This window comes from Cryptomeria japonica, chromosome 9 (genome assembly GCF_030272615.1).
Source record: "Cryptomeria japonica chromosome 9, Sugi_1.0, whole genome shotgun sequence".
NCBI lineage: Eukaryota > Viridiplantae > Streptophyta > Pinopsida > Cupressales > Cupressaceae > Cryptomeria > Cryptomeria japonica.
This window is the reverse complement of record NC_081413.1, coordinates 753,003,854-753,075,942: the sequence shown is the minus strand read 5'-3', so window position 1 is coordinate 753,075,942 and position 72,089 is coordinate 753,003,854. Positions and strand designations below refer to the sequence as shown.

The following is a 72,089-nucleotide window of genomic DNA, read 5'->3' as shown; positions in this document are numbered from 1 at the left end:
TCTACATTTTGCCCCTCTTTGAAGTGACGTGTGTGCACATGTTATTTCAAAGAAAATGATGCGTTATCGTGATTTATGATCAAATGGCATTTTTGTGTCGCTCTTTTGATTTGCAAGTCGTGCCCCAAATTTGATTTGATGCATGATGCCCCAGATTCGATATTTGATGGTGATGCCCCCTCGGGAGATGAATCAATATTTTGAAAATTTTGATTTAATTTGATGAGTTGTGTGTGGTGTGTATGATTTTGTCTATGTGAAATGTGTGTAAATTGATTCATCTCCCGATAATGTACAGTGTGTAGGGTATAGGGGAGACCGCGACCATATTACATGTCCGTTTGGCTAACCCTAATTTCATTTTCCCCCCTATAAAAGGGGAAAAGTGGTTTAATTAGATTCATTTGTTCATTGTTGACTTTGGAGAAAGAGAATTTGGTCTGAAGAGAAAATGCCTATTCCGTATTCCAGACACCGTTTCGAGCGTGTTCAGAGGTACCGGAGACCTGCAGCGTATGGACCACCAGTAAGTCAACACTTTTGACCCTCTTTTGATTTTTGATTTGGTCGTTTTTGGTCATTTTTTGATTTTTAAAAGTCGGTTTTAGCGTTTTAGTGCACCAAAGTCATAGATTAGCGCATACGAAAATTTAGGTAGCGAATCAAGTCAATTTTTAGGGTCGCGTCCGAAATAAAATAGGGTAGCGCATAGGAAATCTAGGTTAGCGCATCTAGTGAAAATAGCGCATGGCGAATGTCGGGTAGCGCGTAGGGTCAGCAGGGTAGCGCGTAGGGTAGACCTAGCGCATAGGGGCCATAGAGGTTCGCATGGGTAAGGGGGTTTAGTGCGTAGGGTTAACCTAGCGCATAGGGTCAAACAGGTAGTTCCCGGGAGGTATAGATTAGCGCGTGGGTAGGGTTTAGCACATAGGGCAGGTTAGGTGGCGCATGGGGGGAAAGATTTAGCGCGTAGAGTCAGTCTAGCGCAGAGGGTGAATAGATTAGCACGTAGGAAAAACAGCCTAGCGCGTGGGCGGATTTTAGCGTAGCAAGAACCTGTTTTAGCGCATCTGGAAAAATTTTGCAAGATGAGGTGATTTGTGAATTTGTTGTGTTGTGCTGTCATGATTTTTTATGGATTTGTCCAATAGGAGTGTTGATATAACTTGTTTTAATTTGCAATATTTCAAGTTATGTATAGATATCAATGTGTTGTGTTGATCAAAATATGATTTGTTTTTGCACTCTGTGTTAAGTTCAATGTGTGAAGTCTGATTTGTGTTACAAGCTGATATGGGTTGGAAACTTGAGTTGTTTTACAAGCTGATATGGGTGGGAAACTTGAGTTGTGTTACAAGTTTATGTGATTTGGAGACTTGAGTTGTGTTACAAGTTTTGATATGGTTTTTGAGAACTTGAGTTGTGTTACAAGTTGATATGAAATGATAGGATTTTGAACTTGATGTAGATGAGCAAATTGTTTCATGTTGTTGATGTGAGTTTGATTTTGATATCCTTGTTTTGATGTGGAAACTGATATTGGATTTGTTTTGCTTGTTGATAGGAGCGATTGGGTGTGGTGCAGTCACGGGAGAGATTTCCGAGATCGTGGACATTGATACCGCGGTTGACCTAGGCCGACCTCGATACCATTGAGAGATGTGGTTTGACGTCCCTTTTGGATATGCCTCGGTTCACTGTGAACCGGGGGCTACTGATAGCATTGGCAGAGAGGTGGCACAGCGACACGAACACCTTTCATTTTGCTACTAGAGAGATGACAGTCACACCAGAGGACTGTTACAGGATCCTGCGCATTCCCCTAGTAGGTGCACTACTACCATATGAGCGGTCAGAGGAGGGTGGTACAGAGGCACTGCGCCGCATCTTTCATGATGAGACAGTCTGCGGTTATGAGATCCCATGGTAGGAGTTTTTAGACCTGCATTACGCACCCCTTCCATTCGTACTAGTAGGGTTCATTGGTGGATTCCTTTGTCCAGATCGCAGGTCAAAGGGATTCTCTGTGGGATGGGGGTTGGTATTGGAGGAGATAGTGACACAGGGCCGGAGGTTTTCATGTGGATCAGCTATGCTGGCCCATCTGTACAGGGGCTTACATGAGGTGGTATACCTCGGTTATGACAGTTTGTCAGTTGGCGTGACACTATTACAGGTATGGTGCTGGGAGCACATTCCAGCGGCGAGGCCATTAGCAGACAGAGACAGGCCCGTGGAATGCGCATATGCATACGGATACAGGGGTCTAGTTGTCAAGCGCAAGCTGGGCAAACTAGAGCATTGGAGGAGAGTACTAGATGATATTGATACGGTCACATGGTGACCGTATACAGGTTGTGAGGTGTGGGCGGAGGACGGGATGGAGATGCCCTTTGTATTTATGACTAGATATTTGATCGGGAGGACCCCATTTGTTATAGAGAGGTTTGTGGTGACCTGAGTTTTGAGACAGTTTGGGCGCCAGCAGGGTATTCCGTAGGGAGCTTGCCTATATGCATGGTGGAGGCAGGATGTAGTCGATTGGGGTCCGACCATTGATAGCGCAGTGGCGGTGGAGGAGTTTGTCGAGTTGGTGGGGCAGATATGGGATTATGCCCCGGAGATTCAAATGCGGGCATGACGGATGAGTTCACTAGATTGTTTGCTGCACGGGCGGTGGCCAGGATATCTGATCCGGAGGAGATGCGGCCAGCTTTTGATGATGATGATGAGGAGGGAGAGGGAGATGATGATGATGATGGAGAGGATGGAGGAGGAGGATGAGGGAGAGGAGTCAGAGGGAGACGGGGAGATAGAGGGAGGAGAGGAGATAGGGGTGTGGAGAAAGCGGTGAGACAGGGGGCGATATACAAGGGGAGAGGTGGATTGGCTATTGGAGCCGGTGGAGAGGGGAGAGTGGGGGAGGTGCTAGCTATAGTGGGGGGTACAGATGAGGCGAGGCGACCAACGCAGAGGAGGAGGACGGATGTGCTCCCACCTCCAGCACCGAGGACAGGCAGAGTGGGAGGGGTTACCCCTGCATAGGTACCGCTACGGGTTTGAGTCCCTACACATGTGGAGGATGCTCAGATTCAAACCCTACAAGTGACTATACAATAGCTGCAGGCATAGGTTTTGACACATCAGCAGCAGATTGCGTAGTTGACCATTGAGCAGGATACAGAGATAGAGCGGAGGGGGTAAGTGGAGGAGCTTGCAACCAGTGTGCAGAGAGCAGCGGCGGGTGGCCCGATGAGAGACACCCTGAGAGAGATAGCATTGAGAGCTCAGGAGGCGGAGTACTACTGGCGGCATTATGAGGCTATGGTACCCAAGGACCGTCAAGTACAGAGTTTCACACAGTCGAGATCCAGTCGATCTCCAGATACTGGGTCGCGATCTGAGAGCCGAGGTGTGACATGGCCATCGAGACAGGACCCTCCTGGAGATCCAGGGGCGGGTACATCTGGAGCCAGACCATCTCCGTCAGGGGATAGTCATACTTGAGAGACGTGGTCTCTGTTGTATTTTTTATCATTGTATTCTTTGTACTGGACACAGTGATGATATATTTTGTACATTTTGATCATTTTTGAGATATATATATATATATATATATATATATATATATATATATATATATATATATATATATACGACACCATTTTCTTTGATCATGTGGCGTGTGATATGGATGGATGTGCTTATGTGCTCTTTTCATTTATGTGATGATGATGCAATGTTTAAATATATGATATAATGTATGATGCAGGATGAGATGTATGATTTGATATGCAACTATGTTTAAAATGATATGCAACTATTTGTAAAATGACATGCAACTATGTTTTTGGTAGCATCCTCATTCTGCATTTGCCATCCGATATAGCCATATTTGTTTGCTTTCTTTGTAGGTATCATCATTGAGCATTGATTTGTTTAGGATATGTTGAAATTTTATACAAGCATAATGGTATAATTGAACCATAATGATCTGAGAAAAATTTACATGATGTTTTGATTTTGCAAGATAGCACAAGCGTCAAGGTATAATTGAACCAGGACGACCTGAGTGCGTATTGCGTATAAACAGACAAGAGTAAATCATTTGTATGCATGAAGTGGAGTTAGGCCTTCAGTGATATTTGATGTATCACGTCTCGAGGCAAGTATTCACACAGTACAATTGATCGGCTCCCAGACAGAAGACTAAAAAAATATTGGAAGTTCCTCATGATCTCTAGCTTTGAAGCATTTAGTGAGAAAATGAAGAGAATCCAATAATTCAAAAAGTTCAAAATGCAAAAATAGTCAAGATTTTTATGCGATAATGCAACATTCAGTACTTCAGAAAATCATCCATCCTTGGTATTTCTGTGAATTGTTTTGTTTTGTTTTGTGATGAAGCATATTTTTTGGTTGTTGGATGTCATGCTTTTGAGTTTTGCAAATAGCTTTGATGTCTGGAATGTTTGCAATATTTAGACGATTTGAATGCCCCTAGCTGAGTGTGCCTCTTGATGTGAATATGTATAGTGATTTCCAAGCCATGGTGGATTGTGGTAAGAGGATATATATGGATAAACCAGGATAGTGACTACGCTAAGTATGTCCTGAATGGATATGTGCTAAGTGTCAGGCGATGGCCGATAGTGTTTGTACGGATAAAATGGTATGGAGATAGATAGAGGAGCCATTCTTTCACAAGAGCGCCTGTTTACCAGGTTTTCACCATTTGTTTTTATTGTACTTTATGTTTTTGCTTTTTCTGGATTTTTTGATTTTTCTGCTTGTTTTAGCTTTTTCCGTGCACCAGGCTACTTAAGTGTAGTATTTTTTCAGATGGATGCTATTAGTTGGTTTGTCGAGCACATCTCCTTCTGAAGTTGTTAGTTGATAGGCACCTGATCCATAGACTGATATGATAACATAGGGACCCAACCAGTTAGGTTCAAATTTCCCTTTCTTTTCTCGATCTTGTTGATTTCTTGGATTTTCTTTGAGGACTAGGTCACCAATTTTGAAGTTGCGGGGGATGACCTTGTGATTGTAGCTCCTGCACATGCGTTGTTGATATGCTTTAAGATGAGTGTAAGCATGTTGGCGTCTTTCATCTAATAGTTCGAGTTCTTGCAGTCGGTTAACTTGATACTCTTCATCTGGGATTAATCCTTTCAAAGAAACTCTAAGAGATGGGATTTCTACTTCCAGGGGTAAAATGGCTTCTGATCCATATACCAATAAGTATGGTGTTGCTCCTGTAGGTGTGCGGATGCTGGTTCTGTATGCCCAAAGTGCTGGATTGAGTTGTACGTGCCAATCTTTGCCTGCATCATTCACTGTTTTCTTGAGAATTTTCAGTATTGTCTTGTTAGATGCTTCCGCTTGACCATTTCCCTGTGGGTAGTATGGTGTAGAGAACCTATGTTGGATTTTGAATTTTTCACATAGCTCTTGGACATCTTGGTTTTTGAAAGGCCGTCCATTATCTATGATGATTGAACTTAGAATACCATATCTGCAGATCAGATAATTGAGGATAAAAGAGGCAATTTGTTTCCCAGTCACTGTGGTCATGGGAACTGCTTCTATCCATTTGGTAAAGTATTCTGTTGCTGTTGTAATGAACTTGTGGCCATTTGAAGATGAAGGATGAATTTTGCCCACTAAGTCTAGTCCCCACTGACAAAAGGGCTAGGATGTTGTAAATGGCTGTAGTTCCTGTGCTGGTGCATGTATCAGATTGCCATGGATTTGGCATTTAGGACATTTCTTGGCGAAGTGATATGAGTCTTTCTCCATTGTAGGCCAGTAATATCCCATCCTTAGAAGCCTTTTAGCAAGAGTAGTACCACTTGAATGTGTTCCACAAATACCTTCATGAAGCTCGTGTAAAGCAGAATCAAAATCATTACGATCAAGGCAACAAAGAAGAGTACCATCTAGACCTTGACGATACAAAGTATCAACGGTAAGGGTGTAACGGGCAGCTTGTCGGATAAAGTTACATTTTTGGTTACAGGATTGGTCAATTGGTAAGATATTGTGCTTGAGGTAGTCGTATATTGGTCCATATAGCGGAGAATCTGAACCAGTCAAGGCCTAGATAACATGGGATTTAGAGTGGTCATAGGCGGGGGAGAACAGTTGCTCTACCAGAAACTCATAACGACTTTGTTGCTCTGGAATTTGTAGTAATGAAGTGATGGTAGCCATTGCATCGACTGCTTTGTTGTTCAATCTTGGTATTTGCTCGAAGGTGATGTGCACAAAATACTGTTTGAAGTCATCCACCATTCGCTTGTAGGGTAGTAGCTTGTCATCCTTTGTCTGATAGTTGTTGTTGATTTGATGGATGACCAGTTGCGAGTCTCCATAGACTTTTAACTCTGTGATTTTCCATTCTACGGTCATTTTGATACCTATAACCAATGCCTCATATTCAACCACATTATTTGTGCATGGAAACATAAGCCTATATGATCTTGGTATAGTGTGTCCTTCAGGAGTGATGAACAAAATGCTAGCACCTGAACCATGTTGTGTATAGGATCCGTCAAAGTATAGGGTCCATTGTTTGGTAGAAAGAGCAAGAACGTCCCTGTCTGGAAATTCAATCTCCATGGTGTGTTTGCTTGGTAGCGGTGCTTCAGCCAGCTGATCTGCAATTGCTTGTCCTTTGATGGCTCGTCTTTCTGTGTATTGTATGTCGAATTCACTAAGAATCATGACCCATTTAGCCAATCGTCCTGTAAGAGCTGCCTTGCTGAGTAGATATTTGAGAGGATCAATGTTTGCGACTAGCTTAATGGTGTGTGCTAGCATATAATGTCGGAACTTCTGAGATGCGAAGACCACTATTAGGCAAGCCTTTTCAATGAATGTATAGTTGAGTTCATAGCCATTCAATGTCCTACTGATATAATATATGGCCTGTTCCTTTCCTTGTTGATCTTCTTGTGTCAATAGTGCCCCCAGCGATATATCTCTTGTTGAGATATATAGGATAAGTGGCTTTCCTGCGACTGGTGGTACTAGAATGGGTGGATTCATTAGGTACTGTTTGATTTGGTAAAAAGATTCTGCACACTTGGTCTCCCATCTGAATGGTACATTTTTGTGTAGTAAATGGTTAAATGGTAGACTTTTATCTGCTAGTTGAGCGATGAATCGCCTGATTGATTGAAGTCGTCCTTGTAGAGATCTGAGTTGATTGATATTCTATGGTGGTGGCATGTCCATAATGGCTTGTACCTTTGCTGGATCTACTTTGATACCTTTAGCTGAGACTATATAGCCTAGTAATTTGCCTGATGTAACCCCGAAGACACACTTCTTAGGGTTGAGCCTGACTTGGAATTTCTCCAATCGATCAAATATCTTTGTTAGGATGCTGAGATGTTCTGCTCTGGTAAAGGATTTAGCTAGTAAATTATCCACATAGTCTTCCATAAATGTGTGCATCATGTCATGGAATATTGTTGTCATTGCTCTTTGATAAGTGGCCCCTGCATTCTTTAAGCCAAAAGGCATAACATTCCAATAGTACGTTCCCCAAGAACAGGTGAACGCAGTTTTATCTTGATCTTCGGGAGCTATTTTGATTTGATTATAGCCTGAGAAACTGTCCATTAGTGAGAGCATTGCATGGCCTGCTGTGAGATCTACAATTATGTCGATACTGGGTAGAGGAAAGTCATCTTTTGGACAAGCTTTGTTGACGTCTCTGAAGTCAGTGCATATTCTGATACTACCATCTGGTTTTGATACTGGAATGATGTTGGAAATCTATTCTGCATAATCAATGGGTCGGATGAATCCGACGTCTAATAATTTCTTCAGTTCAGTTTTGACCATGAGTGCCACTTGTGGATTCATCTTTCGTAGCTTTTGCTTGACTGGTTTAACTCTTGAAGAGATGGAGAAGTGATGCATGATCAAGTGTGGATCCACTCCGGGCATATTAGCATATGACCAAGCGAAGTTAATTTGCTATTCTTTAAAGAAAATGATGAATGCTGATCTTTCTTCCTCTGTCAGAGATTCTGCAAGGTGTAGGTTTCTGACTGCTTCTGTGGTACCAATGTTGATTGATTGAGTGGGCTCAATCAATATGGGTGATCGTTCATGAAAGTGCTCAAGAAGAGTGTCAAGTCTCCCATCGTTAGGTGCCTTAAAAAGGTTTTCACCCTCAGATGCGTCCTTTATTTTTACTTTTTTGTGATCTAGAGCTGCCATTGACTGGTTTTCAGCATTAGATCTTTTACTTGGTTCATTTTTGCGACTGAGAGACTTGGCACTCCCTGGTTTGCAGACATCGTTACTTTGTTCACTGGTAGAGCCTGTTTCCGGATTTATGGTACATAGGTAATGGATAATAGATTCATCATCTGGGAAAATTGGTATATCATGGATTTCAGGTTCATCCCAGTCGATGAGGTCAGGAAAGACAAGTGGTAAGGAATCGTTAGGTGGATCAAGTTCTGCTACTATAAGTGTTAGGATAAAGTGTTCACCGTGATTGTTCTTGGTTTTAAAGAAGTCCAGGATTTCATCGAGGTCTTCGATGGTATTATCTTCCACATAGACTTGTTGATAATGTTTCTGTTCGCTTTCTTCGGCGTCATAGATATTCTGCGGTCCAAACTCAAGAGGTCTATCTTCTGCGTTATGTTCTTCTTGAGAAAGGGATATGGAATCAGTATCATCAGGGATATTTGTAGTAGCATTGGAGTAGGTAGCCCATTCATATTCATTGGAATCAGTCTCAGAGGCCTCATCCCAGATTCTATCAATGTTGTAAACTGGTATGTTGTATGGTGAAAACAAATCTTTGATAATGGATACCATTTTGATAGTTTTTGTTGATTCTGTGTCAGATCCATCTTCTATTTTCTGTATTTGTTCATACACTGTGCTTCCTCAGGGAGGAATAATGGTATCCGGAGATGATATTATTTGTTCTTGAGATATTGGTGTTTGAATATGAGCTACTGCCGCAGATATGGCCCTTTTGTGTTTTAGAAGCTTTTCCTGATGTAACTTCTAATCTTGACGTTCCCGTGCCTTGCGGATTGTTTCTTTGTATTTCTTCTTTACTTTCCATTGAGGTTTTGTAGTTAGATGGGGTGGTCTTTTTAATAGGAAAGTGAGCTCACAACCCAATCCTGCTTTGTTTCCACTGGGCTGTGAAGGAAGATCTATAGGTTCAGTGACTCCTTCTTTGCGTTTCCCAATAGGTCCTTTACCATCATATCCCATTTGTTACATGATTAAGTATCCTTTTCCATATAGGTGTGTAGGTAGAACAATGTCCAGAGCAGCTGCTCTATTATCTTCTTTCTCATCTTTGTATAACTAGCTAAGAACATCCTTGTCTTCTGATTCATGTGCTAGAGTGCCCAATTGGATAAAGGTACCATCAAATTTGGTGATGGGCTGAGTGACTAGATGTGTTGATGTAGTAGGCAATCCATGAGATCTAGGTGATGTTGGCAATTCGGTCAAACATAAGGGCTCCAAAGAGTATTCTCCTATGCCTTGGTCTTTGATTTGCATTTTCTGTTTGAAGTCTCCAAATAAGGATTTGGACTTTGTTGTTTGTCGATCTGATGTTAAAGATCATTGTTTCTCTCTATTATGAGGAACCAAACTGTCTTGGGCTGCCCCCATTGCGTTGCAATGTTGAAATGGATTGTGATCAGTAGATATGGAGACTTCTTGTTCGTCATAAGGAAATTTGACACACTGGTGATATGTAGAAGGTACTGCTTGCATTTCATGTATCCAGGGTCACCCTAACAAAATATTGTAGGTAAGATCTATGTCTAAGACCTAACATATAGTAGCTTTTTGCACTGGTCCTACTTGAATGGGTAATATCACAGTTCCTTTAGAGGACCTTTCCTCATCATCATATGCCTTTATGGTAATCTTCTTGCAGGGATCAATAGATTCTTCTGAGAAGCCTAATGCACGGATAAGCTTTAAATTACATATATTAAGTCCGACTCCTCCATCTATTAAGACTCTTTTTACTCAGTGTTTGCAAACAATGACTTCGATATGGAGAGGAGTATTATGCAGATGGCTTAAGGAAGTATTGTCATGCTCTGAGAAGGTGAGGTTATGAGGTCCTGTCAGATGGGCGACCATGGCTTGAAATCTGTCTGTATCCAGATTTTGAGGTACATTAGTTTCCAATAGCGCTTGTTCCAAGATGTCTTTGTGCCTCGGTGATAGTTTCAACAATTCTAGTATAGATATCTGAGCTGGAGTTTTGCGTAGTTGGCTAACCAAGTCATATTGGATTTTTGGTGTGGTAGTTGTAGGTGACGTATGTCATTTTAAGACATATTTTTGAGTTCGGGTTGTTACATTGACAGATTCATGATCACTCTTATCTCGGATGGTGATGACATTTACTTGATGATCTTCAGCTGATATGTGATTTATGGTGTTGTTGTAGATATGGTTGATATGAGCTCCGCGTGTATCATCCGAGGTTGAAGCTCCATCTTTGTTGTAATTTGGGAGAGGATTTTTAAAGGCTCTGTGATCACCATTTGTTTTAAGACCATCTATCGTTAAGTCACCTCGATTAATCATATCTTGCACCATGTGTTTTAATCTCATGCAATCATTCGTCTGATGACCCTTGTTACGATGGTAATAACAATAGTGTGAATCATTCCACCAAGGTGGTTTGATTTGGGGTTCATAGTTGTTGATTGGAGGTAAAGAAAGAATCTTGTGTGCCAAAAGTTCTCTGAATGTTGATTCTAGTGATTGCCCCAGTGGTGTGAAGATACGCTTTTGGAAATTGTTTGTGTTGTTGCGTGAATTGTTGTTAGGTCCTGGATTCATGTTTTTGCTTTGAGTATTGTTGGTGTCGTTTGTGTTGAGTTGTCCTTGATCGGTGTTTGGTGCATATGTGTTAGCATTTGGATTAGCATTCTTAGGATTTTTTGTGTTTTGAGGATTTCCGGATAATGCAAGCACTGGTTGCTTAGATTTGGGATCATATGATTCATTGTTGCCTTTGTTTTTGTTTCGAGTCCAAAATCAAGATTTGTCGAGGTTGGTGTTGTTTTGGTTATTGTAGTTTGATGAGTTTGTTCCTTCCTTGTAGAATTTGAGTGTTCCCTTTTTGACACATGCTTCCTCTACTTGAATGCCATTTTCAATAATTTTAGCGAAAGATGGTATGCATTGAAGTTTTAGTCTGTAACTCATTTCACCATTCAAGTTATCGATGAAGATTTCCATTTTCTCCTTTTCGGGAATATCTCGAGGATATTGTGATACCATACGTCGCCAGCGTTGAAGGAACATCATGAATGTTTCGTTGTTCTTTTGTTTGGTATTACAAACATCTAACATGGTAATGGCGTGTTGGATGTTATAGGAATATTGGGTTATAAATTTGTTAACCAATTCATCAAATGATCTGACAGGTGGTGTAATTCTGGATAACCATTCCATTGTTTGCCCTCCCAAGCTTCTTGGGAATAACCTCATCAAATAGGTGTCATCATGAGCAAATTCAAGGCTCATTGTGCAAAATTCTCGAACATGATCTTGGGGATCACTTTTCCCATCATATTTATCAAATTTGGGAACGTCTGAGTTTGGAGGAAAAGGCACCATGTTCAATCTTCTGTCAAATGGATAAGGACAAATTTCGTTTAAAGAGTACTGCACTGTTGTCCCTTGTTGCATGTCATGGATCTGTCATTGTAACATTTGCATTTGTTGAGTAAGAGCAACCAAAGGTATATTGTCTTGTCGAGGGAAGAGTTCTTCCCTTGTATTAGTTCTCAGCTGAAAATGTGTGGTAAATGGTATGTTTTGCTCTGGAGTTTCTAGCTCGGGTATATGCATTTCTGGTATGCGTTGTTCTGGAATGTGTTGTTCAAAGTTACGAGTTTCTTCTTCTCTTTGTTGTTCTTGATATGCATATTGTCGAGATCCATTTTTAAAGATGTTTGTGTCTAAATCTTTGGGAAGTTTAACACCTTTACTTGTGAGCATGAGCAGATACTTTTCTTTGTCATTTTCCATAAGCCTTTCTACAAGCTTTTGGAATGAAGGGTTTTCCTGACATTCTTGAAGAAGTGCTTCAGAAATTTCAGTTTCTTCTAAGTGTGGAACTTCAAAAGGATTTGACAATCTTCAATTCATACTAGACTTTGCGTGTGTCTCGCTTTGTTGGTTTCTTTGAGAGCGAGTAACAGGCATTTTAGTAGAAACTTTCTGTGACAAAGGGAACAAAATCCTCTTCGATGTGTTGCTCAGGGGTGGGTGGTTCTGGTCGAGATGTGTTATAAGTGATACACTTGTCAGGCAAGAATGCTGGATTGATTTTTCCTCTGCAGTTTATGATTTGATTAAAAGCAGACTTTTGACAGTAGGCTCTTGTCTTCAAGGGTTCTTTGTCAAATTCGTTGGATTTGTTTTGGATATAACGTTTGACGTGATGAAGGAATACCCGATGAGATTTGAAGAGTTGACGATTGATGTATAAAAACTTGTTTCTCTTGATGAACTTGGAAAAACTAGGTTGTTGTTTCTTCAACGTGATGTCACGATAAAGGTTCTTTCTTCTCAGAATATGAGAATTAGTCATGCATGAGTGATCAAAGGTTTCCTTTGATTTGTTTGGATTCGGTTGATCTTGTTTGGAAAAGTTCAAATCTTACTCTATCAAAGTGAAGGTTTAGATGCCCCTTCACGACAAAGTGTGTCAAATGATATGGATAAAAGCCACCCGATATGGAAACTTGATTTGACAACTTGAAAATTTTAAACAAGTTTTTTTTTTTTTTGAGATGAAATCCGTAAGATGGTAAAGGATTCTGTTGATACTGATGATGAGGTTTTCGGATTATGATAAGATAGACATGTTTTATCGTGCGATCAGTTTAGGATTTTTACAACGTTTGTTTTGACACAAATTTAGCTCAAGAAATAGTCTTAACGGTTTGTTTTCGCTACTCCGTTTTGATGAAAAATGATGTTTGATGGAAAAGGCTTCTGAAAATGTTTTCAAATTTTTTTAAAATTCCTTATTGTTTTGCCCTCTGTTTTTATGTTTTTGATCACGCGCTAAAACATAGACTACATGCGCTACAAAAATTACTCCATGCGCTAAAATAATGACCACACGCGCTAGGCTGCCCCCAGACACGTGCTAAAGTTTTGACTATTCAAAATTGTTTTCTATCTGTTTTGAAAAAGCTATGCGCTAGCCTGGGCCTGTAACGCGCTAACCTGTGAACCTGATACGCTAATGTTTAGCTTCCACGTGCTAAGCTGATGCTTCCACACGCTAGACCGTTTCTCTGATGCGCTAAATGTTTTCACACTGTTTTGTTTTGGGATAAAACGCTACTGTTTGGAACTGACGCGCTAAATTGATGGTTGGATGCACTAACAGAAGTACCTCATGCGCTAGACTGCCCTGATTTTTCTTTTGGTTTGTTTTTTGCAAATTTTGAATTTTTGTTGTGAATTTTTCAAGTTTGATGGATGATTTTCTGAAGTAGTAAATGCAAGCACGGTACAAAAAGTACAACCATTTTGCCTAATCTAACAAAAAGTGTATGTTCTGCGAGGATGTGTTCAAATCCCCAATGTTTTAACAGGTTTGGATACGAATAATACACTTCAGAAAGACTCTTTATTCAAAGGTCATATATAACATCATAGCCCACTAGTCTCGATACTCCGTTAGCTCAAATAGCCGTGTCACCCCCTAGAGGGCGCCCGTTTTTTTGCCTTTTGCCAGAAATTAACCCAAAGTGAATTGCTTCACAGTTGAGTAGTTATCTTGGGAGATATATGGTGAGTAATCTTGGGGGCAGATTCTTCCCCACCCTTGCACTATGATGTTATAAATGTCTGGTTACTGACTCGGTTCAAAGCTTCTATTTCTATGGTTCGTAATCAGGCTTCCCGTTCGACCATCAGTGATAAACTCCCTCAGGAGGCTTCCCAACCTTTAGAACAAAGGCTTTACGTATCTCGAGGATACTAGGGGAAGGCTAATCGCTGCGCGCAACCGTTGAAAAGGAATTTCATCACTTTTCACGTTTGATTATAGTGGGTTGGAATTCTTGGCATCAAAGTCGTTCCCCACTTAGGTCGTTCCCTTCACACCGGCCATAAACGACTTTAAGAGTTGATTTCAACTCCTCAGGAAGGCAGGCCTGCTAAAGGTTTTATGCTTGAAATACAAAAAGCTTTAAGAGTGATCTGGATTTTTGATCACCTAGTTAAGGGGAGAGCATATTCCTTCCACTTTCGAGACAAGGCAATCAAGTTGTTCTTTTTAGCCTTCAAAACAATGATTTGTTAACTTCTATTTGGAGATGTTGTTCCAATAAACATGATGTTCTTTTTAACCTTTCATAGCAAAGTGTGTATTTCCAAAAATTTTTGAAAAATAAACATGGTCAACAAAGTAAATCGTGATGTTGGTCAACAAATTTAATGTCGATAGGGGAAAACTTTCCCTCTTTGCTTTGCACAGAATGAAGATGAGATTCATTTTCCTTTGCAAAATAAAATGGATCCTTTTAGACACCAAAGGAAGGTGAGGTTTGTTTTAACCTTGCTAAAAATAAATTTGTTTGTTCTTTTTAGAGCTTCCAAAATGAAGTGTTTTTCCTAACTTGCAGGAATGAAAGGTTTGCTTTGTTGTTTTTGAAAGAAAACAAAGAAAACTAGACTAATTCCTTTCATTTCTGCATAAAAATGTTAGAACCTGCACACAGTCAGTTAGCAAAAAAAATCAAATCATCATGGTGGGCTTCACAAGCCTAATTTTGAATTTTCGGTTACAAATTATTTTCTGTCTACAATGCGCTACAATATAACCTCTATGCGCTAAAAGAAAGTTTTAACGTGCTACACTGTTTTCTGGATGCGCTATTCTATGCGCCGAAAGTGCTGTTCTGGTTTTTTCTCGCGCCGAGACCTGCAGGAAAAATAATGATCCGATGCACTAATATATAAACTTCATGCGCTAGATGATGGACTCCACGCACTAAACAGTGAACTGGATGCGCTAGGCTGTTAACCGAATGCGCTAAACAGTCAACTTAATGCACTAATTCATTTTTCCCGCGTGCCTGCAAAAGTGGTTAAATTTAAAAACCGATTTGATATATGGGGTTGTGCCCCATGGTGGGCGCCAGAAATGTATGCGGGAAAAACGGGTCGATAGAACTCAATATATGAAAATATTCCAAAAGACTTGTCCACACACACACACAAGACTTCTTGGTGCAAGCTATGGAGTAATGAAGTATCACTCAGCTTCCCAAGGTTGGTCCCATGGTTCTCTATCTTACAATGTCCCTCAAACCAATGTTTTTGCTCTCAGATCACTGAGCAAAATGGTTTAGGGATGACAAATGTAAGAACGAGGGATGCTTTGATAGATTTTAGAATGAAATACATCCTAAGCTATGCATGATTCTAGAAATGCAATAAACGAGATTATAAGATGACAAGGTTAGTATAAATACTATCCTAACATGATATATATTAGTCTATGATTGAACTAAATGATAAAGAAAGTATTCTAAACATGCATATTTAGACTATTTCCTATTGAAAAGAGAGGCTAAAATGATGAGCATAAAATGGTATGAAAGATTGAATGTATTTGAGCATAAGTATGATACTAAAAACTTGGATTATTAAAATGGAGGATGGAGAGCTCTATTTATAGCAAAAATAGGGCAATGGATGGTTAAGATTGAAAGAGTTAATCAAGGGCTAAGTTTGAAAGTTGGGAATCCATGTTTGCAATTTGCACCAATGAAATGGTGACAAATGTCAACATAGGGTTGGGTTGAGAGAAGGGGTTGGAGGCATTAAATGCCTGAGAAGACCTTATGGTTATCTAGAGGGTAAGGGTTAAGCTTAAGTTAAGATTACCCATTGGATTAAGAGTTAATCCAAAGATAAAACCTTGTGCAAATGATTAAGAAATAATCATGGTCAAAGCATTAAAGGCTTGATGAGACCCTTGGGTTGGATGGAGGTTAAGTTAAAATAAATTCTTTAACCATGTAAGAGGGTTTGAGTTAACCATTAATGGTTATGAAGACTTTGGGGATTTAAGTGGTTGAAGACTTGAAGCCTTTAATGGTTATCAAAGACTTTGAGGATTTGAGAAGTGACTTCCCCTTGCTTAGGGATGTGACAAAGTTTAGAAGATGGGTTAGGCTAATTAGAAGCGATTAGAAGAGTCTAGAAGGGATTAGAAAGGGGTTTTAGAATGCAAGTGGGAGATGTAGGAAAATGCAAGTGGATGGAGAGATAATAGGATTTAATTGAAATAGAGTTAATTTAATTCAATTTGGTTGCAATTTGGGGAAATTAAATAAACTAGATTTATTCAGTTTAGGATAACTATTTAATTAAATTTGAATTTAATTAAAAGTGGATAGGGGGGGTTTAATTGAATAAAATGATTTATTCATTAAATGGGTATAGTGAATTTAATTTAAATAAATTGAATAATTTACTTAATTAAATAGAGGAATGTGGATAATTTAATTAAATTTGATTTAATTAAATAGAGAAATGAACATAAAATATTCATTTAGGAATATGGTCATTTTTATACGTCTACAGTAGCATTTCATGGTGGAGAAGTAGGACCCCCTTCCTAGTCCACTAGATCTACCTCTACTTGGGTTGCTAGATCCCCTTCCTCTATAGCTGCTCTTATTATATGAATCCCCACTCTGTTCAATAAGTTTGAATTCTCCTTGGGATCTTTGATCTCCTCTCCCACCAAAACTTCCTCTATGGCCTCTACCATCTCTACCCCTACCTCTTCCTCTGTTGTTTTGTTCTTGCTTTCTCCTACTTTTCTCTTCCACTTTAAGTGCTAGTTGATAGCACTTGTGTACTGTTTGTGGGCATAACAAACTCATCTCTTCATAGATGTTCCATCTCAATCCATTTAAGTACCTTGCCACTTTTATACTCTCATCCTCTACTACCTTGGATCTCATGCACAATTTTTGAAACTCCTCGGTGTAGCTATTGATATCTAAGTCTTTTTGTCTCAAATTTTGTCTTTTCCTATGAAGTTGGACTTCATAGTCTTCAGGTAGGTAGGTTTCTCTAATTTTGGCTACCATTGCTTTCCAAGTGGCTATTGGTTGCTTACCTTCTTTCACCCTTTCCTCTTGGATGAACTTCCACCAAGTTAAGGCTGCCCCTTCAACCTTAATTTTGCTACCTTAACCTTTTGTGCTTCAGTTATTCCATCACATTCAAAATGGTTTTCTAGTCCTTCAATCCACTCTATAAGAGCATCTGGATCCATCCTTCCACTGAAAAGAGCCACTCCCTCTAAGGTTTTACCACTCATAGCTCTCAAAGCCTTCAAGAATGGTTCTTGCTCAATAACAGGGTCAGGTATGGGAACCTCATCTTCTATTGCCACCATTTTACCCCGATCTCCAACCTTATCATGGACTTCTTCTGTTTTTACTTCTACTTCAGCTAGTTTCATTACTATTTGATCCAACCTCTCTCCGAGTGCTCTATTTTCTTCTTCGTGGTCTTCGACCTTCTTGGCTAATTTAGCATTAGTCACCATGTTTTCTTCTAATGATCCTCTTCTCCCAAATCTTTCGATGGCTCTGATACCACTATGATAGGGAGTTTGCTAGAAAGTGCTCAACAAGGATGTTTGTCTAATGGTTCAATTTGTTTCCAAAAGACTCATTTGTGACTGTTGTACATGTTTGCAAAGTCATTCTTGAGGTTTTAATGCTAAGCAACTCATGCATCACTTCCCTAAAAAACTCCCCTTTTGAGCGAGCTCATACCCTTACTCATCCACTTGTTCACCATATTCAACCACTACATTCTTTCTCACACATACCTCTGATCTTTAAGCATCTCACGGACTATACTCTGACAATTTAAATTCCTCCAAGAGGTTTAGGAAGCTAGGTAGAGGTTTGTTTAAAAACTTGCTTATTATTGTCTTCTTGGCTACCTTGTTTCATTTTGCTCAAACCCCGCCTACTAGGTCTCAAACCCAAAATCACTTTACAAGGCTATCACAGAGGTTTTTAAAGAGGTTCCTTCACCATTTGGTTTTTCCTTCAAATTTTCTACAAGCCCCAACTTCCTCAATAAAATTGGGTTCATGTTTTGTGTGAAAAAGCCTAGAAAAGGCTACTAGGCCGAGTAGGCCTAATTTGGAGTATTTTGCTCATCTCGTTCAACAATGGCCAATACCACCTTGGGAGTTGATTTGGATGTTTATAAAAATGCTAGAACTCAATGATTTTTCAGGTCTTAGGTTCTATGAGGTAGGTTTAGGGACTGTCCTCAATTTTAGGCTTAAAAGTAGGGTTTGGTGAGGGTTTTAGTTATTCCACCATAGTTACTCACTCCTAAGCTTGGTTCAAGCCTCCACACTGTTGGGTAACCCCTGCCTCAAAATTTCAATGCCTGCCCTACCACTAACAACCAAGTATTATGCCAAACACTTGGCAAACAAACTAGAAAAGAACTAAAATCACTATCAAAACCATTGATTTTCTGATTTTTCACTGTTTAGCTGCTCAACATTGGGTTAGAACTTCAAAAATTCCTGCACCATAGTGTTAATAAACCTTCCAAAAACACATTAACTCGACATTTAACAAATTTGGTTAAGTTACCATGCATGAAAAGTTCCAAGAACAACTTTGTTACCCAAATTACTTAATTCTCCAAAAATAGGGAACCCACTGTCTTAGATGTTTGCTTCACATTTCCAAAGTAAGGAAGTCTCTCTTGGAGCTCCAACTTGCTTCAAAACCTTCTTAGTAAAAGTGTAGACCATTCTTCAACGTTGAGAACTCAAATGAACTTTGAGAACAACATTTTGCTCATGATTTCAATCTATTAGACAAATTGTTCACTTAACTTGTCTAATATGATCTCATACACACTCTTTGTGCATAACCTTGGCCAAATAAGAACATATTTACACTGCACAATCCCTCATCAACTTGACCAAGTCCCTCCATGGGATCCCAATGAAGTTTTCAGTCAAGTTGATCCATTATGGAGTACAAAACCTTGACAGGGCAGAGGAGTAGCAAAACTGAAGTAAATATGTATAACACACTTCCCAATGCAAAAACAAAGAACTGGTTACATTAATTTATTTGAATCAACACCAAAAATATTTCCCAACAAGTACAGTATGGAAGAGATCAGTTTAGTACGGACCGTTTCATCAAAACAAGTTTAAATTGCCATAAAAAAACCAAAAATTGCACTTCTTTTATTGAGAATGTCTTGTTTTCACATCTACCAACCCTATACAAGGAAGAGGGTGGTCTATTTAAAGGTTTTGTGATTTGGTTATGATTTCCTATACATACATATTGCTGTAGGGTTGCTTTTGTACATTTATGACTTTAAAATGATAACTTTTACACAAGATGAGCAACTTTTGTTGCACAAAATGTCATTTTTGATCCCCTTCACTACACCAACTCTTTTAAACACCTAAACATGCTTGAAATCACTTTAACAAAATGTCTCAATGCTTTGACAAGCATTCCTAAGCCTATAAGACACTTTTCACAAACTTACCCATTTTTGGCCTAGGAGACAAAACTTGACAACTCAAGACTAAAAAGACAAAACTTGATCTCTCAAGTACAAAATGAGATCAAAACCACTTGAAAAGACACTCAAAAACCTAAAACAACATCACACACCTACCAAAAAACATTACAAACATGAAAGCATGAAATACTAAAAAAGGAGAGTTTTTAGTCAACTAGGTGCTCCTACACCAAGATCCCAGGACCTGAAACATCCAAGATATTCACCGGAGTGCTGAAAAACAAAAAATTAAATAAATATACCTGGAGTAGAATCTGGAAAGAAAAATCATATGAATGGAAAGAAAACAAAACAAGCTTTCCAACGATATTAAGTTTTCGAAAAACGGAGTTCAGATGCTCAAGTTATGTCTCCCGGAGTGCAAAAAGGAACCTCTGACTTTGAAAGAAAAAAAATCCATTAAAAAAGAAAAATCAAAAGTTCAAACTTCCCAATTTGGATAGAGCTCAGAAAGAGATTTTCGATGATATAAGATTTTTGAAAAAGCGTCTCCGTATGACCAAGTTACAGCAAAAAAAAAAACCCCTCTTGTAGGGCATAAAGAGGGTTATATATATATAATTTTTTTTGATCCATTTGCAAGTACAGTCGTACGGATTTTTGTGCCTTGAAAAATGTGCCAATAAAAAATGATGCCCGAGATGCCCCTATCACCGAAAATAGGCAAATTATATATCAAAATTCATGGAATCGGCCTTTTGAATCTAACTGTGAGGTCCCTTTGGCACCAAAATGTACCAAAAAATCAGCTACCCCAGAAATGGAAAAAAGCAACTGCACAAACCCCCGAATACAAAGATCTGAAGAATAAGGCCCAAAATCTCTCATGAAGAGAACATGGGCATGCGGATCTAAAGTTCTGATACCTTATTGAAGTTGAGGAAAAATCAACTCTATAGCTCCCAAAGATCACCTGCATGCAAACCTGTCACAAAAAGAGAGAAGCAAAATAGCTATGGAGACCAGAATTCAGAGATCCAGAAAAGAGGAGTCATATTGATTTTGCAACAAGAATGCAATATTTCAATAATTACAATTGTTATGAAAATACAAAGAGAGAATCCTTATAAAAGGATACTCAAAACCCTAAAGGTGAAAACCCTAAAGAATTATAAGATTCATAAGTTTAGCTTAAGCATAAAGTATAATAGACTAATAATTAAATAAATAATTATTAGCTAATAAAAGATTACTCTAACAATAATATTGTAAAACCAATTTTAAAGTAAAATTTGTATATAAATAAAATAAAATAATATAAATAATATAGATTATGCTTTTTATAAAAAAATTCTTTCTATTTTAAAATTATTAAATCTAATTTTTTAATTTTTAAATAAATATTCCATTTAAAAAGTATTATAATTTTTTTTTCAATTACTTTAAAAAATTTTATAGCATATTTTGATTAGTAATATTGTGAAACTAATTTTAAAGCAAAATTTGAATTTAAATAATATAGATAATATTTTTTTTTTAATTGACAAATTTGTTGACGACCAAATGCACGTCAACTTAAATGAGTTTCATTTTTATTGACAGAGAATCTTACATCTTTCTGTGAGCCTAATATGCCTCTTGGCGTAATTACGTGAATCATGCATGATAAAATTTTGCCACAAACTTTTGCCACTGGTCTCAACTTTCCATTGAAGAAATTTTCATCTACCCCAAGAAAGGTGCCTAGGTCATCCCCTAAAATTCATAGAGATTCCATGTTCTTGTACTCCGAGGGGAGATTAACAAGCCTAAGCTAGACTCAAGTTTTCTAAAATGATGTTTGAAAGGGTCAAAACTTGCTTCCCACTCTAGAATGCCAAAATTGAAGCCTTCAAAGAAAAGAGGACCCCCATAAAAGATCTCATCTCTCACTACCTTAGAAATACATTCAAATAAACAATAATTATTTGGAAGTGATCTAATGCTTACCCGATTTGGGTAGGTGACTCAAATAGTTGAAGGTCCACCATGGGACATGCATTTACTTTGTTTGGCAATGTTTTGAGTTATATGAGTAAGAGGCAGCACATAGCTTCTTTATCCATCGTCAAAGTACAATATATTATAGCTATCGCCGTATCTATGGATGTATTATGGCTATAAAGATTATGCATAGCTATTGATTTTGCTTGGAAGACAATTTGGATTGGTAATGATAACTAGAGTGAAATCTATTGAGCAAATTTTTTTTAATCAATCTTGGATTAAGTATGTGGATGTTTAATATAAATTTGTTCTAGAAAATTCAAATAAATAAATTTATTTGAAGAAGGATGTCCCTAAAGAGAATATTGCAAATTATCTTACCAAGTCAAAGAGTACAAAAAAGTTCACTTGGTGCGGGGAAGCTACATGTCTCATTTCTTGTACTTAGTTGATTACATTATTCATATGAGTTTTTTTACAATGTGTGTTGTCAAGTGGAAGAATGTTAAGATAAATGTGGCACCCACCTAGTAAATCCTATATGTTACTCATATAGGTGTGGGGCCCACCAATAGTGGAAAATTATTTAAGTATTATACTTATCAAGTGATAAGGTCAACCATGGTTAGATAATTTTTTGGGTAGCCATGACAAACTAAGAGAATATTTTTGTAGCTATTATTAGTTAGTTACAACTTGCAAGAGTATCCCCTGATTTCTAGGGATTGTATGACAAACTAGGTGTTTAAATTAGTGGTATCATTTTTAGTGAATTATGAAAAAATTGTAAGAGGTGTAAGGGTCATGTATGAGATTTTGTTTAGCTAAGGCTCATATGTATTTTTACTATGGTATTTGGAACCTAGTCTTACCCCATGGTAATGCTTTATGGTGTTGTTTTGGGCCTCAACGAGTCTACATATTGAGGACTTGATATGGAGGTATAATGTGAAGTTGTACAAGAAAACAAATAGTTTTGGATTTATTGCGGGATTGAAGGAAGTGAATGCATTTTACTCTTTTATCAAAGGTAATACAAACTTGATCTCTTTTTCTATGGTTTTTTTACACAAAAGGGTTTTTCTCCGCATAAACATTATGTTGTGTGAATCTTCTACGTTGTTTATTTCTTTGTGATTACTGGTTTACCTTCATTTTCTAATAAGCTTGATATGGTGATTAGGACATGTGAGATACTTGATATAACTTAAGTTCAAGATTACAACCCATGATCTTCAAAAGTTCTACTAAATAGCTTATTGAAGATTGATTGTACTTGTTATATACATGATGCTTCAAGATGAGAAACTTAACTATGACAACTTCTGGTGCTATGAATTTGACACATGCTACCCAAACATATTTCGAATCTAGAAAAGTACCTATTAGAAAAATAAAATATTAAATAAAAATATTTTTTGTTGATGCAAGATTGCTCTTATACTCTAGATGCTCTTCCATAATCAATCTTCTAAAGGTAAAGGAAAACCTAATAACCAATCTAAGTTCAATACTTAGGCATTAATCAATATTCAAGTGAGTCTACCTTCACAAACAATTAAAAGTTCAATCCCCAAAATAATTTAACCTTTAGCTTCTTAGTCCAGTGAGTTTACCTCTAGGATCAAGAATAAATTAAGTGACCATTGTAGATTTTGTGACAAACTCAATTATATTGCATCTCAATGTTGGATAAACTGGAAGCCTTGTAGAAAGTCACGTTTCAACACAAAATTTTCATTCCTTCACCCTCTTCCACTAGTAAAGGGCAAACTCTTTCTACTAGGGATTTAGGTTCTTATTCTACTAGTTGGATACTTGATTCACAAGCCTCTCACCATACGAACGTTCTCAAGAGCTATTCAATTCTCTTTTTTATTATAACTCTTTGTAGATTGTTGTTGGAGACTCTACACAAACTGATGTTTTAGGATCTAACATAATTAAATTATCATATGGATTCATCAATGATGTACTCTATGTTCTTGAGATTTCAAATAATTTTCTTTCCCTCTATGTTTTTCTTTCATTCTAGAGATGGGAAATAATGGAGATTTCACCACATGATATGGTCATCTAAGAGTTGTAGAAACTTTGTCTTGTGGTTGCTTAGGGGATAATGGATGATGGACTATGTCTATACAATTTTGGTGGTTTTGATCCCTTTAGAAAAAAACATCACTAATTTCTTAAATGAAGTTTCATTATGTAAATTGTAGCACTAATACTTTGAGAATTTTAATTACAATTATTCATAGTTGTTGAATACCTAAATTTTGGTGCAAGTCTCCCAAAAGTATCTTGTATTAAGGGTGTTTGTTGAGGATATGCTATAGGTTAACACTAATAAGAACATTTTTTAGAAGAAAAGGCTTGCCATGCTAATACATCTCTTGATTTGGTAAATAATGATCTCATAGCTCTTGCAACTCCATTTTCTAAAGCTAAATATGCACTCACATTTATAGATGACTTCTCACATTGCACATTGGTGTAGTTCCTTAAGTACAAGAGTGATGCATTTGCTACTTTCAAGACCTTTTAAATATTTGCTAAGAGAAAAATTTCTCTTTCTATCTTAAATATATGAACAAATAATAAGGTATGCAAATCAATATTCTCAAGACCTTTTGTAGAGAGCAACATTGGATGTTAGTACTCAATTCTTTACAATCCTTAGCATAACAGTGTTGTTGAGATAAATAATATAACATCGAGAGAGATTGAGAACTATATGAATTTGTCCAAAACATGGAACCTACATTTTGGGTTGAAGTGGTTAATTGTGCCCGCTACATCTAGAATAACATCATTCACAAGGTAGTGTAAGACATAACTCTTGAGGAGACTTGGTCCCATGTTAAGCCTAATATGTTTTACTTTAATTTTTTTATAGTAAGAGTTGAACATTTGTTCTAAATAGTTAGTGTAAAGCCATAGAGTAGAAGAGCCAACCACTCATTTTTGTTTTCTATTATGATGATATGAAATCTTAGCGGTTGTTGATTCCATTGCACATGATCTTCTTTTTTGACAAGATGACTAGGTTGATGAACATTTTACACTAATAGATACCCCATTTCCAACTTCTCCCTCATTCTTAGCTCCTCCACCACTTGAAAATTCTCTTCTTTTTGATGGTGATGTGATGATTCCATTGAAAACCACTCCATCATCTCCTATGTACTAGCCTTTACCTTATTGGGCCCAAACCACTATTCAAGAGGCAGGTCCTCTATCTAGTGATCCATTTAGCCCGTACCACACTCATTCTTAATTATAGTTGTTAAGTCTTTGAGTCACTCACTTTAAGCTAATCCTCAAAAGTCTTAGATACAATGACTATACCTTAGTCGGATAACACTATGACAAAAGAGTATTCTTCTTTGATAAAGAGTCACACCTGAAACCTCATACGTCATCCTAATAATATAAAATTGATTTGTTGAAAGTGAGTGTAAAGGACCAAATATGTAGCTAGAAGTTGCATTCATAAAGCATGTTTTGTCACTAAGAGTATCGATTACTTTGAGACTTTAGTGCTTATTGTCAAGATGAAGACTATTTGCCTTGTGATTTCCCTTCCTACCAAACAATAGGAAATCATAAAGAGAACAACAAAACATTGCAAACGTGTGAAGAATCTTATACAAATCTTGATGTTTGCTCTATTTAGATCTCCTCATGAAAATCACTATGTAAAATAGCACACTTCGTGTCTATCTAATATATAAACAATATCTATGAGGGAGAAGATGAATCATATTTTATTCGTTTTTAAATAATTTTCTTACCTTTACAAATTTATTCAACAGTCATACGAGATTGAATGAAAGAATATTAGAGAGAGATGATATTCTACTTAAAAAGACATTTGATTCAATGATCAAGTAATTAGTAATCAATACAAATTTTACACACTCCATTAGCTGAAAGACGGCAGAAGGATTAGACTAAAAAAGCCAAGCGCTGTGGGAAAAACGGGAGGGAAACTACTGGTTGCTGCCGCCTGCAAATGTTCCACTAATGTTAATGGAGTCAATAAGGGTGACGCTAAAACATTATAGCCGTCCTTTGAGTTTTTATAAATGTACAACTGTTTCATCGCTCACAGGCCATTTACATTTGCTACATGTACAACTTTTCACAATAAGCTTATTTACATGTATGTCAAGTGCGGAAGTTTGGTTGATGCTCGTAAAGTGTTTGACCACATGAAAGAGCGAGACTGCGTCTCATGGAATACGATGATTGCAGCGTGCAGAAGACATGGATATCCTCAGGAGGCAGTCACACTGTTTCATCAAATGCAACGAACAGGTCTCCAACCCGATCAGTTTACATTTGCTAGCGTACTTCCAGCCTGTGCCAAGATGGGAGCTCTGGAACAGGGCATATACATCCATCAAAATATAAAGGATAGAGGAATTTCATCAAATGTTGTAGTTGCAACTGCCCTGGTAGACATGTATGCGAAATGTGGGAGCATAGACAAGGCACGTGAACTGTTTGACAAAATGCCTCAAAAAAATGTTTTCTCATGGACTGCAATGATCGCAGGATTTGCACAAAATGGATTTGTTAAAGAGGCTTTGGAAAATTTCAAGCAAATGCAATTGGCAGGTGTAAAGCCAAACTCCACAACCTTTGCCAGCGTCCTCCCTGCCTGCGCTAAAATGGGAGCTTTGGAAGAAGGTATGGCTATCCATCAAAGCATATTGGAAGAGGGGGTTTTATCAGATATTATAGTAGGAAATGCTCTGGTAGACATGTATGGAAAATGTGGAAGCATAGACAAGGCACGTGAACTGTTTGACAGAATGCCTCAAAGAGATGTCATTTCATGGAATGCAATGATAGGAGGATATGCTCAAAATGGATTTGTTGAAAAGGCTTTAGAAACGTTCAAGCAAATGCAATTGGCAAGTGTAAAGCCAAATTCCATTACTTTTACCAGCATCCTCCCTGTCTGCGCCAAAATGGGAGCTTTGGAACAGGGTTTAGACATCCATCAAAGCATAATAGACGGGGGATTTTTATCAGATATTATAGTTGGAAATGCTCTGCTAGACATGTATGCAAAATGTGGAAGCTTAGACAAGGCACGTGAACTGTTTGACAGAATGCCTCAAAGAGATGTCATCTCTTGGAATGAAATGATTGCAGGATATGCACAAAATGGATTTATTGAAAAGGCTTTAGAAACTTTCAAGCAAATGCAATGGACAGGTGTAATGCCGAATTCCATAACCTTTGTCAGCATCCTCCCTAGCTGTGCCAAACTGGGATGTTTGGAACAGGGTATGGACATCCATCAAAACATAATGGAAGGGGGATTTTTGTCAGATATTATGGTAGGAAATGCTCTGTTAGACATGTATGCAAAATGTGGAAGCATAGACAAGGCATACAAATTGTTTGACAAAATGCCTCAAAGAAATGTGGTTTCATGGAATGCCATGATTGCAGGATATGCACAAAATGGATTAGTTGAAAAGGCTTTAGAAATTTTCAAGCAAATGCAAATGGCAAACATAAAGCCAAATTCCACAACCTTTGTTAGCATCCTCCCTGTCTGTGCCAAAATGGGAGCTTTGGAACAGGGTATGGACATCCATCAAAGCATAGTGGAAGGGGGATTTTTGTCAGATATTATAGTTGGAAATTCTCTGGTAGACATGTATACAAAATGTGGAAGCATAGACAAGGCACATGAAGTGTTTGACAAAATGGTCCAAAGAGATGTCATCTCATGGACTGCGATGATTGCAGGATATACACAAAATGGACTAATGGAAAAAGCTTTAGAAACTTTCAAGCAAATGCAACTGGCAGGTGTAAAGCCAAATGTCACAACCATTGCCAGCATCCTGCCCGCCTGTGCCAATTTGGGAGCTTTGGAACAGGGCATGGACATCCATCAAAGCATAATGGGAGGGGAGGTTTTGTCAGATATTATAGTTGGAAATGCTCTTGTAGACATGTATGCAAAATGTGGAAGCATAGACAGGGCACGTGAAGTGTTTGACAGAATGCTTCAAAGAGATGTCATCTCATGGAATACAATGATTGCAGGATATGCACAAAATGGATTTTGCAAGGATGCTCTCAAAATCTTTGAATTGATGAAGCACTCTGGAACATATCCTGACATAGTAAGCTTTGCTTGTGTTCTGTGTGCATGCAGCCATGCAGGTTTAGTGGATGAGGGCTGTGCAAATTTCAATCATATGAGGAACCCTTATTGCATTACACCTACAGTTGATCATTATGTGTGCATGGTTGACCTTCTTGCCCGTGCTGGCTATCTTGAGGACACCCTAAACTTTATCATTAAGATGCCAGTTAAACCTGTGGTGGTTGTGTGGATGTGTTTTCTTAGTGCCTGTAGATCACATATGAATATAGGCTTGGGTGTATTTACAGCGGCACTGCTTTTTGATTTGGATCCTAAAAATGCTGCAACTTATGTTCTTCTCTCAAACATCTATGCAGAAGTGGGCTGGTGGGGTGAGGTTCAAATGGTAAGGAGATTGATGAAAGATAGAGGAATTAAAAAGATCCCTGGATGTAGTTGGATTGAAGGCCATAAAGCAGTACATGCTTTTTCTGTAGGAGACAGATCACGTCTACAAACAGGAGATTTATGCAAAGGTGGAGAAATGGGTTGGGAGATGAAGGCAGCAGGTTATTTTCCTGATTCGGCTCATTTATTTAATGATGTGGAAGAGGAGGAAAAACAGTTTTCCCTGCCACCACAGTAAAAAGTTGGCAATTGCATTTGATCTGTTAAACACCCGCTGGAACAACTATTAGAGTTGTTCAGAGCCTTTAAGTCTGTGCTGATTGCCACACTGCAAAGAAATTCATCCCCGAGATTGCTGGAGGGCAAATTATTGTGAGAGATGCGAACCATTTCCATCATTTTAAAAAAGTACCATGTTCATGTGGAGATTAATGGTGATGCTAAACGGAGCAATCTGGAAACAAGTTGGCATTATAATAACACGTACTGTGTCAGATCTGGAGCCATACTTAAGAGATAAGGTTATATTTTTAGTTTCTAGAAAATTATTTTTCATTTTTCAGTTTATTTTTGTTTTTGAGTGTTTGGCAATCTAGACAATGCTGTTGGTTTTGTTAAAAAGTAGATGCATAGAGTGCAATGCAGGCCACTGCGTATATTCACTGTTAGAAGTAGATGCATAGAGTGCAATGCAGATCACTGCTTATATTCATCGTTAGGGTCATCGTTAGGGTGACTGTCAAAAACTTGTTTGATGATAACATAGACATTTCATTAAATTGTTTTTTAGGAAACCTGCATATGTATGGAACGGAAAGCAGGAGGAGAAGTTAGAGGACGAGGAAAAACAAAAGGTGAGCAATATTTGAAGTAAATGAAATATTTTTGACTAATAAGAAATGGGAGAGGAGGACTCACAATTAACTTTTGTCATTTTGTATCGGTTTTTTATTTGGATTAATTGTATTTTTTAACTTATGTGGGGTTGATCGTTTGAGATTAAAATACACATGTCAGATTATCCATGCAATTTTATATATGCCGCATTTCTTCGAGGCATTTACTTGATAGACAATAATTGCTATTTCCTAATCCATGAACACATCGTCTAAGGTATGTTCAATAAAATTTCTGATTAATAGTGAAGGTCCAAAAATCTTGAAACCTGGTTGTAAAATTCAAAATTCAAATTTCCTTCCTTGACTTAATTCAAATGCCTCCCAAATTTGATGTAGTCTAGATGTCATTTTAAGAGATTTATACACAAATACGAGATATGTGCAAAAGATGCACACAGTAGAAGATTTGAGCAGTCACATTTTAAATTACAACGCAAGGCATGAGCACAAACCGTAAGGTCAAGTTCTACCTCAAAAATATGAAGCTGCTCTCATACCATGAGACAGAGTCAATCAGACAAGTAAATGATACACGTACTCATTTCCTTCTGTATCTGATGCAAAACTTGCATACTCTTGGTGTTTGTATTCATGCATATTTGGATAGTCAACCTATTTCATTCAACAAAAAATCCATTTGTCCTTAACACTTGCCAATGTCATTTTGTCAAGAGTTTCTTTGGTTTTATCAGCAAATCTATTTTTGCATTTGTATGTTAGTTTTTCTAACTTTCAATGAGACTGCATTTCATGGAGGCATTTTGCCAAACGGTTTACACCTTTGCAATTGTTGTGTTACCAATTGATTCTCATTAAGCAATTTTGTGCATTTGAATGATTCTGTATTTCAATTAATTTCAGCTCAAACATTCCTACAAACAATTCACATGCATTGAATTATTTGACATTTTCAAACCTGATTACAATCAGGCATTTCATCAAAAGAGTTACGGGTGTTTCTGGTTTACTCCACAAATTGCATTCCTGCTTGCTGGCATCTTGGAATTAGATTAATGCATCTTACATAATTAATTTAATATTTCATTCAAGATTAAATTTAATGCATTTATAGAATTAAATGTATCTTTCTTTTGAAATTAAATTGATGCTTTTTTTGAAAATAAATTAATGGTTGAAGTAGGATTGAACTGTATGTTTGTTTTAATCTCTCTCTATATCTAGATTTTTTATATGAGCAAGAATATGAGATGGAGTAGACATATTGTTATTACCAGAACATTGAGAGCACCAGCCTCAAATTATGAGGGTGTCCAGGTCGCTTCCCTTGGGAAACATATACAAGACTGGGCAAATCATTGCCTTCTATGTCAAGGTCTTTGCCCCTTTCTAGCAAAACCTGCACTTTGGATTAATCAGAAGCTTTTTATAGAGACAAAATCTTTAATTATTGGCTTTAAACAATCGGACAACTATTTATTATAGTAGCTCACAACAAGTACTCGATCATTAAATCCTCTTATCTTTCCCTGGGGATGTGGCCCTCGCAAGGTTTTCTTTCTGAGTTTCTATGATAAAGAAGAATCTCAGAACTGTTTCTGTGGTGCAAATGTGATGTGCTCCAACTGATGCCTATAGTTAGTTTAGGGTTTCTTAGATCAAGAAAGATCATTAACTTATTCTAAAACGAATGAACTGTCAGTTTATCACCCTCAATTTAATTTTGCTTTAATTTTCACAAGTTATATCCGTCTGAAACAAAAGCATATGCTTCACCACTTTTCTCTTTGAAATTCTTTCGAGTTGGCACAACAGTGTAGAACAAGCACTGCCTCAACACACATGTAAGGGGACACCATCCCCTGACCCCTGCAGGAAGCACAATGAAGATAGAAGTCAGTGTAACTGAGGGTGGATGTGCATTGAACTGCCATCTGCATCTACTTTTTTTTTTATATCTTTCACTGTTCTATTACCTAATCCACTCAGATCAAGGAGAATTTTATGTTCTTTTTAGCTGTGGCCATGTCTTAGAATTTATAGTATGATGAGTCTCAGCTAGAAATTTTGAATTAATGCAAGACCAAGGTTACTCCCAATGCTGTGAAGGTGCCGGACAAACTCAAAGATGTAGAGCATTTTGAATCCCGATAACAAGTGAGAAAGATCAAAACCAACAGTCAGAACCTTAGGTTTGCCTGCAATATTACAGGCCCAAAGAATTGAAAACTGGCTTATGACAAAATCTCACTGCACAAAAGAGTTCATCCTATCTCACAATTTCTACATGCAGAGCACTGATAGCATTGAAATTTGAGGTCACATGCATGATCCACTCTCACAATCACACCATATTTTTGATAAAGGGTGAAGTGGGCTTTTGAAAGGGCCCAAACCCTTTGACAAAAAGGAATTTAGATATAACAATGCAGTTCAACTGTCAACCATGAGACACCAGCTACATAAAAAAAAAATCAGTCCTAGGACTGCACTAAAAACAAGTAGCTTAGACTAAACACACACATCGCTGAGCAAATCAAGGCAACTTGAATCCAAAGAGCTCCGAAGAACTCTGAAAACCAACTGCAGTCCTGCCTTCGGTAACAGTGCTACAGGATATCATCTTAATCTCAAGTTTTTTCATTCTCACAATTACACCCTATTCAACAACATGGGAAATTAAGATTATTTCTGTCAATTCAAGTACAAAGAAGCAATTGGCCTTCTCACTCTCAACAGAGTTGAGGAGTTTTAAGAATAGAACCAGAAAGATTAAACTCAGAAATTAGAAACACAAGAACAAGAAGCACAAGAATTTATCCTTTCGAAAACCCTCCACCTGAGGGTGAAAAACCCGGCCATACCAAAAATTAAGTTTTATTGAAGATGCAAAATAGAATACAAAGCTCTCAAGCTTGAATAAGAGTCCTCTAAATTTGATTGCTAACACTTAACGATTAAGAGAAGAAGCTGATTATATCTTCTGAAGACTGAAGCTTCCTCAATGCAACTAGAGCATAATCTTTAGAGTTAGAGTCGCTGAAGAATATACAAATAGAAAAAAAAATTATGCACAGAAGAATGCCAAATCATATAAAATAGATTGTCTTCTTTATGGATTTTACACATGCACCAGACAAACTGCAGACACTGCTTTATAGGAGAAAATTGGGCTTGAATAGATATCTCGATATGGAGGAAGGCAGAAAGCCACAATGCCATAATTTCGACGGCAGTTACAAAGCAAACTGAAGCATACTCTCGCACCAACATGAGCCACATAAGCGTTGTCACAAATGAACTCACACCAATGAAAGCCAGACAGACGATGACATGAATGAATCTCTCCTCGGAAGGAATACCAAGAGAATAGGAGATGAATTGCAGGAGACACGAGGCATCCATAAGTGCACAATCAATACAATAAGTGCGGTGACAGATATGATAAAGAACTGAAACACTTCCAACAAACTTAGGAGCGATGAAATAAGCCACAGCGAACATAGAACTCAAAACAGTCGAGCAAAATTATGAACTGTGAAGAGATGCGACAAGATTAACAAAACAACAACAACAAGAAATTCACAACCATCGCAGGTAATGATGTCTCCTGAAGTTACAAACTTTAACACTCCCTCTTAACAAAGGAGATATCATTTACTGATTTTCAAGTCACGGAGTCTCTCAACATGACAAACACAATGGCTACACCCATATGTGTAAATAGCAAAATTTAATCACGGATTCTCTCAACGTGATAGCATCATTGATTCACTCAACATGATGTTCACCATGGCTACTCCCATGAATGAAATAAACTCAAGCTCTCATCACGGAGTCGCTCAACATGATGTTTTCATGGAGTCTCTCAACATGACATTCACTATGGCTACTCCCATGAGTGGAAAGAGCAACAAGGGCGTTCACCTCAAATTTGTCCATCACAGAAAAATGCATTACAAGGGCTTTCACCTTAAATTTCTTCATCACAGAGAAAAATGCATGACAACATAAAATGAGAATCATTGAAGCTGAGATTCTCTGTCAGCAAGAGCATCATTCTCCACAATGCCAAGCTTATTTCTAAAATAAGAAAAATTCACTCTAGGAAGTGGCTTGGTGAGAATGTCAGCTGTCTGCTCATCTGTGCAAATGTACTTGAGCTCAACTCATTTCCTTTGATCCATATCTCTTAAATGATGATACTTGATCTCCACATGCTTGGATCTATCATGAAAGATAGGATTAACCGAAAGCTTTACACAACTTTGATTGTCACAAAGAATCACAGTTGGTTCCAAAGGCTGCCCAAACAATCTTGCAAGAAGCTTTCGAAGTCACACAACTTCTCGTGCTGCTACACAAGCTGCAACATATTCGACTTCTGCTGTACTTTGAGCCACACATGATTGCTTCTTGCTGCACTAGGAAATCATAGCTGAACCTAAGTTGAAACAACAACTGGAAGTGCTCTTCCCATTAGGCACACACCTTGCCCAATCTGAATCAGAAAAACCTTGCAAGTTTAGACCTTCACAAGAGATATATTTCAGACCATATCCCACTGTACCACGTACATATCTCAATATATGTTTAGCTGCAACAAAATGAATCTGTCTAGGCTCACACATGAACTGATTGAGAGTGTTAACAACATAATATATATCGGGCCTTGTATTTGTTGATTTTAGGCAATCATATGTTAATCTAGTTACTTAAATTATAAGCAGACTGAGAATAAGCAGAAATAATAATAAAAGCATACAACACAAGACACAAGTACCTTGGGAAAACCTCCCTCTTGGAGGTGAAAAACCCAGCAACAAGATCTCAGTTTATATTAGACAATATCAGTATACAACTTTGCTTCAACACTTGAAGCAACATATAAATAAGAATAACAGAATGAGGATTCCAAACTAGGGCACAAGGAATAGCTTGATAGATTTATCTGCAATATCAAGATTTGCTATTCGCTGTCATGCAGATCAGTTGCAAAGCATAGGAGTGAATTTGCCGACTGTGAATGTGATTTGCTGTCTCAAGAAGATAGTTTTTTGGTTCCTAGGAATGAATCACTGCCTCAAGAAGGTAGTTCGCTAGTTCTTGGAAGGATGGTTCACATAAGGCTAGCAGTGCTTAAAATGAAGATGATGCATTGTGTAGAATGAATCTTGTTACCTGGATGTTTCAAGATGTTTTATGGGTTTGATATTATTGTTTTGGTCTTAAGCCAACATGGCATATCATTGTAATAAAGAATTATGTAATGATATTATTGTAATATCTTTAGGTGGCCGACCTAATTGGTTTAGGCCTTAGGGTTTGTATAAATAAGAGGTAGAAACTCTTTGTAAAGTATCATGGTTATTGAAAAGGTCACGGTCAAGGAATGTAATGTGCGAATATTGTAATATCATTCAGGCAGAGGAGTTAATCGATCATTGGTGATCGGATTGGTTTCAGAAGAGGATTTAGTCCTCCAACATTGAGCTTAACCGGGATTGTAATCAGGCATAGTAGATGCTATTTCCAACAATTCACTCTATTGGATTGTTGTCCATTTATCTTGAGAAGGTTGAAGCGTCTCTGCAGTCAGTGAGACTCTTTTGTAATGAGCAGTACGCTCTAGGTAGTGTGCCTTCCTGCAAGTGCATGCCCCTCATTGTAACACAAACTTTCTGCAGAAGTATCATTTGACTGTGGGTAGGCTTCCCACTGTGGTTTTTCTCTTTCCAGGGTTTCCACGTACAAATCATGGTGTTATGTGGTATGATTGCTTTGCATTGATTATCTGGTTAATTGTTAAAGTTGTGTTGTCTACTGGTATCTATTCCTACTAGCATCTGTCTATATCGGTACTTGAATTGTTAGGATAAACGATGAACAACTGAGAGAGGGGGGGGGGGGGGGGGGGGAATCAGTTGTTAACAGATTATAACTTTTAATCCACAATACAACCTTAAACAAATCAAGTACCGGTACAGACAGATGCCGGTAGGAACATATACCAGTAAACAATACAACTTTAACAATTAACTAGATAATCAATGCAAAACAATCATACCACATAACACCATGATTTGTACGTGGAAAACCTGGAAAGGGAAAAACCACGGTGGGAAGCCTACCCACAGTCAGATGATACTTCTGCAGGAAGTATGTGTTACAATGAGGGGCCTGCACTTGCAGGTAGGCACACTGCCTAGAGCGTACTACTCATTACAAAAGAGTCTCACTGACTATAGAAAGGCTACAACCTTCTCAAGATAAATGGACAACAATCCAATAGAGTGAACTGCTAGAAATAACATCTACTATGCGTGATTACAGTCTCGGTTAAGCTCAATGCTAGAGGACTAAATCCTCTTTTGAAACCAATCCGATCACCAATGATCGATTAACTCATCTGCCTGAATGATATTACAATATTCGCACATTACATTCTTTGACCATGACCTTTTCAATAACCATGATACTTTACAAAGAGTTTCTACCTCTTATTTATACAAACCCTAAGGCCTAAACCAATTAGGTCGGCCACCTAAAGATATTACAATAATGTCATTACATAATTCCTTATTACAATGATATGCCATGTCGGCTTAATACCAAAATAATAATATCAAATCCATAAAATATCTCGAAACATCTAGGTAATGTGTAGAGTACACGCTAGCATGATACTGGTCCATAACCTAGATAGGTACCGGACCTATTATGGGTCCACCACGCCAAAACAATTTCTTCAAGCAATTGAAGCACGATCAACGGACATCTTCAACATTCTGAAATCCTCGAAGAAGCTGCACCAACACCAATTGTGCGTCCTGTCATGATTCCTCAATGAAAGCTCTGCCGGTAAAGCCTTAAACCAGTGCCGGTAAGGGTTTACCATTGTGTTTGATAACATCCAATTATCAAGCCAATACCAAGTGACCAAAACATGCTTATGAAGCATATAACACATGAAATCCAATATACTTCACTGATCCAAACATGCCGGAAGTGTCCAACAGATAATCTCTTCTGCCGGTAACACTAGATCTTATACCGGTAACCTGTCTACCGGTAACCATCCATATCAGCCAGTGTAAATCTGTCTGCCGGTAACAACTAGTGTTGACATCAATGCCACACATACCCATAGTGCCAACAATCTCCCCCTTTGGCATTGATGGCAACACTAGATGTGAAAAACATCTAAGTACCAAGAAATGCCAAACAAGTCTCCCCTTGTGGAAGACAACCAACAACCAATAGCTCTCCCCTAGTGAATGATATCTCTGTAAGGCTCTGAAAAAAAATCTCTCTCCCCAATGTATACAACTTTTCTTTTATTTTCACATCAATATATCTCCCCCTTTGACATCAATGCTAGAAACCTGACAAAAATATCAAAGCAATGATATAAACCTCTGAATCTCAAAGTTGACTACTCCCCCTGAGTAGTAGCACCATTCATCAGTGCCAGAATGGATAATGTTCCTGATAATGCATACCGCACTGATGACAAACTTCATCAATCAAGTCTCTGCCGGAGGGGCAGAAACCCCTAACTTGTCTCTCAAGTATTCGAAGAAGTTGCACCAACACCAATTGTGCATCCTGTCATGATTCCTCAATGAAAGCTCTGTCGATAAAGCCTTAAACCAGTGCTGGTAAGGGTTTACTAGTGTGTATGATAACATCCAATTATCAAGCCAATACCAATTGACCAAAACATGCTTATGAAGCATATAACACATGAAATCCAATACACTTCATTGATCCAAACATGTCGGAAGTGTCCAACAGATAATCTCTTTTGCCGGTAACACTAGATCTTATACCGGTAACCATCCATATCAGCCAATGTAAATCTGTCTGCCGGTAACAACTAGTGTTGACATCAATGACAAAACATCAATGCCACACATACCCATAGTGCCAACAATCTCCTTCTTTGGCATTGATGGTAACACTAGATGTGAAAAACATCTAAGTACCAAGAAATGCCAAACAAGTCTCCCAGAAAATTCATGTTCAAGTCTTCCAAGTTGGTCCCCAACCAGCCCACATGGTACTAGAGGATGTGTCGTGCCAGTGTCATTGGTAAAAATAAAAATAATAGAATGAGGAAGAATTTTTAAAGCCCTCGTTCCACCCTCTGTGAGTAGGCATGGTGGACCCACCCTCTGCGAGTAGGTATGGTGGGCATCATTGAAGAAATTCCACCCTCTGCGAGTAGGCATGGTGGTCCCACCCTCTACGAGTAGGTATGGTGGGTATTATGGAAGAAATTCCATGATGAGTTCATTCACCCTCTGGGAGTAGCTATGGTGAACATATTATGTGTTTCATCCATGGGAGTAGCCATGGTGGTAGTCACTTTGAGACTTGATTATTCATAGAATCATCTCTAGCTAAGAGGGAGTGTTGAAATGGTTAGCTAGTTCAGATCATATTTTAATGTTGCCTTGTGACAATTAAAATATTATCTTATTGTAATAAGGTTAAGTGATTTATGTCTATAGGGATGGGCCCAAATGTAACGTGTGGTTAAGCAATTTATGTCTATAGGGTTGGGCCCAAATGTAACGTGTGGTTAAGCAATTCATGTCTAATAGGGCTGGGCCCAAAAGGAAACGTGTCACAACTTGCAAGTTATGTAGGCCCCAAATTGGGCGCCAAAAGTGCAAATTAAAATATGTAAAATAAAGGGAATTGGTTGAAGCCGACTTGGAAGACTTGAACATGAATCTTAACATGTTCAAGTCTTTCAAGTCGGCTTCAACCAATTCCCTTTATTTTACATATTTTAATTTGCACTTTTGGTGCCCAATTTGGGGCCTACATAACTTGCAAGTTGTGACACGTTTCCTTTTGGGCCCAACCCTATTAGACATGAATTGCTTAACCACACGTTACATTTGGGCCCAGCCCTATAGACATAAATTGCTTAACCACACGTTACATTTGGGCCCAACCCTATAGACATAAATCGCTTAACCTTATTACAATAAGATAATATTTTAATTGCCACAAGGCAACATTAAAATATGATCTGAACTAGCTAACCATTTCAAGAGTATTGACTAAATACATCAATGATCCAATCAATTACCTATATATAGTGGGATCAACTAAATCTGAACTAGCTGCAACCTCATGTAACTTTTTCAGATTTGCTCCCATGGGAGTTTCCATAGACTTGCAATCTAACATACCAAATCTTTTCAAAATGTCAATGGTATATTTCTCTTGACTCAGGATAACCTCATTTGATCTTTGCCACACTTCTAAACCAAGAAAGTAATGCATAAGACCAAGATTTTTCATCTCGAATTCCAAAGATAACTCTTCCTTACATTTAGAAATAAGATCATCCTCTCCAGTAAGAAATAAATCATCAATATAAAGAACTAAAATTAATGCTTTATCATCAATTAACTTGAAGTAGATATTTGGATCAACATCATTTTTGAGGAAACCCAAGCTCAATAAATAATGATCAATTCTTTCATACCATGCACGTGGAGCTTGCTTAAGGCCATGCAAAGCCTTTTTCAATCTGCATACTTGTGATTCTTTCTCATGAATCACAAAACCATCTGGTTGCTCAATAAAAACTTCTTCAATTACACCATTCAAGAATGTTGTCTTTACATCCATCTGATGGAGTTTGCATCCTTTAACCATTGCAATAGCAATGATAGTTCTAATTGAAGTGTATCGAGCTACAGGAGCACAAGTCTCCTCATAGTCTATACCTTCCTTTTGAGAAAAACCTTTAGCTACGAATCTAGCTTTATATTTTTCAACACTTCCATCAGCTGCATGTTTAATCTTGAACAACCACTTAGAAGAAACAACAGATTTACCTTGAGGTCCAGGAACAATATCCCAAATGTTATTCTTGATGATGGATTGATATTCTTCCAACATTGCATCTCTCCATACTTTCTATTTTGAAGCCACTTCAAAATTTGAAGGCTTAGATTCAATAATATGACTCATTAAAGCAACATATCCAGCAAACTTATGAGGTCTCTTACTTTTTTTGAAAGTACCACACTCTTGCATAGTATGCCTGGCCCACAAAGGTCTCTTCTTGTCACATGAAACATTACTAGGTTCAGTAGAGGTATCTATAGGATCAACAGGATCAATAGGTTCTTCTAAATTAGGAGTCTCCCTCTAAATCTCGGAAGGGGAATCAGGGGCAGCAATATCCATATCTTGAGAAATTTCATGATCTTCTCTATCAATTTCCATAGAAGATCCTTTAGGATCTTTTGCAAGCTACATCTTCTTCAAACGAAACATCTCTGTTAATTTCAATATGTTTTTGACTCGGAATATAGACTCTGAAAGCTTTTGAAGATTCATTGTAACCAACAAAAATTCCCTTCTTGCCTGAAGGTTCTAGCTTAGACCTCTTATCTTTAGGTACATGAATGTAAACTGGACACCCAAAAATTCTGAGATGACTAACTTTTGGTTTAATACCCAAGTAAGCTTCTTCAGGAGTCATATTGTCTAGAATTTGATGTGGACTACGATTCTGAATATAAACAGCTATCCTGCAAGCTTTTGCCCAAATAAAGATTTGAAGACCTTGATCATGGATCATGGCTTTCACTGCCTCAACAATAGACCTGTTTTTTCTTTCAGCAATTCCATTTTGTTGGGGATTATAAGAGACACAAAACTCCCTTTTAATCCCAACTTCAATATAGAAATTTCGAAATAAACCAGAAGTATATTCACCCCCATTGTCAGATCTTAAAACTTTGATCCTCTTATCAAACAAATTCTCTACTAGAGCTTTGAACTCTTTAAATCTAGACAACACTTCATCAGATTCTTTAGATTTCAGAAAGTAAATACATGTCTTACGAGAAAAGTCATCAATGAAGTAACATAGTACCAAAAACCACTTAAAGAAGCAACATACATAGGACCACACAAGTTAGAATGAATCAGCTATAGAATTTCTTTTGCTCTACTTGCACTAGAGTGAAAAGGACTTTTAATTTTCTTACCTAGAGCACATCCTTTGCAGACACCATCATGATCTTGATTGAGCTTAGGAAGACCAATGACCATCTTCTCCATGGAGGAAAGCGTTCTAAAATTTAGATGAACAAATCTTTTATGCCACAACTCACTAGAAGACATAGAATCATGTGCTAAGGCTTGAATAGGGTGAGCTGAAAGTCTATATAGGCTATCATGATGAACACCAATTTCACAAGCTGTCTTGATGCTAGTTTTCTTCTTCCATGCAAGAACTTTGCCTTCAACAAAAGCAACTTGATATCCTTTATCTTCCAACACTGAAATAGAAATCAGATTTCTCTTGATTCCAGGAACAAATAGCACATCACTCAGATGAAGAGGGATACCTGAATCTAAATGAAAGGAAGTGGTTCTAGCTCCTTTTACAAAATAACAAGCATCATCACCAATGATAACATGCAAATGAGAATCCGTTTCTACTAGATTAGAGAGATGCTTACGATATCCTGTAATATGGCGAGAAGCTCCACTGTCAATTAGCCAAGTGTTACTATCAGAGGGAACATTACTTGAAAAAGCAAAAATAAATAAGAAACCCTTTGAATTTTTAGGTGATTCTCTATGAGGAGAGGCATTTTCAACATTTGTGGCAGCTACTTGATGCTTGGGCCTCGAAGGACATTCTCTAGCAAAGTGACCAAACTTGTCACATCTGAAACACTGAACTCTAGAGAGATCCTTTTTCTTTTTAGTTTCAGGAGATGAATTAGAATTCCTATCTCTGTTCCTCTTGAAGTTTCCTTTCCTTCCTTTTCTTTAGAAGTGTGGGCAACAAGAACATGATCTTCTTCATGGTGAGATTTTCGCTCGATTCTTCTCGCCTCCAATCTGCATTCCTCTTGAATGCAATCAGCTCTCAACCGATCAAATTTGGGTAGTTTATTTCTTCCACTAATACCTTGAATGAATGATTCCCAAGAGTGAGGAAGGCCATTTATGGCCAGCATAACTAGGTCTTTATCCTCAATAGAATCTCCAATAGCATTGAGCTGATCCTTCAATTCTGTAATCTTCATAAAGAAAGAAACAACAGATTCACCTCTAGCCATTTTAATATGAAGGAGTTGGCGTCTCAAGGCTAGAGCTCTAGTAGTGCTGTTGAATTCATACAAGCTTTGGAGGCATTCAAACATTTCTTTGGCTGAACCCAACTTTGATATAATGGGTACCAAATGATCCATAATAGAATCAATTGGTATCTTTCTTGCCATGAAATTATTCTTTCTCCATTGTGCTTTCTCAGAGTCATCCGATGGTTCATATACAACAGACTTCACGAAGTTGAGAAGATCATTCTCTTCAAGCACAATAAGGACTCTGAATTTCCATGAGGTATAATTAGCTGCACCATCCAACCTGTCTTCAACTTTGAGTCCATTTACCATTGTTGAAAACTGAAATAAACAAGCTAAGCTTAAGAAAAGAATATTTTAAAGCTAGGCAATCTGGTTCTGGATCTTTTCTGTAGACCCGCTCTGATACCATGTTAAGAATAGAACCAGAAAGATTATAACTCAGAAATTAGAAACACAAGAACAAGAAGCACAAGAATTTATCTTGGGAAAACCCTCCATCTGAGTGTGAAAAACCCAACCATACCAAAAATTAAGTTTTATTGAAGATGCAAAATAGAATACAAAGCTCTCAAGCTTGAATAAGCAGTCCTCTAAATTTGATTGCTAACACTTAAAACGATTAAGAGAAGAAGCTGATTATATCTTCTGAAGACTAAAGCTTCCTCAATGCGACTAGAGCATAATCTTTTTAGTTGCTGAAGAATATACAAATAGAAAAACACTTTATGCACAGAAGAATGCCAAAGCATATAAAATAGATTGTCTTCCTTATGGATTTTACACGTGCACCAGACAAATTGCAGACACTGCTTTATAGGAGAAAAAAGGGCTCGAATAGATATCTCAAGACAGAGGAAGGCAGAAAGCCACGACGCCATAACTTCGATGGTAGTTACAAAGCAAACTGAAGCATACTCCCACACTGACATGAGCCACATAAGTGTTGTCACAAATGAACTCACACCGACGAAAGCCAAATAGATGATGACATGAATGAATCTCTCCTCGGAAGGAATACGAAGAGAATAGGAGATGAATCACAAGAGACACAAGGCATCCATAAGTTCACAATCAATACAAGAAGTGCGGGAACCAAAACACTTCCAACAAACTTAGAAGCGATGAAATAAACTACAACGAACATAGAGCTCAAAATGGTCGAGCAAAATTATGAACTATGAAGAGATGCAACAAGATAAACAAAACAACAAGAAGAAGAAATTCACAACCATTGCAGGTAATGATGTCTCCTGAAGTTACAAACATTAACAAGGAGTACCGCAAATGTAGCAATACCAACCTAATCATTTGATGGTGCGACTCCAATCATGCAAGAACAATTCTATTTCTGACAAAAGATGATACATGGTCTCAAAGAACATACCTTCCCATAAGCTTATTTGATATCACATGATTTGAGGATGCCAAATTCAGATAACAAAAACTTATTACATCTGACCAAACTTCAAATAGCCATTCCATTATTTCTTTATAGAACAAGTAATTAGCTCCTAATTGTCCTGTAAAAACTGCACACTTGAAATTACACACAAAATCTAACCACATTGGCATAACCCTCTTTTTGGACCTTGATATGATTTGTTAATAATAATAATAATAATAATTATAATATTAATTTTATGAGTAATGTTAGAAAGAAAAGATAAATTGAAATGAGGTTGAAGTTTTTAAATAAAAATGAATTTAATTGATGACACACACATGAGGTCATAATTTATTTGAAAATTGCTTATTTTTCTCAATATCCTAATTGAGCACATGATGTGGGAGAAATAAGAAGATTCTAGAAAAGAAATTTTAAATTTTAAATATTAAAGAATAAATATTATATTTAGCAAATATATGACATGGGAGTTACAAAATTATTCTATGACAAGAATAATTCTATTCATGGCATTTTTATGACAAAGGAGTTACAAAATGCATCTTTGGGGGAGAATTCAAATTCAAATTTCAAATACATGGTCAAGTGTAACCCCCACTATGACAACACTCATTTTGTATGAAATTAATTTTGAAAATTCTTATTTTCTCAATATGTTAATTTAGCACATGTTGTAGGAGGAAATATAAGCTTTTAGAGATAAAATTCAAATTGCATATTCTTGCATGTAACTCCTCCACCAAGTGATCAATCAATTTTGCATGAAACCAATTTTAGAAAAAAAACCTCCATTTTCAATTAATTATCTTGATAGTGGAATTGGTGCATCTTTTCTATATAATGTATGCAAATCTTTCAAAAAGGGAGTTCATTGTTTTTTTTTTATGATAAAGTAGTCTTGAAATTCTCATGAATTTATTTTCAATACCATGTTAGTTGTAGGAGAAATTTTATAGATGTGTCGCAGGATTTTGGAGAAGATCATTACCAAGATTCAAGGAGGAATTGAAGGAGGTCAACAAGGTTTTTCATTCAAATCCAGGTTCCCCTCTTGCATATTCATTGCTTGCTTTTTCTTTTCAAAGAAAATCTTCTTCTCGTCTCTTTCAGAATTTTGCACATAAGAAAGTTTATATTTTAATTTTATTTTTTAATCTATTATATTTTCTTCAATCAACTTTATTTATTTTACAAAAAAAAAAAGAATTTTTTTTAGAATGGAATATTATTAGAATAACTTGAACAAAAATAAATCTATTGCCAAAGTAATCTAAAATCATAATAAAGAAAACAAAAATAGAAATATATTCATCTCTGTGTATTTTAGATAAATACCCATCTCTGTGGATTTTTAGGAAACTATTCATGTCTGTGGATTTTAGGAAAACATTCATCTCTGTGCATTATAGAAAATTAAGTTCATCTCTGTACTTTTTAGAAACATATTCATCTTTTTGGCTTTTTTAAAAAAAAGAAGATATTATTCCCTGTGCATGTATGAAATTAAAAATAAAATAAAAATGTAAATCTTGCCTTGATTAATAAATTAGTAAATTTCCCTTCAAATAATATTATATAAACATATATATAAAATTTATTTAAATTTGTGTTCTAAATTTGTTTGTAGATTTAAGTTTTTTTAAATTTTTTTTATTTAAGATTAAATAAATATAATTATTATATTATTAAAATATTTTGAGTTAATTATCGATTATTAAAAAAAAAAACATATACATATTTTGAGTTAGGAATTATTTTATTAAAATTGAATTATACTTTAGAGTTTGTAATTAGATTTTATGTGTTATTCAAATAATTGAAAAAATTATATATATTCTAAGTTGTTTAGGTAATTGAAATTTATTTGTATCATTAAAATAAGTAGTTCAAATTTATTTTTATTTTATTCTAATTTAAAATAAAAAAATGTTTTAGATTATTGAAAGTTATTTTGAATGATTAAAATTAATAAGCTTATAGTTCTTTGAAATTTAATTATGCACTTGGGATTAGTTTATCATTATAAATTTTAATAATTGAAAATTAATCAAATTTAGTGATGGATTTATTTATTGAGGTCTATTTAATGAAAAATGGTTTTATTTATTGATATCTATGTAAAAAAGATTAATGAGACCTATTTATAATCTAACCTTATTAAAATTAATGGAAATATGTTTAAAATATCATCTCTAAGTTTTAGGAATTAGATTATTAAAATATTAAAAGAAAATTTAAGCGAAAAGAGTCTAACCCATATTAATGGATACCTTATTGGAGTTTTATTATGGAGAATTAAGTTGCAAATTTGAACTCTTTTTAAATTCTAAAGAGTTAGTATCTCCTCAATGATGGGAATAGAGCCACTTGGGTTTTGAAAAGATAAATATTGCATAAGGCAAAAGGGTGAATTAAAACTTGAGAATTTCAATAGAAAATCGAGCATTAAGAGATTTATCATCTTGAATTAATCCTTCTTAGGATGTAGATATAATAGTTAAATATTTTTATTAAACAAATTAGTTTGATTGAGGAAAAAAAAACAAAGGAAAATGTTATTGCACTAATGATACACTTATTCCATAGTTTTGGATCTTTTCATCAAATAACTAAATCCTAATAGTAAGTGGGTTCCCTCAAGACATTTAATACATTTCAAATATTTAAGTTCTTTAATTATTGGATTTCAAAACTATCTTTTGTATATTTCAATTAGTACAAGTATCAAATGTTAATGAAATTTACCTAACAAGTAAATGTGTTTAGATTCATAGTAACCCTTTTAGGTATTTCAGCAATATGAGTTAATGTTAAACAAAGTTATGCCTCAATTCGAAAGGTTGATTATTTGGTTTGTTTCTTTATTAGATGCCAAGATATGAGCATATAAGGCATTGCGAATAGTCACTTCTTTTAATAGTTAAAATCATTTACCTTCTAGCTAAAAGAAACATAAGACTAGTAAAAAGGAAAAGTTACACTTAATAATACAAGTAATTAGTAAAGATAAATTTAATTAACATTAAAATTAGAGGTAAATTGCATAGTTAAATATTCACATGGTAATAGTATTAATTAGGATGCAAAGAGAGTTTATTCAAAACCGAAATTGTTTTAACAAATGAGTTTTAAGAAACCTATTCCGTGATCACTTAGAAAATTAAGTAACAATTCTAATTGAGGGTAATTTAAGGGGCAAACATTAGCTCCCTTTGAAGTATTTGAAATTGATAAAGTTATTATTTGTAGAATGTATCCAACGATACAGTTAATGTTACTTTGAGTGGAAGGAGTAATTAGTTATCACTTTATAATCTTGCAAAGGTATTAGTTCAAAAGCAACTAGAAGTTTATTGATTAGAATTGTTTATTAGGAGACTTAGTATTATTTACTTGGTTAACTAGCAAGTGTTTATACTCTTGTCTAATCTCTTTTTCAAACAATTAGTAACTAAGAATAATGTGGTTAATTTGAAGCTTATTGTTGAATACTTGTTTCCTTTTCCCTTCAACAAGTGAGTATTAAATTCATTTCCAAATTATAATTATTTGATAATTTAAATTCTATTTCAAGCAATTTAGTACCTTTAAAGTATTAGGATTCACATTTAAAGTAGTGTTATCATTTGTAGATGAAATTTGTATTACTTCATATGGAAGAATTAGTTGGAATTATTATTAAATACTTTTCACTTCAAACAAGTAGGTGTTAAAATTCATTTCCAAATTCTTACTATTCAATCATTTAATTTTCTTTCAAGCAAATTAGTACTAGGATTCATACTTATTGTGTAATGGTTTGTCCAAAACCATTATATCTTGCAAGTAATTCAAATCATTTTCATAAGTTATCTTTGAAAGTATCATGGTTTCCAAGCAATTAGTAAATTCATGTATTTAGTTCAAGTTTTCGAATTTTTAATTATCATAACTTTCCTTCGGAGAAAATACTATTCCAAGTAGTCGATTTGTTCATGTTCCTTTCAATTACGTAAAATTCATACTTTAGTTTTTTCAATTCAAGAGATAATTCCTTGTATATAATAGTTTCTTTTTCATAATTGTATTAGTATATTGCTTCATTTAAGATTCATGAATTCAAAGTTAAATTCCTAGTTACATAACTAAACAAGAGGAGTTGAAACAAAAAATTAGCGGCGTTTGGTATCTATGGTGCCTCTGGGTCACACTTACGGGTAATGTCGTTGTGTTGAACACCTGCACTTAACAGGTATCTATGGTGCCTCTGGGTCACACTTACGGGTAATGTCGTCGTGTTGAACACCTGCACTTAACGCCTAATAAAGCTGCAATAACTACGTCTGTGACATCGTCCCTCTAAATCACCGGGGAGAAATAAGGGTCATTTGGTAGTTAAAATCCAAGGGGCGGGTAATCCCCCTTGGATCGATAATCTAAAAAGATTGATTTTTAAATGAATTTACATTCGATCAGTTGAACTTTAGATAAACCCATTAGGGTTTGGATGTGTGTGAAGATCTTGAATTTTTTTTTTTATCTTGATGATTTCAACGGATGATAACGGAATAAGGGTGACGTATTTAATAGAAAATAAGACTTAGTTATTTTAGGACACAAGTAGAAGGCCACCTTAAGCTTTTTTGCTATAGAGCTACCATCGTGGGTAGCAATCGTAGAGAAACTATCTGGGACATTGACCCGAGAAAAGGGTTGCGTACCCACAAAACAATTTACATTAAACCATAGTTAGAAACCAGAACTGTCATACTTTACGCCTTGATCTCGTGCTGAAACGGGTATGTAGGCAGTCTAGAGATGGAGTTGTCCCTTGTACTCAGGCATTCGGGGATGGGGATTAGGATTTGGTTTTGGGTGATTAGTTGGTTCTTGAAGTTCCTTGGTCTTTTAATCAAATGGTGCAAATACTAATTGAAAGGTTAAAATTAATTCAATGCATACTCAGAAGGAATCCCGTATGGATTCGCTTGACTTCCCAAGGCTTTAGGCCGAATTCCGAGGCGAAACTCAAGCTTGTTTATGTAATTATTTTAATATTCCTAAGGATGGCGACCTCGGTACACTCCTAGTAGGGGAGTGTAGTCTTTAGAGAGTGGCTCAAGACCCGGATGGTCTTGGTGAGTCTAAAGTCTCTGGCCAGAGCATATCCTATTCTTATGAATAGATGCCTACCTCGTTTGGGTAGATGCCTATCCCGGATTGGATAGATGAAACCTCCTATCCCGTATGGACAGATGCCTAACCCGTATGGTTAGATGCCTAGTCCCGTATTGATAGATGTCTAACCCGTATGGTTAGATGCCCATGTCGGTTGGATGGATGCCTATCTCGTTTGGATAGATGTACCTGAGCATGTGATTGAATAAAAAAACAAATAAGTATAAGTAAGAATAAGAAATCAATATTTTTTATATATTAAAAGAAAAAAAAAATCAGTTGAGTTTTTGGATTAAGTTAAGTGGGTTATTACACGCATGTATTCAGAAACATGTTGGTTGAAAATTTTGTACACCTGGGGGATGTGCAAAATTGTGGTTTTAGCCATAGTGTGTGAGTATGATACTCTCCTAATTTAGGGAAGACTTCCCCTATCTACAAACTAAACTAATCTAATATGGGTGGGACAATAGTCTTTCTTCTTCTTTCAAGAAAAACTATACTCTTTTCTCTTCACAAAAAAGTAATAGCAATTGGAAATAAATAACAACAAATACAAAAATGAGATATTTTTGTAGGATTTTTGGAACATAAAGGGAAGTAAAGTTTTCATGAAGACACAAAGACCTCCATCACTTCCCCAGGACGGGAAAACAGAAAGAAAGCTCAAAGTCTTCAACTATCTATTCTCCTATCAACTGTTTTAGATGATTTTCTAGTAACCAAGCACAATATGTAGCAGTTCAAAGTCTAACTACATGATGCACTTCACCCTACATGCACAAATCTTAAAAATAGAAGCAACACAAAGTCTACAAGCTATCTTCCCTCTTGAGCTTTCCACACTAGCTTCAAATATGATAAGCAGCTCAAAGTCTGCAAGACCAAATCTAAAAACCAAACATATAACTCTAAATACAATTAGCAGCTCAAAGTTTGTAAGATCGAATTTAAATCTATCTTGAACAATATAACAAAAATCACAATCAACTCCAAAAAATGTCGTCACATAACAACTTGAATTGGCACAAAGTCTCAACACAACTTGCCTCTTTTATTGAAAGCAATTTGATTTACATCTAAGCTCAAAGTCTTAGAGTGCACATACAAACTGGCAGAATTTTGTTGCATTGCCAAAAGATATATATTACAATAGACCCTTTCAAGTATTTATAGGAGAGGAGCCTTGGGAAAAAGGTGGGAGGATTCTAACTAACTTGAGAAATTCTCTCAACCACCATGACTTATTCCAACTACAGTTCTAATTGAACTCAACTTGTAGTTGCTTTACATGTAATTACAAAAGTGCAAGTGATGAGTTAACTTGCAATTACAAAGTTATTTTTTACATGTTACTTGTCAAAACAAAATTACAAATGCATAATTAAAACTATTGTGTCCAAAGACATGACTCTAACTGCTTCATCCTTTTCTGTGATGATCTTCATGTTGCTTCAGGATGCTAGAACTTGACGTATTCTGGATCAGCGAAGACATGTTGAACCAGAACGAGAATTTGCATCCTTAATGATCTTTGTGTCCTTGGCCAACGAACTTCAACCTTATCTTTTTGCTTGGGGTAGTACTGGCTTTTTAGGAGAGAAAGGGATGCCTTCCTCTTTTCATGTCATGACCATCTTTGTTTTGAAAACATTCTATGCTCTCAACCATGAGTTGTTGTTGTATCTCTTCTTTGTATCATCCTCCAATCTTGAAATCTGCTTGCAAAATAAGGCCCATGCCTTAATCCATTGATTTGGTAGATCGTGTGTGCAAAACAAACTGACAAGGGAAGGGATAAACTGATGCAAAAATGGGCTCACAAGTGAATTTCAGGTTCTGGAAGCTGCATTACAAGTAGACTTTAAATGGGAAAAATGAATGAAGGTGTGAAATGAGTGGATGAAATGGTGGGAATAGGGATCTTGATATGTGGGAAATGATGGGAATGAAGCTTGTGAACAAGGTTAATGAATGCAGATGGATATGAATTAAATTTTGGAAGATCGTCTCCATTTTAACCACATGGGAATGAGAAAAACCTTTACTTGTAATCGGGTTTTTAAAACTCGAAATTGGAAAGACTTATAACTTTGAAACTTGAAGTTTTGGCAAAAGAGGATTAAGTCTTTTAACCAAAGGGGTAGATCTTTTATCTCACTTGCAATCGGGTTTTTAAAACCCGAATGCAAGCAAAGAGGGAAAATGGAGAAAGACAATGCAATTTGCAAATTGCTTTGCAAACTTGGAACAAAGGGGAAAAATCTCTCACAAAACCGATTTTAGGCAAGACAAAACAAAACTAACATATATACAACTTGATCAAGGAAACTAAAACAAACTAAAACAAGAAATGAAAGCAAAAACAAGAGAAGAAAACATACCTTGATCAACAAAAACGACCTCCCAAGAACAAGAATCAATCCTTGAAAGAAGAGAATGAATCTCTTAAATAGACAAAAGAAGATGATTCAAACCCTAGCCACGTTTTAAAAAAATACCATATGCAGCAAAAACGCCTAACAAATGCATGAAGAATCGATCTAATGAAGCTTCCAATCCCCATGCCTAGGTAAGAGAAGCCAAAACAACTTAGGTGAAGGAGGATTCGTGACACTTCCAAGAGGTAAATCGTGGCATTTGAAAAACACGTGTTTGTTATTTTAACGCCTTTGAACCAGCAAAAACGACTACCATATGGCACAAAAGGAGTTTCAAAATGCATGAAAATAGCTTGGGATTCAAAACACCTTCCTCCTAAAATCTTTCCATAAAAATCGATTAAATCCTTCAACAAATTCGACTTCAATAGCTGGTCGGGTTCTTGGAGAAGGGCAACAAGTTTTTAAATTTGCAAAGAACATATGAAATCGGGTTCCAAAAACCCATTTGCAAGTTTTAATATGTTCACTTTTCATGCATTAAGGCAAAATTGGGTTTGTGAGAGAAAACTACAAGTTTAAAATACATGTAAAAAGGAAATAAAACTCCCTTTACAAGTTTTAAAAAACTCAACAAAAGACTAGTAAAGGGAAAATAAATTTTTTTTAACAAGTCACAAAAATAACTTAACTTAAAAATAAAACTTGTAATCAAAGGAAAAATTTTCACTTGCAATCAGGAAGAAAAAAACCCGAAATTGAAGAAAAAACATAGCAAATGAATCCGAAACACGATGAAATTTGAAAAGTGGTTTGAGGATAGACTGAGGATTAATCTAGTCCATGGGTAGGGCAAAATTTTACCTCGAGAAGCGTGCCATAGATTAAAATTTTCATTTTTTGACAAAAATTTGTAAGGGTCGTCACATTTTTGAAAATCAAAAAATGAGGATAACAAAACATTTAGTTTTATTCTTCATTCATGAAGTATGCAAAAACAAGCTGATATAATTATTCAATTTGTTAAATATCAACTTGTCAGGTCCATCTTTTTTATTAAAGAGCCAGGGGATACTATTTTGCAATATATACAACTAGAAACTATTGTAGATCAAAAAAGTACTTATTTGCAATACATACAACTAGAAACTAGTGTAGCTCAAAAAAGTACTTAAACATTCACATTTTGAACTATCCTATTGACTTTTCTTGGTGATAGGTAACCACCACACTAATTTTGCTTTGGAATTAAAATCAGATTTAACGTACTTGATTTACTTTGGAATTAAAATCAGATTTAACATACTTGATTTATCAAAATGTGCTGCTATATAATCAATCGATGAAGGAAGACTAAATACGTGTCGACAGAACATGAATACCGTGAGGGACTGCAATGAGCACAAATCAGACAATCACGACGAATTGCTGTTCCATCTTACAAGAAATTATTTTTTATTGAAAATAATGAACTAGGAAAAGTCTTGACATCAATTTATTGAAAGAATTAGCTTCTCTTCCATCATTTGAAATCTGTTCTAGATATCTATTATTAATGAACATTTGTTATATCACACCATACAGCATTTCAGTTTCCTATACTTTATCTAGAGTTATTGATCACAGATCCTCGTTCATGCTGTATAGAACCATTCATGAGTCGTGGCCCCCTTTCTCAACTCCAGATGATAGTTTGAATGATTTTGGGGCATGCTTTCCTCAAAAATTGTTTTCTGTCCTCTTTGATTTATTCTTTTCTTTGCTGGCAGTTTGGTGTCATTTTTTTATTTTGATCCTCCAAACAACACTAGATTGACTTCAAGCAGTTTTACAATGATGCTACAACTAGAAGACGTGGTTAAAAGTTTGAGAGAAACTACAATGATGCTACAACTGGGAGACCTGGTTAAAAGCTTGAGAGAAACACCATATAACTCCATTTGTCAGCTACACCACTCAATACCATCAAGATTGTCTCTGTATATATAGTCACGTAGCCATTAGCCAATCCTGAAACTTCAGAATGCATTCTTTTGGGAAAGAGTTTTGTCGTAATTGATTTATGTCTGACATCAAGTCTGAGCCTTAAAGTAAATAATCTTATTGTAAGTGATATTCGATTTGATGTATTAGCAACCCAACCCAACCCGAGTTTTAATTATATGGGAGTTTTAATTATCTATTTTTTGTTTTTCAATGAAAGAGGAGATTTTTCTCTGTTCAGCACTGGATTGAAATATATAGGAGTTACAAAAATGAATTTTTTAAAAAATTTTAATGAAAGAAGTTTTTTGTTTTTTTTTCACATTTCAGTTATAATGGCGATGAAAAACTATATACATCATATTATAAGTGCTCGTGCAGTTGCTGCGTAGTAAATATTTTCTTGTAATGTGAGAGATTCTAACTGTATTAAGTTTCATAACACAGTTTTACAGACGATTGATTCGCAACCAGGAAGAATTGTAAGAAATGATTGTAAGAGTGATGGCATTTATCCGAAAGTTAAGTGTAGAAGGTAGTTAAATCTGCTTGTTTAGTTTTTTATGGAAGTCAATTTCAACTATCTTTTTACTAAGATTATCATAAATGCTAATTTTTTTCATAAACTTTAAATTCATGAATTTGGCTGTTTTTTTAATGATTTTTTACATTATAATAGTCTAATTGGACTATTTTTATTTTGGGCTATGCAGAATGCTATCTATTGCAGCTGACCAAAATGAAGATTTACAAGCCTTTTTAGATTATGATATATCATGTAAGAGTTAACAGTTTTGGCTTTTGCCAACGAGTCATATTATTATGGTTGGTTAATTATATTTGACATATATAACTTCACATAGAACATAATTGAAATTGATGTGTGGACATATTGGTGTAATGTGAGTGCCAATGATGGTGAAAAGGAACTAATAAATTTAATCCTACTTTTTTTGGCCTCCTTGTTATGCTAAGATGGTGTTACGTTGTACCCATACTTCAAAAGTCATGGAGACACCAATTACTATCATTGTGGATGACCATATTCTCGAATATGTCACAAAAGGGTTCCCCATCAACAAACTTATTTTGGATTATAGTAAGTATTTGTTCGACATCTTAAAATGAAAAACCTAAAAAGGTCTCGAAAGACAAAGAGCAAGGATGATGTAGACTACATATTCTTGAAGTTGATAATACAAAATTTTGTATGTTTTTGAATTTTGACAGGTGTATGTTGCAACATCTCATGTCACTAATCTTATTTTGAAAAATGCTTTAGAGGTCAAATCAACTCAAACATTGAAAAAATAACCATTTAGAGATGAAAGGATACCAAGGGACTATCAAAATTACAATGGTGAATGGCCTGAAAGAGAAGATGCTAAGACTTGAAAACAAGAAATACAATCTGAATACTTTCTTAGAATGTTCATTATTATTTGGATATCCATTTTAAAAGGGTTTGAGCCCCTTCAAAAGCCCATCTTTTCCAATTATATATAAAATGGTCGTATATATCAAAATTTAACTTCCCCAAAAAATATGTTAAAAAATAAAGCTAACTTGATAATAATAAAACATTTATATTGTTTGATTTGGATCTTGTCTCATTTTGAATATTAATAATTGATATATAATTGAATGGGCTATTTTTTGTATTGTATATTCTTATATCATACAAAAGTCTAAGATAAAAAATTAAGTCTAATTTGAACTCCATATTATTACTGTTCAAAATAATGAAAGTGTTGCATTCTTCTTGAATATTACATGACTCATATTATAATACTAAAACCTTAATTATTTTTATATTTATTCTAATAATATTGACTTAATGTTAAGAATAGTTCTTATTTCAATCCAAACTTGAGCAATATTAAGAACAACCCTTATTTCAATCCAAATCCTAACCTTAATTCTATCTCTAATACTTAATCTAACCCTAATATGAACCCTATTTCTAACCTTGATGATAAATACAATCTTAATGTTAACCCTAAGTACCCTACTTGTAACCCTAACCCTAATATTAACCATACACCTAACCTTAATATTAACCATAAACCTAACCTTAACCCTAACCCCTAACCCTTATTGTAACCCTTATCATAAAGTAAACTTAACCCTTACCATAGTCTTAACCTTAACCCTAACCCTAATTCTTGTGTTAAATGTAATTGTAATCCTAACTCTATCCCTAATCCTTATTCATTTAATGTCTTAAATGTAATTCTATCTCTAACTATAACCCTAATCATAATTTTATCTCCAACTCTAACCTTAACCTTAATATTCAACCTAACCTTAACTTTAACATTTTAAAAGGATCTTCCTCTTCGATGGATGATCCTCTCGCATCTTAGATTGTTGTTGGATCTTTTGCTGTCTCTGCCTCTCTGGATGCTGGCTCTGTTCCTCCTGATGATGGGAGGTCCTCTATTCTGGACCCATCCTCTTGGCAAAAGGCTGCTGCTAGGGTTGAGGAGGGATGGATTACTGTTAAAAGTAAAAAATCTAAATTGTCCCAGTCCTCTTTTGATATGACCCTTCGATCCTAAAAGGGTAGGTCGAATTCTTGATCCTTCTTGGTTGGGTTAGGGCTGCTAGTTTGTTGCAGCCTGGTGGTTTTTGGTGGGGGTTTTATTGCTGTTCCCCTTCTTTTGATTGGCTGTGCCAAATCTCTTTTGTGTTTTGTTTCTTTGAGTGGTCTTTCAAGTTTATCTTTCGGTTCGGGTTGCAGGTCCTTCTAAAACCTGTCTTGTAAAGGGTTTCTGGTCCCTTAAAAACTTGTTTTTCCTTAATCAAAAACATTATCCCTAATCCTAACTCTAAAATTAACTCTTAGCCTTAACTTTAATTATATCTTTAACTCTAAACTAATTAAGGTTATATTTATGGTTAGTATTCATTTTGGGTTAGGGTTTAGTAAGAGTAAAGGTTAGGGTTTAATTAAATTTAATATTAGGCTTTAAAGAGGGCTAGAGTTCAATTAGAGTCGGTATTAGGATTATAGTGTAATTAGGGTTAGGGTTAAGTTTAGGTTATGGTTAGGATTAGCATTAAACTAGGGTTAGGGTTTAATTCGGTTATAATAAGAATTAGGGATAGTAGTTTTTTTTATTAGGGTTAGTAGTTTTAGGTTTACTCTTAATATCATACTCAATCAGATGCGCAAATTTAGTGTTATTGTAGGTTTTTTGTTTTCCTTATGTTAGTAGATATTTATTTTTTCCTAAACATATTATTTAAGCTTTCTTAGGTTTATTAGGATGGTAAATATGAGGACATGTGGTGAAATACATTAACTACATGTGTCAGTCTCTCTCACACATGGCTAGTTGAGTTATGCACTCTCTTTTGGCTTGTTGTGCCACATCTCATAACTACTATTCTACGTTTACTTAAGTAGGCTATGGGGTAGTTAATATATATAACAAACATCTTTTTAATATATATAACAAACATCTTTTTTGTTATATATACACTACTCTCTTCTCACCTTCACTAGTTTGTTGATAGCTTGGTGAGAGTATTCTCAAATTCTCTTGTGTTGTCTTTATTTTTCTGTCATTTTATATTTTTATCTTCGCTACATTATTTTTTTGATGAATAGGCCTTCTCTATTAAAAAATAATATTAAAGTACATATTCACAAAAAAAGGCCGAGGGATACGAGATCACCCTGTGAGAGACACACGACAAGAATCCAGAGCCATAAAACAAAACTATTCATAAAAAAAAAACGGCCCTAGGTAGCCAAAGCAGTGGCAATGGAGGGGGGAGGATCTTGATCATCTTTCTTGCCCCATACATCAGTGAGGCTAGGGGTTGGGTCCGACATGGACCACCCGTCTTCTTCTTCTTTTTCTTCTCTTTCCTCCCTCCTGGGAGGTGAAATAGCTAGGGCCAAATGAGGAAATTTAGAGGTGGTGGCAGCAGGCCACCTAGAATCATCACTGACAACAAGAGCCGAAGTAACAGGAACAACAGAAGGCTACCCCGAGGCAGAGCCACAACGTAGAGGAGATGTCGAGTGGCGCCTCCACGCATTGCATCCCCCACCAGAGGAGCGGTGAGGGACCTGGGACTGCGAGGTCTGAGAGCGGTGGGCAGAGGAGCTTCGGGCACAACGACGACCATGGGGCGGAGTGCGGTCGGCAAAAACAAAATCCAGCGGCACTCTGGCAACCATACAAGGGGCATTGCCCCAATGCTTAAGGAGCTCTTGTAAGTGGCCCACCTTGAGAGCCACTTTATTGACTTGCACCTGAATTTGCATTAAAACATTATTACAAATGCATGCTTTAGCATAAAGCAAGACATTAATAGTCAAAGAGATGTGAATGAAAAGAACAACATATCTATCTTTCCAAAGAGTAAATAGGATCTCCATTCTGAAAGCATACCATATCTGGGAAAACTTGAAGGGGATTCTAGGCGAATCACCCAAAAGAACCATATGCCAAGAAAAGGGCTCAAGCCGAAATGGCCAAAAGAAATCATGGATCCAACTCCAATACTGTTGAGCTCTTCTACAGAACCAAAAAATGTGCATAAATGTTTCTGGGTGCCCACAAAAAGGGCACCAGGGGTCAGGAACCCCCAAATGTTTAAGTCTGGAACCCAAAGGCAATCCTTGAAAAAGAACACACCAAGCAAAGTGTGCAATCTTGGGTTCAGTGGTGGCAGACCACACATAAAGAAACCTAAGTCTATTGTTTTGATCTTTGATCATTTACTAATTGGAGTTACATGTGATCCACAATTGACATCAGATCCTAGCTTGGTTAGTATAGGTTTTTTATTTCCTTATGTTAGGGGTTATTTATTTTTTCTTACACATTATTTAAGCTTGCTTAGGTTTATTAGAAGTGGTTAATATGATGACATGTGGCAAAATACATCAACTACATGTGTCACCCTCTCTCACACATAGGTAGTTGAGTTACATGCCCTCTTTTGACTTGTCATGCCAACTCTCATAACCACTATTATGTTTTTTATTTGAGTAGGTTATGAAGTAGTTGGGTTTGTCACACTCTTTTGGGTTTTTGTGCTACCATCATCTCCATTTTATCTTCACTTAAGGAGGTTATGCCACATGTTTTGGCATTTACCAAGTAGTAAAACCTACCACGTTTTATGGGTAGTAGGAGTTAATGCACCTCTTGAACATAGATGCCCTCTTCTTTTTTTTCCCTATATATACAACACCCTCCCCTCACCTTCACTAGTTTGATGATAACACACTGAGAATATCAATAGTAACCTCAAATTCTCTTGTATAGTCTATATTTTTCTCTTATTTTAGATTTTATCTCCACTCTAGTATTTTGATATTTTGTCCTTTACTAATTGGAGTTATGTGTGATGTATGATCGACTTCAAATCTTGGCTCAGTTCTCACTTCGCACAAAAGCTAACATGATATCAAAGTAACTTTGTTTGTATAGCTCATTATTTTTATTTTTTGAGAGATTTGAGAGTAATAGACAGTTAAATTTTTGCTCAAAAAAAATGTATGCTCTCCTCCTACATCTTCATATAATTTGGAGAATCATATCAACATAAAGGAAAAATGAGCACTTGTATACTCTATTTTGCATATTTGTGTTCTTGTGAGATTTGGGTGATTACAACATCTGGGTAATATTGGAGGCATTTTCATCCTTCTCAGAGCATCTAGAAGGGTTGACAAAATCAATATTGACTTTTATTTTTTCACCAAAATCATAGATCAGAGGGCAGAATAATAAATAAGAATTTGAATTTTCAAAACTTTTTTTGGAATCATTTTCATTTTTGCATAAAAAATCTAGCTTCTACTCATTCAAAAGAAAAATGGTTTTTGGGTACTGTTTCCTGGGTAAAAAAATATCTAGGTATATAATAATTTTTGTATACATCTAATTAAGTTTGCAAAAATTACATCTAAAGTAGATATTTTTGTTAGAAGAGTCATTCTAGTAAGACAAATTCAATATATTTTCAAAATTTTATAACTTTTGCCTCAAGTATTAGATTTTGGCAAAAATATGCTAAACAAAAAATTGGAAAGAACTTTCCATCTATAAATGTCTTGACCAATTTTTTTGTCATTTAGATATTGTTTTGTCTTAAAATTATTTTCTATTGAAAATTGCAATTTTGGTCATTGTAGGCCTAGAAGAAAGCATTGTAACCTAGTAAAAGTGTTGTAAACACACTAATCATAAAGTGTCAACATATTAATATCTGGGAGGGCTGTTTTTGAGGCTAGTGGAAAGGTGGGGTATCTCACATGTCTTTTTTTTTACATTTGTCTTGCTACTTTGCAATTTACTTTTTTGCATTCTTGAATGCATTTGCAATTCCTATTTTAACTCAATAAAGCTATTTTCAATGGAAATCTTACAAGATAATATAGATCTCAAAAGAGATGGATATCAACAAGTTACAATGGGACTTAAAATTGAACCTCAAGATGCTACACAAAAGATACAATGATTTAATAAATGTGATGAAGCCTATGGTACTCTGTGTATGTTTACTTCTCTTGGCCTTCTATTTTACATCAAATATGGCACTATGCCAAATGCAGTGTGTACCACCTTGGAAACCCTCTTTGGTAAGAAGGATGAGTTTAGAGGCCATTAGTCGGAGAATGAGCTCATAGGGTTGTGTCTTACAAAGTTTGAAACCATGCAAAACTCATTGACAAAATTCAAGGTTGTTAGGTTGCAAATGGGACAATGTGGAATAAAAACGATGATAAAAAACTAGTCTTGAGTATTCTTTCTAAGATTGGTCCTAACTATTCAGTGTTTGTTTCTACAATGTATGCTACAAAATGTGCCATAGGTTTCACCTATAAAATTCCTTCTCTAGATGAATTTGATGTAGAACTCACTCAACAGTAGGATAAATTGGTTCTAATGGGTATAATTAAAGCCTCTAAGTCACATGCCTTAGTTGTAAATCAAGACACAAAAGAATAGAAAGGTTCTAGAAAGCAAGATAATAAACAAAAGAACTGGGGAGAGAAGAAGAAAGATCAAAAACTTGTTGCTTCAAAAGAAAATAATCAAACCTCTTTGTCAAAAGGTGATCAACCTAAGAAGGAGAAGGTCAAGTGTTCTTACTGTAAGAGGCCTAGCCATGATGAGCATAAGTGTTTAAAAGAAACAAATAGATCACCTCTCACGTCTTCTAGAAAATAACACTATCAAGGTGCTTGATTTAGTCAAACGAAGTTCATCAGAAGGGTCTTCTAAGGACAAAAAAAATTAAGGGGAAACGAAAGGACAAGGCCCTAGATTTTATTACTTCACAACCAAATTCTTAGATCATTGACTCAGGTTTTTCACACCACAATGATTACACTCATGTTGAAGTGCATGGGAGAGGATCTTATGATGTGGGTGAAGGGACATTTCTAGATGTTCTTTGTGTTCCATCTTTTTCAACTATTCTACTATCTATATATCAGATCACTCACACAAGTTCTGGCAAGAAATTTGAGTTCACACCAAATACAATGGTAATTAGTGAAATGAATAATGGTTATATAATTGTTGTGGGAAAAGAGGATCACCAATCTAGACTATATCAGTTTTCTCACTTTGTTCTTGACTTTCCTTCGATAGTCTTACTCACTCATGAAGATGAGGTGAGTTGTTTGTGGCATCAACAATTTGGTCACTTGAACTATTATTACTTGCAATATCTCAAACAACAAGAAAAGGCTTCAAGGTTGTCTTCTATTCGATTTTCTAAAGTATTTTTCTAGGGATGCATTCTTATTGGTAACCATCCTCAGGAGAAGTATGATAAATACAAAGCATGGAGAGCTACACAACAATTAGAGATCACAAATAGTGACTTGGCGAGACCATTTCCACAACCATTTGTCAACAAGGCTAGATATCTCTTGGCATTTAATGATGCCTTTTCAAGATACACTTGGGTTTACTTTCTCAAACAAAATTTTGAGATCTTCAAGAATTTTCAAGATTTCAAAGTTTTTGTAGAGAAACAATCTGGGAAGGTCATCACGATTTTGCAAACAGATAATACCGTTGAATATGTTAACAAACATTTTGAACAATTTTGTACTTGAGAAGGGATTAATATGCAACACATAGTTTCTTATAATGTTCAACAAAATGGTGTCAAAAAAATGCAAGAACAATTCCTTGAAGGAGATGGAAAATTATATGATTCGCTCTAAATATTTGGCACCTCAATACTAGGTAGAGACCATCAATTGAGCATGTTACATACAGAACGAAGTACCTCACAAAATTGTGAAAGGGATTGGTTGAAAGCCCACAATTAAGAACTTTAAAGTGTTTGGTTCTCTAGCATGGGCCCACAATTTAGCAAAGAAATGGAAGGCTATAGATTTGTAGAGAAAGCCTTGCATATTTGTTGGGTAACCAGATGATGTAAAAGGATATAGGCTTCTTCATCCCAACAATCATGAATTGTTCATCAAGAGGAATGCCCTTCCAATTATTATCTTATCACTTCTCCATCCACCATTACAATAGAGACATTACATAATGATGGCAATTCTTTAGAAGATCTTAATCCTCCTAATATTGATGAGGATTCTTCTTCGTCCAATTTAGATGATAAATGATGATGAGGATTGACATTCCTCTCCTAGTAATCATTCATAGGTTGATAATTCTCCTCCAAATTCTCCAGCCAAAACACCTCTTTTGGCTCTTCAAACGTTTGGTTCAACAAACGATTTGGTTGGTGATCTATTAGTCACAAGAAGAACAAGGTTAGGGTTTCAGCATAGTCCATATTTCTTCGTTGCTTCAAAGTCTAATCCATAATCTTTTCGAGAAGTTTCAAGTATTTTTGAGTGGGATGCTAGAATGCAAGAAGAGTTTAATTCCTTGGAAAGGAAACACACATGGGACCTTGTCCCTCTTCCTAAGGGATGAAATCTTGTTCAATGAAAGTGGATCTATCAAAAAATCTGTAGTAGATGGGTTAGTTGACAAGCACAAGGCTCACTTGGTAACAAAATCATTCTCCCAAGTTCTTGGGATTGACTAATATGAGAATTTTGTATTAGTTGCTAAGATGAATTCTATCCTATTTATTCTTGCTATAACTATAGCTCATCATTGGGAAGCTCAAAAGATGGATGTGAAGAGTACTTTTCCTCATGGTAACCTTCAAGAGGAAATCCATAAGAAGAAACCATAAGGGCTCCTTTAGGATCCTTCATTTATGTGTCAACTTTAGAAGTCTCTTTATGGCCTCAAACATGATCCTTGAGCTTGGTATGCCAAGATGGACTCATTCTCTAACAATTGGATTCACTCGATTCCATTATAATCCAAATGTATACATTCTGTAGTGAGATGAATCTCATATTTTTGGTTCTTTATGTTCATGACTTGTTGATTACATGGATTCACTCATCCACCATCACGACATAAAACTATTTTACACGATAGATTTATGATGTCAAGCTTGGGTCTTTTTCATTATTTTTGAGGAGTGAGATCACTTAATCATCTTTAGGTATCTTCCTTGCACAAACTGAGCATGCACTTGATATTCTCTCTCGATTTTGCACGGCTAATTGTAAGCTTGCACTAACTCCATTTTTTTTAGGGGTCGAACTTGAGGGTAAGTGTTCTTAACCCTTGATTGATGACACTTTATATTAACATCTTGTTGGGAGTCTCATCTACTCGACTCATACAAGACTTGACATTTCATATGATTTGGGTACATGGTCTCTTGATTCATTTAAGAGCCATATGAGTTGCACTAGAAATCAGCTAAGTGGATCCTCCACTATATTTAAGGTACTCACAATTATGGGATGCAATATGTAGTGAGCACATATATTGACTTGGAAGGACACACAAGTTCAAATTGGGTAGGTAATTCTCAATATTATAAGTCTACTTAAGGTATTGCTTCTCACTTGGTTTTGGTCTTATTCATTAGTCAACTAAGACGTAGTTTGTGATCATTCCTTCATCGACAAAGGCTCTATATCAAGGAAAAACTAATGTCACCACTGAAGTTATTTGGATATAGAATATTTTCATTGTGTTTGACATTACATTAAAAAATCCTACAATTATCTCTTGTGATAATTAGAGTGCGATACAAATATCAAGCAATCCAACTCATCATCAAAGGATGAAACACATTGTGATACATATGAACTACGTTCAGGAGTTGATTCAAGAAGACATCATTGATATTAAGTATTCTTCTACATCTAAGTAGACTACAAAAATCTTAACCAAACCCTTCACCGAAAACAAGATCCTTCATTTGCAATCTTTGTTGGGGGTGTGTTAGGTGTCTACTACATAAGGGGCTTCTTAGTCTTTCATTTTCTCTCTCTATTTTTGGGACGGGGGGATATTCTTCGTATGGGATGGATTTCTTCTTTCAAGAGTATCTATTTATATGGGTACCTAACATGACTTCATTTGTTGGGACCCATCTTTTCACCCATCCGAGGTACACTTAAGGGGGATGTTAGTGTAGGTTTTTTAGTTTCCTTATGTTATGGAATATTTATTTTTTCTTACACATATTATTTAAGATCGCTTAGGTTTCTAAGGAGTGATTAATATGAGGACATGTGGCGAAATAATCAACTACATATGTCACTCTCTCTCACACATGGGTAGTTGAGTTGCACATCCTCTTTTGGCTTGTTTTGCCACCTCTCATAACCACTATTATGTTTTTACTTGAGTAGGTTATGGGGTAGTTTGATTTATCACCCTATTTCAGTTTTTTGTGCCACCTCTCATTGCCTCTATTTTGTCTTCACCTAAGGAGGTTATGCCATATGTTTTGTCATTTACCAAGTACGTAAAACCTCCCACAATTTATGGGTGGTAGGAATTTAATGCAAATTTTGGATGTATATGCCCTCTTTTTCTTGCTATATATACAACACTCTCCTCTCACCTTCAAGAGTATCAAGAGTATTCTCAAATTCCTTTGCACTTTATCTATTTTTCTCTTATTTCAGATTTTATCTCCACTCCGTTGTTTTGATCTTCGATCATTTGCTTATTGAAGTTATATGTGATCTATGACCGACATCAGATCCTCGCTTGATGAACTCTCTTTCATAAAATCTAACATTGAGGTCATCAATAAGTGCTTGGAAGTGTATCTATGTTGGTTCACTTTACTTAAGTAGCCTCAATGGGTGAATTGGCTACTAGTAGTGGCAGTGGTATAGAAATTTCTTCCACAATTCTTCAAAGGTATCCCCTTTTATGGTATTATATGGATACATCCCCCATCCATTGCATCATCATTGAATGCGATGCTAAGAGTTTAGAATATATGACTTATCAACTACTACTACTTAAAACTGTAGCATCATAAACTGTATCCTTATACAATTTCGTCCTCACTTAGGCCTCACCTTAGTGTTTCAGCCTTCAATGCTCAATGCTTGCTATGATTCTATTCACACCCTCCTACAATTTTGCATTTTCAACCCCTTATCCAACCTCTATACAATTTTGTGCCCTAATTGACAGGACAAGGGTGTCTTGAACGCCTTGGTCCTCCCAATCAGGACCCAAAATAGGAACCCTCAATGGTCACCTCACGTGGGCAGGAAATTTGGCTCCATGTCAGCCTGCTTCTAAAATTCAAACATTTAATTCATGTTTAATTATAAAAGGAAGCCTACCACCCATCATTTGGTAATCTTTGAGAACTTTTGAACTAGAGCTTTTGGAGAGCCTCTATCAAGATCTCAATTACACTTTTGCAAATTCAAGTCTAAGTAAGCAATCAAGCATTCATCAAGCATTGAAGGAGACGTCAATTCAACTTCAAGAATTCTTGATCAACATTCTATGAAGACATTCTACATGACATCCTAAATTATTGTGTGAGGATTCAAGCAAGCTTCATCAAGGTATCAATTTCAATTTTAAGCATTTTCAGATCAGATCTAGCCTTTCCTTGAAAAAGAAAGCATTCTACTTCAACTCCATTTCAATTTTAAGGTTAATTTGTAAATAAGGGTTTGACCTAAGGAAAACCTCCAACAACAAACCTATTTCCCTCTTTGTGTGTGTAGGGAATTGTATCAAGAGCTGCAAGCAAGAAATTCAACAGGGTAGATGATGACAATCAAACTCATCTTTTGAAGGTGTGAAAAGAGGACCAGGATGGTTGCCCCCCTTGGTCTTGGGAATTTCTGACGATCTTCTAACAGTAGATTTTGTGCGTCATCCTTATTTAAAAAACATCAAGTTTGTCTACCCCCAATATTTAGAGGACCAAGACAATTAGTCCCAATAATTCCACATGAAGTTTTTGTCATTGGTTTTGATCTATTTTCCATTCTTAGGTCTAAGTTTATAGCTTTGCATGGTATTTGGAACATCCTATTACTATTTTTTTATGTCAATTTCTCATTCTTTGTCCTAGATCTAGCATTGCAATTTAATTATAATTCAAATACAATTTCAACTCAACTCCCAAAAGGGAAAACCAAATCTAATCAGCACCCAACCCTCTTCTCTAAAGAATTGAGGTGGTGTTTATTGGGTTTACTTCTCTTTTGAATGTAATGGTATGTGAAATAAGTGTTTTTCTAGCTAAGCTTGTGTAACCCTATTTTCCATTCACTTTACAAAAGCATTCAATAAGAATTTAGCCATGGCATAAAACAGAATGAAACAATAGACTAGTCAACATTGTAGCACATAGAGTTTTGAAGAAGGTGATTATATTTTCAAAATATTGTAACCTTAAAATAAAATTTTCTCGCATCAACAAAAAAAAAAAAAATTATCACCAAAGAATTATGGTCCATATCAAATTATGCAAATGATAGGTAGTATAATCAACAAGCTTGAGTTGCCTCCAACATTAAAGATACACCCAATTTTGTATGATTCTTGTTTATAGAAGGTGATTGGTCAAAATATCCCTACACAAATAGTACTACTAGAGCTAGATGAAGAAGTGAGAATCAACTTAGATATAGAGTTAAATTTATAGTAACACACAAAGAAGTGAGGACTAGGATAAACATTGAGTAACTCATTTAGTGAAATAAGTTTTTAGTTGGAGATACAACATGGGAAGATGAATATTTCATGTAGAAGCACCCATAATTGATTATCATTTAGACTAATGCTTCTTTGGAAAGGGTTTACGATACACCCTTAATCCCATAGTATGCATAGGATTATAAGTAGATAGCATATGTCTACCTTAAATCTTATCAAGCCATATGGTCATTATTATATTCTTCATTTGATGGTTAGGTCATCTAAGTCAACTTGGATATCATGCAAAAAATATGTTGGGTATAAAGTAGCTCGCAATTAGTTTACTATCATCATATTAAAATTGATATTGTTCTTAGATACTTTCAGAGGTTTTCTCCCTTGAAGTGTTTTTTTTATTCTCAAGAATTATCAAGTATCTATAGCATATTTTGTCTTTTATACAATTTTTTAATTCCATACAACACCTGGCAATAGTTTTTCCTTAGGTTATTTGGTCATCTTATTACTCAAGTTTTTTTTCCCTTCATGACATTGTTTCTCTAATGAATAAAATTGTGAGACATGGACCAACTCTAATACCATGTGAGATTTTGCCAAGATCAAGAGGCAATGGAAAACACAAATAAGAGAGACAAAATATATGATAGAAATAAACTGTATTCTATCAAGATGAAAATACTGATCAACTGGATCATCAATCGATCCATACAATGAATATGAGCCTGCTTATATAGGCAAGGCTATATGGATATGTGAGCACACAAACATGACATGTGGCTCATTAAGAAACAAGGGTAGGTAGGAAATAGGTGTGGGTAGGTAGGAGAAATAATATAATAGTCCACATGAGGTGGATCACCCACTGAATGTGGAGTGTAACAAAAAGATCAACACCATAAAAGGTGGAAATTCTCCTACACACACTATCCTAATGTGGCACAAACACCCAAGTGTCTCATACCCAAACTACTATGAAATGCATTTCCTAAGTAAACTTAAGTAAGGTGTAATAATATCCAAGATGAATAATTATTTACACCAACACGCCCCCTTAAGTGCAACTTAGGGGAATGCCCTAAAGTCTACAATGCAACTAAGCAATGCAAGATGGGTCCCGGCTACGAGACCATGTTAGGTACCCATGTACAAATGCAAATGCATGAAAACCAATGCAATGAAATCTCTCACAAAGTGGGGAAAGAGAGAAAAACCTAATGGGAAAAAACCCTCCCCCAAAAGAGAAATGAAAACTAGATACAAAGAACTCTCATAGAAGTATGTGAAGGACAAAACCCCATGTGAGGAAAAAGTCCCCCCTATATGAGAGAAGAAGAGAAGCTAGGAAGCCCCCCCTTAATGTTGAATCTCCTGCAAAGATGGTCCAATGATGATGACCAAAATACCTCCCCATAAGGAAGAAAGAGAGCCAATGTTGTAACAATAATGTCAAGGTGTGACAAAACCAAGTACCAAGTCGATGACGATGAATCACTCATTGCAACAAAATGAAGATCAGGCATGGAGACAACCTGCTGTGAGCATCATTTGGATACTCAGAAATAGCAGAAATACCGGTACAATCCAAGTCTCACGGGAGCCATGCACAAATGTGTACAACCTAAGTCTCAACTAAAGCCATGCACCAAGTCTCACAAGATATTCCTAATCTACGTGTACAAGAGGATTACATCAAATAGTCAACAATGACAAGATACAAAGAGGTGTGGCACTTTATGATAGTGCGAGTACAACATTGCTCAAGCAAGAGCATACATCATGATAAAATATTCAAATGTGGAAACATGAAAATGATGCCACCAACAAAGAAGCCCTCTAGAATACTGCAGATGAAGATGCCCTCGAATGGAATTTCACCAAGAGATATAAATGAACAATTGACCCCCAATAAAAAGATCATGTTGGCACTTGCAAATAATGGCAAAGTGGACTTGTAATTTCAATGATTACAACTTCTCAAAATGAGATATAAGAGACTTCAACAAATACTGCTAGTGATCTAAATTGAGATCCAAGAAAAATACAAGTACCAAATATGTCAAAAATGACCAAATATTGAAAGTACAATTTCTACTTAAAATTACTGCAAACAAATGGTAGATTATGAAAGTAGATGAAAAATACGCACTTTAAAAAAAATGGCTCCTGAAAAGGAGTCCATATGAGCCCAAACGAAGCCTCCAAAGTTGTAAAAATTGGGATTTTGCGATTTCCGAAAAACTTGTATTCGACAATCAGAAAAATTCTGCACCATTGTACATATCACAAAATTCTACCCCAAAACAAAAAAAAATTGCTCGAAACAACGAGTTCGGATGAGTGAGATATCGCTATTTGAAAATTGCCTGCAAAATTATAATTTCTGGAAAATTTCCACCGCAGCGTCAAACTTCAAATGCCTCTAGATTTGGCCTCCGAAGTCTGATTTGGATGAAACAAAAGGCAAAACTGACTTTCTTGGACCTCCTCAATCTAATGGTAACCTCAGATTTGACCCATCAAGCTTCAATAATAACCTGCAATAGAAAACTTCAAAATACACAACCCCAAATAGCATCAAATTTCTCTCAATTAGCAAACCAATGACACTCTAATGGCTCTGATACCATGTGAGACATGGACCGGCTCTGATACCATGTGAGATTTTTCCAAGATCAAGAGGCAATGGAAAGCACAAATAAGAGAGACAAAATATATGATAGAAATAAACTGTATTCTATCAATATGAAAATACTGATCAACTGGATCATCAATTGATCCATACAATGAATATGAGCCTGCTTATATAGGCAAGGCTATATGGATATGTGAGCACACAAACATGACATGTGGCTCAGTAAGAAACAAGGGTAGGCAGGAAATAGGTGTGGGTAGGTAGGAGAAATAATATAATAGTCCACATGAGGTGGATCACCCACTGAATGTGGAGTGTAACAACAAGATCAACACCATAAAAGGTGGAAATTCTCCTACACACACTATCCTAATGCGGCACAAACACCTAAGTGTCTCATACCCAAACTACTATGAAATGCATTTCCTAAGTAAACTTAAGTAAGGTGTAATAATATCCAAGATGAATAATTATTTACACCAACATAAGTTTCCATGTGAGGAATCCCAAACGACTAGAACTAAATTTTATAGAGAAGACTAATTATTTTATTGTTCATTATTGTTGTTCCCTTACAATGAAAAAATTATTCATTTACCTTAGCCATTTTTATTTGCATAGTTGTTGGTCTCTTTTCCTAGGTTGTATGTCTTCTTCTCTTATGTTTTATCGGGGTTAATTCAATCATTCTTAGTGAATAATTATCCCTTTGATGCATGATGATAATCTTATGATTAACTAGTGTCAAGAGCAAAGCAATTTCTTGGTAGGCAACAATGTTATTTATTATATTGATTTTTCTGGTGTAAGTGTTCTCTAGCATGTGAACACGACCTCTAATTTTGTGAGGAATAGTAGAAGGATATTAGGAGAGTGAACTATATTGAAGAGGATCGTAGAACCCTTTATAGGTGAATATTGTAATTAGAATGGCTATGCAAAACTTTGTGTATACATAAAGAGACAAGCTACAAGAAGTATAGACAACTTTTGTAGCATAATAATATTTTTGTAAGTATGTTTTATCAAGCTATAAGAAAATAAATAAATAATTTTATTGCTTGCATTGTGTATGGGTATATGTATTTGATTATGTAGGTTGTAAGGATTGACTGCCCTTAAGTGGATTCCTACCTATGATTGCATCATTTATTGAAACAAACAAAGGACAAAGATCAATTAAAATTCACATTATGAAGTTCATTACTTATATGCTACTTCTAGCATATTTTTATTTTTAGCAATGAAGGGGGCTTTGTAGGCTTCTATGTGATAACCACATTCACATTCTCCATGATTGAAGAAAAAACACCATGGAAGACATTCATAGCATTTTTTAATCGTGTCTCTAAATTTTTTTTTTTTTTTTCCTTTCCAAACACCCCAAGTGACATGGGGGAATTTTGTTGCCAAATCTTCGTAATGATCAAATGTTTAAAGGAAGAATTGTTGTTTCAACAACCCACAAAGGTCCTAAGGTCCCCTAACATAACCCATTTTGAGAAATAACATAGGGGGAACCTATTATGGAACTAAAACCCTCTTTTTAGTAGGTTATCCTAAGTGATAATTCTATTATGATTAGCCATCCATTAGGTGAGATTGATTTTAGGCATTAACTTATTGTTCCAAAAAGATCTATAATTAAGATTAGCTCTTGGGAGGTTAAGCATTAAATTATATTTAGAAGAAACATAATTGTTTCATGAAGTGTTGTTCATTTAAATGATCTCATCCTTTAAAAGGTGATCAAAAAGTTGGAAAGAATTAAAATAACTATGAGAGTCATCCAACTTTGATAAAGACATTTCTAACCTCAATGTTGTAATGAAAGATATTCCATTCCTTTTGTGGTCTTCTTTGATTAAGTATCCTTTTAAATATACCCCAAATAAATTTGAAAGAGGTTGAATTAAACAAGGAAAATGCTGATGAGAAGAGAGGGTTTAGAGTTTATCCAAACATTCTCCCAAAATTTGGTCTGCTTAATAGAGCCAACTCTCAAAATTATCACATTTTTGAGCCACCCTCTAGTTTCATTAGATGCTTCCAAATGATGGATCCCCTAGGAAGGTTGTCAAATCTTAAGAAGTGGATAGCCTCCCAATTTAGATCTCACAATGAAAGTTCAATCCTTGTGTTCCTTGGTTAAATTCCAACAAATCTTGGCTGAGAAAGACTTGATAAATATTTGAATTCTCTTGAGACCTAGCCACCATTCTTTTTACGTTTATAAATTATATCCTAGTTGATCACCTAAACCAACCTTTGTTTTTCTTTCATGCTTATCCAAATAAATTTCTTTTGAATTTTCTCTATTTTATCAATCATGTTTTGAGAATTTTAAAGAGATAAAAAATAGACTAGAATATTTTGGAGAGAAGTTTGAATGAATTGGAACTTACCAACCTAAATTAGCAATTTACTTTTCTATCCAACTAGTATTTCCTTAACAATTTCCACAATACCATATCACAATAATTTAGGGAAATATTTTTAATAGAAAAAGGAAGACCTTATTGGTATGAATAAGGTATTTTACCTATCTAGTTTACTAGTGAGTCCTATTCACATGTTGAGTTTACTTAGGTCCTACAAAATATTCTAGAAATCTTAGTTGTCAATTAATCTTATCTTACATTTTGGATTTTACTTACTTCTTGTCCTAGATCATTTAATATTTTGGAGAGAAGTCTTCGTGAATTAGAACTTACCAACCTAAATTAGTAATTTACTTTTCCATCCAGCTAGTATTTTCTTAACAATTTTCACAATACCATACCACAATAATTTAGGAAAATATTTTTAATGAAAAAGGAAGACCTTATTGGTATGAATAAGGTATTTGACCTATCTAGTTTACTAGTAAGTCATATTCACATGTTGAGTTTACTTAGGTCCTACAAAATCTTCTAGAAGTTTTATGTGTCAATTAATCTTATCTTACATTTTGGATTTTACTTACTTCTTGTCCTAGATCATTTAATAATTATCAAGTTAGCCATCTCATTGTATAGGACTAAGACATATGTCACAATATTGTCTAATCCTAGACTATCAACCTTGTCTATATAAGAAAGACATCATATGTACACATTCTAGTGTAGTATCCAATTCAATCTAATCCATTTTGTCCATAATCAAACATTATTTTTCTCTTTCTACTCTCTTTTGGAAGGCATCTTTTGGTTTTGAAGGTGATCCTAAAGGATTGAGTCCATTAGTGACTCTAACATGGTATTAAAGCTTTAGATCTACAAGCCCCTTCTCAAATTTGGGAGATATTCAGGGACGAGCTTTTGGTAGGTGCATTTTGGTGTAAACTGGATCACATCGTCGAGGGTTCTTTTTTGTGGTTTTTTATTGCAAGTTCATTTTAGAGCATGTTGGTGCAAATCTAATCTTGTCATTGAGTTTGGAGTGTCCAATAAAATCATATCTATATTTTATTTCAATGAATTTGGCCATCGTATGATACAATTGCAAACTCATGTTTGAAGCTCAGATCTAGTGAACAATGTTTTGGAGCACCTTTATCCCAAATAGATGTTGCCGTTGCATTCAAAAGACCTAAAAAACTTGATTTTCATATTAAATTTCTCCATTTTTGACAATTTTGATTTTCTTTTATTTTGCTACCAAGGTTCTCACTGTAAGCTAAATTTAACTTCTAAAAAAATTCATAACTTTTAATCCAAAAGTCATATTTTTACAAACAAGATATAGTTGGAATGTTTTTGTGTGTACATTTCAATGGTGTAGATATTATTATCAGATATTACTAGTAGAAAATATTAATTCTATTTGAAGTCAAATCTTCATTTTTTGCTCGAGCTCATAAATTTTTGTCACAATATCTTATATTCGTGGTTCTTGTGTTGTTGGAAATGCATCGAGGATCTCTTTCAAGTCATCCACACTCTCTTTCTAGATTCAACTCGAGGTACATTTTATTTAGTTTTTTCCATATGTGCATTTTAGAGGACTGCTTGGACATGCTGACATTTAGGAAGCTATTTTTTTATCTAATCATTTCATTTCAGCTCAAGATCATCAATCAATCTCATGTTACTTCAATCAAATTCTAGGGTTTCTCCATAGAGGGTTTTCCAATGTTCCTGGTATAAGAATTGTCAATCATTTATGTTGCTTCATCAAATTCCAATGTTTCTTGAGACCAGAGTCTAGTCTTTTTTTCTTTTTTATAATTAAGATTCTAGAATTTACTCAAAGTGTGCTTTTGATATTTCTTTGTAGTAGGTTATCTGTTTGTGAGGGGACTTTATAGTCCCTCTTTTGTCCTTCCAATGGAGGGATAATTCATTGTAATTTTGTGATGGATGTAAATCCTAGTGGGGTATAATTGAGTCTTCCATCTTT

At 35.8% G+C, this 72,089-nt stretch overlaps 1 protein-coding gene across 2 annotated transcripts; it reads left to right on the top strand.

Annotated features, from left to right (window-relative positions):
• The first annotated feature begins 25,419 nt into the window (after positions 1-25,419).
• On the top strand, positions 25,420-53,201 carry LOC131064632 (pentatricopeptide repeat-containing protein At5g27110). Of its 2 annotated transcripts, none has more exons than XM_057998827.2 (5): positions 25,420-28,641; positions 28,911-28,974; positions 43,490-43,564; positions 52,491-52,578; positions 52,757-53,201. In XM_057998827.2, the coding sequence occupies exon 1, from the start codon at positions 25,683-25,685 to the stop codon at positions 28,356-28,358; it is 2,676 nt and encodes an 891-aa protein (XP_057854810.2). In that variant the 5' UTR covers positions 25,420-25,682; the 3' UTR covers positions 28,359-28,641; positions 28,911-28,974; positions 43,490-43,564; positions 52,491-52,578; positions 52,757-53,201. The 2 variants fall into 2 exon arrangements, with proteins under 2 accessions (XP_057854810.2, XP_057854806.2); XM_057998823.2 differs by having other exon boundaries at positions 43,459-43,564.
• Positions 53,202-72,089: the final 18,888 nt, after the last annotated feature.

Bases quoted from the DNA above. Each gene is read 5' to 3' on its own strand.
- LOC131064632 (XM_057998827.2), top strand. From the start codon at position 25,683: ATGTACAACTGTTTCATCGCTCACAGGCCATTTACATTTGCTACATGT.